The 60,948-nt window shown below is 39.0% G+C and overlaps 3 protein-coding genes across 4 annotated transcripts; 2 read left to right on the plus strand and 1 right to left on the minus strand.

Annotated features, from left to right (window-relative positions):
- The first annotated feature begins 23,520 nt into the window (after positions 1–23,520).
- LOC103695694 (sulfite oxidase-like) lies at positions 23,521–35,851 on the plus strand. The gene is made up of 12 exons (XM_008777085.6): positions 23,521–23,740; positions 26,782–26,897; positions 26,987–27,049; positions 27,145–27,181; positions 27,274–27,355; positions 30,454–30,572; positions 30,714–30,809; positions 32,990–33,100; positions 33,204–33,305; positions 33,871–33,918; positions 34,009–34,224; positions 35,503–35,851. The coding sequence occupies exons 1-12, from the start codon at positions 23,666–23,668 to the stop codon at positions 35,629–35,631; spliced, it is 1,194 nt and encodes a 397-aa protein (XP_008775307.2). The 5' UTR covers positions 23,521–23,665; the 3' UTR covers positions 35,632–35,851.
- Positions 35,852–40,910: 5,059 nt separating this feature from the next.
- Positions 40,911–43,409, minus strand: LOC120108694 (uncharacterized). 2 transcript variants are annotated; one of them, XM_089926724.1, is made up of 3 exons: positions 42,831–43,409; positions 42,671–42,746; positions 40,911–42,569 (listed from the first exon to the last, which is right to left on the minus strand). In XM_089926724.1, exon 3 carries the CDS (start codon positions 42,546–42,548, stop codon positions 41,154–41,156), a length of 1,395 nt encoding a protein of 464 aa, XP_089782850.1. In that variant the 5' UTR covers positions 42,549–42,569; positions 42,671–42,746; positions 42,831–43,409; the 3' UTR covers positions 40,911–41,153. The 2 variants fall into 2 exon arrangements, with proteins under 2 accessions (XP_089782850.1, XP_089782849.1); XM_089926723.1 differs by having other exon boundaries at positions 42,671–43,409.
- Positions 43,410–50,376: 6,967 nt separating this feature from the next.
- On the plus strand, positions 50,377–54,713 carry LOC103696790 (Exostosin family protein). The gene is made up of 4 exons (XM_008778506.5): positions 50,377–51,008; positions 53,175–53,471; positions 53,584–53,679; positions 53,992–54,713. The coding sequence occupies exons 1-4, from the start codon at positions 50,463–50,465 to the stop codon at positions 54,406–54,408; spliced, it is 1,356 nt and encodes a 451-aa protein (XP_008776728.1). The 5' UTR covers positions 50,377–50,462; the 3' UTR covers positions 54,409–54,713.
- Positions 54,714–60,948: the final 6,235 nt, after the last annotated feature.

Genomic DNA, 60,948 nt, shown 5'->3' on the forward strand with positions numbered 1-60,948 from the left:
ATTATTGATATTTATATGGTTATACATATAAAAATAATAATTTATAAGGTATGCACACAAATAGTTAATTTACGAGAGTATAGACAATTTTAAACACTTGTAAGCAAGGTTCGCCATATCGGTACCGGTAGGCATACCAGTCGCCTACCGGACCAGTATGGTTCTGGTTCGTACCAGAATCGGCTAGCTCTTTTCTGCCGGAGCTGGAGAAGAAGAAGAGAACAAAAGAGAGCGCGGAAAAGAGGGAGAGGGAAGAGACCTGCGGCCGCCATCGGAGAGCCACAGAGAGGCGGCGGAGGTCACGGGGGCGGTGGAGCCCGCAGGGGGGCAGGGGAAACCCGCGGGGGCGCGGCGGAAGCCGAGGCCGCGGCTTTTTAATTTGAGAATTTTAAATGAAGTCGGCAAATCAGGTGCCGACTTCACTTAAAAATCTCCGAATTAAAAAATTTAGAAATTTTTAAGTGAAGTCGGTAACGGATTTACCGACTTCACTTAAAAATCTCCAAATTAAAAAGCCACGACCGTGAACCCGCCCCTCCGCAGCTCTCTGATAGCGGCCACAAGTCTCCTCCCTCTCTCTCTTCCCACGCTCTCTCTTCTTCTCTTCATCTTTTTCGTCTTCGGCACAGAACCAGCCCGTACTGATTTCCATGGCTCCACCATACTGATAGTTGGCCGGACCGATCTGATACAGCCTGAACTGGTCGGTATGGGCCGGTTCGGCGAACCATGCATGCAAGGGTGTAAATGAAAAAGATTCTAATTAATAACTGAAGGAAAGTAAAAGAAATAGCTAGCTTAGGCAATTAATAAAGGTATCTTGACTACAACAAATATGGGTTTTGCCGACTGTCTTTTTCCGACTCTAGGGGAAAGCGTCGGTAAAGTTTAGCTCAGCGCCAACCTTTGTCGACGCTTTTTCCTAGCGTCGAAAAATCTCAAGAAACAACGACGCTCTGAAGCGTCGTTAAAACTTTTCGAAACAACGACGCTTATAAGCGTCGTTAGAAAACATAAACCCCCAACCACTCGCTTGGCCCCCTCTCCTCATTTGCGACGCTATAAAGCGTCGGAGAAAATCAGGAGGAAACCCATGACGAAATTGTCCGTCGGGTTATCGCCGACGCTACATAAGCGCCGGTAAAGCCTGATTTTTGCCGACGCTTTTCTCCTGCGTCGGCAAAAACTTTTGCCACTCTGGTATCTCCGACGCTTTGGCGACGCTTGGCTTTGCATCGGCGGTACTTTAGCCAACGCTTAAAAGTATCGCTAAAGGTCCAAAAAAGCACCGGGATAGTTTCTTTTTCCTGTAGTGCTCTAATGGCCATCATAATGATACCCCTCTTAACTAAAGTTGACGATAATATCAAATTAGAAGACGCGAGTGTCTAGCATAGTAAAATGCCTATACGCCCATAGATCTGACTAGAGTCCACTAGTTGGAGAAGCCATAATGCAACTTCTCTTGCATTAATTCTTTCAATATGGGATAAAAAATCTTAAAGAAAAATATACATAATTTTACTTATTTTGCAAAAATAAGTTGTGAGATTTCATCATTCCAATGATATAGAAAATTTGTGTGCAATAAAGAAATATTATTATTATAAAATTTTCATTAGTATTTCTTAGATTTTCGAAAATTTTACTGTTTATTGTTATTTATCTATTTATTTTATTATACTTACGATGTCACAGGTCAAAGAATTGACCCATGGTTGATCCATGGTTGAGCTACTAACCCATAACTCGAACACTAGGCACATAGATTCCACCTTGAGCAACTCTAGATTTGAAATATTTACCAAAATAATCTTTCAAATAATAACATTAATATTTTGAAATAACAATTTAGATGGAAACATTTTCCAAACTATCTTTCCTTGAACAGACAATGTTCTTTCTTTTTCCTAGGTAGCATCCGGTTGGGAGACTAATTAGGACAAGGTTGGAAATAAGCCTTGTACTTGCCAAATAGGCTTTCATGAATAGATGTAAGCGAGGAATACTTGTACTAGTCAAACTTGTTAATTTCTAGCATAATTATTTCAACAGAAAACCGATGATAAATTAAGAGGTCTCAAATTCCTACCCAAGTAATGGTGAATACAACTACATTCTCAGTAAGAAAAATATTCCATGAAGGCTCTTACTAGTTTTTCATACTTGGTCCTCCCCTCCAAAGAAAAAGTCTCAGATATCTTTGTACAAGATTGGGAATTGAGAATTGGATTCTAATTTTTAGATATAGCAAGGCCTTTATCAAGGAACCATGGTAATAGCATATAGGAAGAGCAAATTTAAAAAGCATAATTCGTGGCTAGTTAATGTAGTTTTTGTAATACCCATACCCTTTTAAAACCTAATACCAAACTGGTCAGGTTCATTTGACTGGCCTAGAAGCATGCTTCGGCCCAAAAGAAACAAAGGGAGCCGCACATGCATGACACATGTGACGAAGATTCCTTCTGTCTTCACCGAAGGAATCCGATGCTGATTAGAGCTCGGGAGCTCGATCTTGCTCTATTTAAATCATCGAAGACCCCTCGACCTCACAATCGAAGGTATTGGCCAAGGATTGGAGCTTGTCGGCGATTGGTTCAAGTTTTCGCCGAACGCCATTCTCCACTGTCATGGCCAAACATCATCAAAAAATTGGCAAGATGCTAAAGATCCCTTAAGAAATCCTCCTCCGCTCTTTCTTAATCTACGGTGTTTAGTTTTTGGCCAGCTATCGCTTGATCTTTGTCGAGATACAGATACTCTTTTTCTCTATTTTGATTCAATTTCTTTTTCTTTTCAATTGACTCACCGCCAGCTTCCAGCTCTCGTTGGCGCCCATTCATGGTGTCCCGACCATCAATCTTTCTGCTGGCAATCACCACCACAGCTTGGCCTCATGGTCCTCCATTAAAAGAGGAGTGGAAGGAGGAGTTTCCCCTATTTCACCAAAGAAGAGAAGAAGAAAAAAGCTGGAGAGAAAGAGAGAATTTAGATTCTCTCTCTTCTCTTCTTTTCTCTTATTTTTTTTCTCTTCCCCCACTTTCTCTCTTATTTTCTCTCTCTTATTTCTCTCTCTACTCTCTCTAGAGATGTTAGATTCAGTAAGGTACTCTTCTCAAAAAAGGGTTTGAAAAATAATTAAGAAGATTTTTTGTATTTCCTAAAATAATTAATAAATTTTCTGCATATTCTAAAATAATTAAAAATTTTCCACATGAAAGAAAATATTTCCTCAAATAATTAAGAAGCAGGTATTTTCTCTGATAAATTTTTAAATGGACCACTTCAAATAATTATTTCCTCTTAACTTTTTCAAAAATAATTAAAAAGAGTCCAGTGCCTGGTGATATTTTTTATGGCTTTCAATATATATTTTCAATCGACAATTTTAAATTATTCCTTAAAATTTTTGCATCCCTAGAATAATTTATGCATTTCTTAAATATGCATGATAAAATAAATAGGAAGAATTTCTATGTTCCTAAAATAATTAATAGATTTTACATGGAGGAAAATATTATCTAAATAATTAAGAAGCCGGCTTCCTAAAAAAAAAATCATCTAAGAAATTTCTAAATAGATGGCTTCAAAAAAAAATTCCTTTATAATTTTTTTAAATAATTAAGAAAAGTCTCATGGTAATATCTTTAATAGCTTTTGATGTGTGGACTCCAAAATGATAGCTTCAAATATTTTCTAAAATTTCTGCATCCCTCAAATAATTTATGCATATCTTAATAGTCTCGGCAAAAAAGTAAGGAGAGTTTTGCGTCTCCTAAGATAATTAATAAATTTTTACATGGAGGAAAATGTTTCCTAAAATAATTAAGAAATAGACTTTCTAAAATAATTTTTTTTAAAAAAATTTCTAAATAGATGGCTTCAAATATATTTTTTTTCTACAGTAGTTAAGAAGAGTTTAGTGTATGGCGATATTTCTAACGTCTTCAAATATGTGAGAACTCTAAATAGATGACTTCGAATCTTTTCTAAAATTCTTTTGTGCAGCCTTAAAATAATTTCTACATAGAAAACGGACGCCTTTCTATTATTATTGTTTCCTAAAATAACTTCTAACATGTTTTGACGATTTTAACATATACAAAAATGTTTGAAATAGTTAGATAATTTTAACTTGTCTAGATAACTTTTTAAGTTATTTTAGATATTTTAGATTATTTTTTTATAATTTTGAGTTTTCTTACATATTTCCATTTACTAGGTGTTGTGGTTCAAATTTGGCCCGAGGGTGACCACGTCGGTAGAGTCGAGAGAGATGCCGGTTGTTGGAAGAAGAAGACGGGAGCTACCTCCTGCGCGACGGCCGCGGACCTACATAAAGCCTCACCGGTGTTTCTGGTGAGGGCCCTCCGACGATCAAGTTAGAGTAGGGTAAATTTGGTCTAGCCAAAAGTTTCTTAGAAGTTACCTGACCGAGTTATTTATAATTCCGGTGGAGAGGCCTATGTGGCAGAGGTGCTGTCAGCCCTCATCATGAGGGGGCATGGCTTTGAGCCGAATGGCGCACCGCTTAGTCTGGTTGGTGGCTTGTAGTACTGCCCGTTTTTGAGAACGGTAGTGTGTTGACAATCACAGTAGGGTATGGCCAGAGCAGTCATGGTGTTATTCTTTGACTGTTGAAGGCCGGCTATGGAGACATGGCACGATGGTGTTGTAACGTACGGCCACGTAGATGGGTGCAGGTGCGCACATGGGTATGGTCGTTGGCGAGGCCGAGCCCGTTGAGAGATCGCATCATATATTTGACGAGGTCGGTATGACGGGTGCCGAGAGTAGCTCGGCTTTTCGGATTCCGAAGTGTGCTCGGTGGAGCACCCCGAGAACTTGGTCGGAGCGTACTATTGAAGTAGGCGCCCAGAACTTGGTCGGGGCGGGTCGGCGAATACTGGAGACACCCCGAACTTGGTCGGGAGAGCCAACGAATATCTGAAGTTGGTGGAGCTTTTGGCAGAGTTCGAAGTCGAGCGGACTCTGGGCCGAAGTGAGGATACAACCGGTTGACGTTAGTATTTATTGGGCCGAAACTGGGTGGCCTTTTAGCTATGGGCTGGACGATCCAAAGCCAACTCGAGATTAGAAATCCACCCGAGGGACAATGCCAGCTCGAGAATAATAATGAGCTTGGGAATAAGCATCTACCCGAGAATAGAAATCTACATGAGGGCCAAAGCCAACTCGAGATTAAAAATCCACCCGAGGGATAATGCCAGCTCGAAAATAATAATGAGCTCGAGGATAAGCATCTACCCGAGAATAGAAATCGACTCGAAGGCCAAAGCTAACTCGAGATTAAAAATCCACCCAAGGGACAATGCCAGCTCGGGAATAATAATGAGCTCGAGGATAAGCATCTACCCGAGAATAGAAATCCACTCGAGGGCCAAAGCCAACTCGAGATTAGAAATCCACCCGAGGGACAATGCCAGCTCGGGAATAATAATGAGCTCGAGGATAAGCATCTACCTGAGAATAGAAATTCACTCGAGAGCCAAAGCCAACTCGAGATTAAAAATCCATCCGACGGACAATGCCAGATCAGGGATAAGCATCTACCCAAGAGTAGAAATCCACCCGAGGGACAATGCCAGCTCGAGAATAATAATGAGCTCGAGGATAAGCATCTATCCGAAAATAGAAATCCACTCGAGGGCCAAAGCCAACTCGAGATTAGAAATCCACCCGAGGGACAATGCCAGCTCGGGAATAATAATGAGCTCGGGGATAAGCATCAACCTGAGAATAGAATCCACTCGAGGGCCAAAGCCAACTCGAGATTAGAAATCCACCTGAGGGACAATGCCAGCTCGGAAATAATAATGAGCTCGGGGATAAGCATCTACCCGAGAATAGACATCCATTCGAGGGCTAAAGCCAACTCGAGATTAGAAATCCACCCGAGGGACAATGCCAGCTCAGGAATAATAATGAGCTTGGGGATAAGCATCTACCCGAGAATAGAAATCCACTCGAGGGCCAAAGCCAATTCGAGATTAAAAATCCATCTGAGGGACAATGTCAGCTCGAGAAATTAATGAGCTCGGGGATAAGCATCTACCCAAGAATAGAAATCCACTCGAGGGCCAAAGCCAACTCAAGGTTAGAAATCCACCCGAGGGACAATGCCAGCTCGGGAATAATTATGAGCTCGAGGATAAGCATCTACCCGAGAATAGAAATCCACTCGAGGGCTAAAGCTAACTCGAGATTTAAAATCCACCCGAGGGACAATGTCGGCTCAAGAATAATAATGAGCTGGGGGATAAGCATTTATCCGAGAATAGAAATCCACTCAAGGGCCAAAACTAACTCAAGATTAGAAATCTACCTGAGGGACAATGCCAGCTTGGGAATAATAATGAGCTTGGGGATAAGTATCTATTCGAGAATAGAAATTCACTCGAGGGCCAAAGCCAACTCGAGATTAGAAATCTACCCGAGAGATAATGCCAGCTCGGAGATAAGCATCTACCTGAGAATAGAAATCCACTCGAGGGCCAAAGCCAACTCGAGATTAGAAATCTACCCGAGGGACAATGCCAACTCGGAAATAATATGAGCTCGGGGATAAGCATCTACCCGAGAATAGAAATCCACTCAAGGGCCAAAGCCAACTCGAGATTGGAAATCCACCCGAGAGACAATGCCAACTCGGAAATAATAATGAGCTTGGGGATAAGTATTTACCCGAGAATAAAAATCCACTCGAGGGCCAAAGCCAACTCGAAATTAAAAATCCACCCGAGGGACAATGCCAACTCGGGAATAATAATGAGCTTGGGGATAAACATCTACCCGAGAATAGAAATCCACTCGAGGGCCAAAGCCAACTTGAGGTTAGAAATCCACCCAAGAGACAATGCCAACTCGGGAATAATAATGATCTTGGGGATAAGCATCTACCCGAGAATAGAAATCTACTCGAGGGCCAAAGTCAACTCGAGATTAGAAATCTACCCGAGGGATAATGCCAGCTCGGAAATAATAATGAGCTCGGGGATAAGTATCTACCCAAGAATAGAAATCCACCCGAGAGCCAAAGCCAACTCGAGATTAGAAATCCACCCGAGGGACAATGCCAGCTCGAGAATAATAATGAGCTCGGGGATAAGCATCTATCTGAGAATAGAAATTCACTCGAGGGCCAAAGCCAACTCGAGATTAGAAATCCACCCGAGGGACAATGCCTGCTCGGAAATAATAATGAGCTCGGAGATAAGCATCTACCCGAGAATAGAAATCCACTCAATAGTAGCAAGATTCAAACAAACCTCGCAATTGCCCTCCTACTCGGATCGGAGGCGTGCTTGTGGAATCCTGCGGACGGGGGTGCTCTTCCTTGGCTCTCCGTTGATGCCGCAGGGCATCCTGAGCCGAGCTTAAGGGATGACTTTGTAGATGCCCTCCACTCGGATCAGGGGCGTACTTGTAGAATCCTGCGAACGGGGGTGTTCTTCCATGGCTCCTTGTTGACGCCGCAAGGCATCCCGAGCCGAGCTCTAGGGATGACTTTGTAGATGCCCCCCACTCAGATCTGAGGCGTATTTGTAGAATCCTGCGGATGGGGTTGCTCTTCCTTGGCTCCCCGTTGACGCCACAGGGCATCCCGAGCCGAGCTCGAGGGATGACTTTGTAAATGCCCCCCACTCAGATCAGACGCGTACTTGTACAATCCTGCGGATGGGGGTGCTCTTCCTTGGATTCCCATTGACGCCGCAGGGCATTCCGAGCCGAGCTCGAGTGATGACTTTATAAATAAAACCTGTAGTTGCGAAGCCCTCGAGCTTCCGCTAAGTCATGCAGGACACCCCAAGGCAAGCTCCAAGGTCAACTTTATAAATAGAACCTACATGATGACCCAAAGATTGATTCATAGATTGATTTTGATGATCACAAAACCTTGAAGTATAGATACTAATGTTTATGTTGCAAGGAGAAAGATATTTATTTTGCAAGGAACATAGCAAGTTGGAAGAACACAAGAAGGCCTCCAAAGCTCTCAAGTTGGAAGAAAGCTACAATTTATTGGCCCAAGTTTAAAGTTCAAAGGATTCAAATTGGAGGAGTAAAATCAAAAGAAAAATTCAAAAGAACAGTCTTCGAGTCGACTCCAGTGGAATTCGAGTCGACTCCGGAGAAGTATGAGTCGACTCCGGAGAAGTATGAGTCGACTCCTAGGAGTCACAGGCAGAAAAGTCAGAGAGCAGTTTTCGGGTCTGAGATTCGAGTCGACTCCAGTGGAACGCGAGTCGACTCCGATGGTTGGTAGGTTGACTCCAAAGAAAGCAAGAGTCGACTCTCAGCGGAACACAAAGAAAAAGTCAGAGAGCATTTTTGGGACTCTGAGATTCGAGTCGACTCCCGCATTGCACGAGTCGACTCCGAGACTCCGCGACCATCAACAGACAGAAAACCAAGTTACTGCCTCTGAGATTCGAGTCGACTCCCAGACAGCTCGAGTCGACTCCAAGGCAGCGCTACACCAAGATGGCAGAAGGCTGTGTTTCGCAAACTGAGAGCCGAGTCGACTCCAAGGAAGTTCGAGTCGACTCCAAGACTGGACGAGCCAAAAGACAGAGGATCGGGAGTTCGGGCTCTGAGATTCGAGTCGACTCCCAGGACAGTCGAGTCGACTCGAGAGGACAAAATTCAAAATTGGATCCACGGACTTCAGTGGATGAGCCGACTCCGAAATTGCCAAGTCAGCTCCAGAAGTTGGCGAGTCGACTCCAGGTTAAGACGAGTCGACTCCCAGTCGAGGCAAGCACATTAATTCAAATTTGGAACAGTGGCCGAGTCGTCTCCGGTAAAACACGAGCCGACTCCTGCAACAGGCGAGCCGACTCCTGATCGCGCGAGTCGACTCCGATCCCAACGGTAACATTGTCAGGAAATGCAGACTGTGTCCAACGGCTCTTTTTCTTGTCTCTAACGGCTATATTCTTGTTTCCACGCCATCTAAAGCTATAAAAACAAGAAGAGAGCTAGGGGAGAACTCATGGAAGTGGGAGAGATCATCTAGAAAAGAGATCTCAAAGAGATTACAAAGAAAATCTCCCATAAGCACAAAAGGGCCATCCAAAACGAAATAGAGAGAAGAAGAGCATCCAAGTGAATCCGAAAGCTTTCTCTCCATCCGTGTGCTGCCTCGGGGATCCTCTACTTCATGCCAAATCAGAGGAGGATTAAGTAAAGAAGAAGCCGAGCTCCTCCATCTTCAAAACTCGTTTGAGGGCTTCTCTTTACTCTATTTGTTTATATTTTCATATTTGCTTGTTTAAGAAGCTTTGTTTTGTTTTATACTTTGTTTTAATATCTTGTAACTTGATTCAATCAAGGGATTGAATCAAGGGGTTAAGGTTTGTTGGTGAGCCAAAGAAAAACCAACGGTGTTAGGTTTGTTGGTGAGCCAAAGGGGAAAACCAACGGTGTTAGGTTTGTTGGTGAGCCGAGGGTAAAACCAACGTGTAAGGGTTTGATTGTGATCCCGGGAAAACAATCGGGGAGGTTCTAGTCGGTGAGCCTGGAAAAACCGACCGAGTTCGTTGTGCGCTCGTAAAACAACAAGTTGGGTTGTGAGCTTGTAAAACAACTGGCTGTAATCGGTAGGATTATAGTGAAATTCCCAAGAGGTCTTGGGGAGTGGATGTAGGTGCTGGGGTGCACCGAACCACTATATGTCCTTTGTGTTTGTAATGCCTCTAGTTATTGTCTAACTAACACACTTACTTACTTAGATAAATTGCTTGCTTAATTCTTATCCGCACATCCTTTAGTTGCAAGCATATTTAATCAAGTCGAAGTCTATACATCAAACCCTTGCTAAGTTTAACTTTCACTGTGCATCTATACAACTTAGCATAGTTAATCAAAAAGTTTTAGAAGTAGCATAAAAGTTTTAAAAGACCCAATTCACCCCCCCTCTTGGGTTGTATCTACTGGGCAACAAGTGGTATTAGAGCAGGTGCTCAAATATTATTTGTAGTCTTAACCGACTAGAGCCAAAGATCATGACAACTCAAATAGATAGTTTTCTAGGAGAAGGACAATCGATTGATACACCACCACTATTTAATGGCATAAACTATACACATTGGAAAATACGCATGCGCATCTTTATTCAATCACAAAACTATTATTTATGGAAAATCATAATAAATGATCTTCACACACTCTCTCAAACTTTTAATGAAAAGGACTTAGCACAATTGAATGCTGATGCTATGAACATATTATATTGTGCTATTCAAGAAACAAAGTTTAATGAAATTTCTGCATGCTTATCTGCTAAGGAGATCTGGGATACTTTAGAAAATATTTATGATAAATCTCAGATTAGCTCTCATGTGCTTCAATTACATTCTAACAATGAGACTGCAGAAAAAGGTGTTGAATCTCCCACCTCAGTCGAGTCGACTCCAAGTATTTCAGAGTCGACCCTCAAGATAACCGAGTCGACTCCGAGGCAAATCAGTTTCCTAAAGACAAAGAAAAAGAGGAAGCAAGAAGAAAGGAAGAAAGAGATAAAAAGGAAGAAAGCCTTGACCAAGAAAGAGTCAAGCCAAAAAATAAAGGTTAGGAGCAACAATGATGATATTAGCTCCAAGAAACTACAAGAGGTAACTGACTTGTGCTTTATGGCACAAGAAGACAAGGTAAAATCTGAATCTACTCTTACCTCAAATGATTTTCAAGAAGAATTCTCTTATGATGAATTATTAAATGCTTTTCATGAGTTGTATAGTGAATGTAGAAAATTAACTGTAAAGAATAAAAATCTTAAGAAACTAAATTCTGAAAATAAAAGCTTAAGGTCATTTTCAGAAGAATTGATTCAGAAAAATCATAGCTTAATTAAAGAAAATCAAAACTTAAGTAAAGAAATTAACCAATTAAGATGTTTTATTAACAAATTCACTGTAAGTTCAGAAAGATTAAAAATGATGTTTGAAAGCCAACATGCTGTTTTTGATAAATCAAAATTTAGCTTGACTCCCTCACTTAGCCATAAATCTCTAGAGAAAAAGGTTATCAATTTACCAAGCAAACCATTAAATAAGATAACTTATTTCAAAAATGAAAAGGATGGGAATAACAACTTTACCTATCGTTCTAGTATAATTAAATCAAATGGTAAAGTTATTACTATTAAACAGATATGGGTTCCAAAAGGAACCATATGTCCTAACTCTCAAGGACTCAAGCAAGCTTGGGTACCCAAAATGAGAAAATGAGGATGTACACATAGGTGTACCAAGGTACCTATGGAACATAAAGAAACTTAAAAAGTTATTAACAAAAAAAATAATAATGAAATCAGTAATTCTTGTATCTCATCATTATTTGTGCTTTAGTATTTGATATGATTTGCTAGTAGTGATCAATTTTGTGATATAGAAAATACTTTTGGAAATATAATCAAATCTCTTCATTTTTTAGTATACTTTACTCACTATTGGATAAGTTGCTAAATGATTAATTAATTTATTAAGAATAACTCTATGAATTCTCTATATGCTTGATTAAGAATTTGTATCCATGGGATTATTGTTTATTAATCATAAATATGATAATGTGTACTTGGTATGCTTTGGAATATATGCACTATGAATACCAAGATTAAAGAAACCATCTTTGGCATATAAAATCAACTCATGCTAGTATGTACTTAATCTCAAAAGACCTTGCCATAGGCTTACTTAGATTATCTACTTAAAGGTCAAAGTTTTGCTATGCATGCTAACTAAGGAAACAAACAAAAATTATTTCTAAATCTAAAGATGTTGTTTCCATCTCCAAGTTTTTCAAAAGCTTACATTGGATTTATTCTTGAAAAATAAAACTGAAGTATTTTTCTGTATTTACTAAATCTTGTAAAAGTGGTTCAAATGATAAAGGTTTCCAAACTGTGAAGATAAAGAGTATCATGGCACAGTGTTGAAAACCAAAATCCTGATAAAGGTTATACAGAAAATAATATTAAATCCAATGATTTCAGCACCAAGGACACCATAAGCAAAATAGGATTAATAGAATTCTTGAAGAAATGAAAAAGACAATTATGTATGATAGTCATCTACTTAAATAATTTTTAAAAGACTATCATCACTGCTTGTCATACATATGATTTCTATTTTTGATGAAAATTTTGATCTTCTGAAAAATGGAAAATGAACCGTTGCATATCTTTCATATTTTTCAGTCGTACATGTTATTATGAAAATAATGCCAAATCTGATAGAGATATGTCTATCCTTGGATATCATTCATCAAGCAATGCATATAGAATATTCAATGAAAAGATTTTAGTTGCAGAAATATCAAGTCATTTTATTCTTTATGAGACTAATGATTTATTATCAAGATACTAAGATCAAATTATATATGTATATGGTTAATCTTTTACATATAACAATCTAAAAATATGTTAATAATTAGAACCAAATTGAGTTTTTCAGAAATGCACTTAATGAAGAAAAATTGATGACTACTAAAAGACTAAATCAAGAAAAGATGAAATAGATCTTGATGAAATTTTTGCATGATTAGAAGTAAAGATCACCATCATCATTTGCTTGCTTTATGAGCTTTATAGTCCATCAAATGAGTGTGTAGAATGGACTCCTATGTGCTTACTTTATTAAAGAAGATATATGTTAAATAACCACCATATTTGAAAACACTCATTACAAATATGATAAAGCAATATATGATTTGAAACAAGCATCAAAAGCATGATACATAAAAGCTTAAGTAACCTTTTTGATAGAAAGTAATAGTGATAAATCTATGCATCAAAAAGAAGAATTTGTGATATCTTATTTGCTCAAGGCATGCATTGATGACTTCATTTTTTTTGGTTCTACTAATGAAGAGTTATATGAAGATTTTACTAAGCTCATGTAAGGTGAGTTTGAAATATGTATGATGAATGAATTAACATCTTCTCTCAAACTCCAAATTAAGACAAACAAGAAAGGGGATCTTCATTGACCAAAGTTAGTCCACAAGAAAACTCTTATAGAAGATTGGCATGAAGAAGGTATGTCTATGACCCCATCTTGTAGAATTTGAAAAGGATGAGCAAAGTAGATCTGCTGTTTAAAGCTGTATTGAAGCATGATAGAATAATTATTTTATCATACAGCTAGTAGACCAGGTTGTATGCTCATTATGTGACCTTGTGCAAGACTTCAATTCAACTTTAATGAATCATATTTTATTGATAACAAATAAATCATAATCTGAATTTTGATAGAAACAAACGGTTAAGATAAATTGATTAAAACTTAGTTAACATATCTTATTGATAATTATCTTAAGCAAATATAATCTAAACTAAATTCATTTGACCTTGATAGATCTTTCTATTGCCTCACATGCTTGTCATTGAACTATCTTGGTTAATGAATCTATCCCTTTAGTTCAAATGATATGTGCTTGCTTACATTTAGGCAATCTCTTGAGTAAAGTGACTCAACATGCAATTATTATCATACCTCATATTGAGTCATCTAATTAAAAAATATATATATGTTGGATGAATGCTCTGTATCTTAAAGAAACTAATGACTCTCCTTCAAGAAAGAAAATGAGAGATTTCAGCTTGAAGGACACCTCCACATAAAATACAATAAACTCTCACATGCAAACAAGAGAAAGGACTTTCTTCAGCCAAAGGTTCATACGTAAGAAATCTAGTAGGTATTTGACTGAAGAATGGAGAATGAATTGATAATTCTAGATACTTCTTGAGCAAAGTCAATAACTTAAATCTTATTATGACATGATTAAGGTCTTTAACTATTAATTTTTGATATCATGTCTACATATATTGATTGACTTATACTTTTAGAAATTGTTTCATGGCTTGCCCAAACTATAATATATCTTTGTCTATACCATAACTATGAAATACACAAGTTTATGCTTAAAATTTTGATTTAAAATAACTTGTGAGAAATTATGAATCCTTGAGCATAATGAAAATGTTGTTTGCATGATATACATATATATGATATGTAAGATTAATTCTCTATTCTGCTCTCTCATGAAAATTACTTGAGAATAACAAAAAGAGAGAGAGAGATAAAGAAAAGAAAATGGATATTATTCAAGAGAAGTAAAATCCAAGTAGAGGCAAACACTTCAACCTTAAGGAAAAGCAAAACAAACTTAATATATTCGACACATTTGTGAGACTTGTGTGAGCATTCTTTTGGAAGGGATAAAATCCATAATTAATTACACTTAAACAGGGAGGTTTTGAAGTAAACATTTTAACCTTTCTATATTGCTCATCATAGGGATAGTGCCAATGGGGAGGCTAGTGGTAGTACCCGGCACTATTTGACCCAACTATTCGGTGTAGGGCATATTAGGGTCGGCACAAGAGGGAGGCTAGTGGTAGTACCTCGTGCCCCTTCCCAACTCCACCGGATAGGGAGCAAATAGAGTATAGAGCATAAGAAAGTTATAAATGAAAAACAAAGTAAATGAAAGTAGAATTAAGTCAAATTTTTAATCACTTGAAAACACACTTTAAGGATGAAATCATTGCAAGATTATATTTAAATAAGAGGGGTTTATTTGAAAAGAATTGATTTTGATCCTTGACATTCTTGTTCTTAGTATTTTAATGCATGACTTAACACATGGTATATTTTGCATATGGTATGATGTCTTGATTTATGGGTTCTCAATATTTTGTAATGTTTCATACTTGGACAATTTGATTGAATGTTTGAATTGCTACATAACATCTTTTGTTTAGTTTTATTGAAAAGAAATTTCAGATTTGTCATTCACAATCATTGTTAAAATCTGAAAGCTAAATAAAATTGTAGAAAGGAGAAGAGAAGAACATCTCTATTTAGGAAAAATAAATTGATTTTGTTTTATCCTTCAACTTGCCTAAATTTGGTATATAATGTTCAAATTCGTACCAAAACTCAACATTTAATACAAAGATTCTGAATATGCTCTTATATGTTGGAAATATGTATTTTCAATCGTAATCATTTAAGATGAGCTATAATGTGGAAGATACATATCTCAAAGTATGATTGAAAATTCTATGTAATTCCGAATCTGATTTTGTATAAAAGCTTAAACTAAATGTGATTTTTAAAATAAAGTCTTACTTTAAGAAAAACAGAATTAATTTTGATGCCTTTGGTGATTGCTCCGATACGCATCCGAAACATATCATTTCTTATCTTCAAAGTATACTAATATTGGTTCAAATGATGTGTCTTTCGATGATCTTGATTGCAAACAAAAATTTCTAAATATATGATTTTATTTTGATATTAAAAAGATTTATTGTGCTTCATGTATACATTGCTGAAAAACTATGATTAAGAAATTGAGTTCTATAAATATATATACCTCAATGATCATCTATATATTTTTCTCTCCTACATTATTAAAGACTTCCATCAATAGAGTGAATGATCTTAAAGCTAGAAACATTTCACCTCACTCAAATGACTCTAAAAGAAAGAAAATGTAAATGCTTTTGAAAGAAACTGAGCTTCAATTGAATCATTTTCTGATTAATACTTTTATACATTTTCTCTAAGATTAGGAGAAAGCATAACTTGTTCTTAAAGGATTAGAAAGAGTGATTACTATAAATTCTGAATAATTCTAGATCACTCTACATTCTTGATATTACAGAATTTCAGTGTTATTCACGTTTATCACTAAAATCTGAAATTCAACAATTAAAATGATTAAAGAAGAATGCATCTTTTGAGGGGGAGCTTTAGATATTCAGTATCCTATCCCAAAGACACTTTATTTATGGATACTTTGAATTTTATGGATTGATTTTGATGAACCTCCTTATATTGCAAGACATGCTTTAATTTTCTTGAGATGAGTTCTATAAAGGTTGTCTTATCTCAAACTATATTTTTGAGATTGACAATCTTATTGAACATTATCTTAGGATTCTAAACTCTTAAATGGAATGATCAATTGAGGGGGAGAAAGAAAATTTCAGAAGGAGAGGTCTTATGGAACTTAATTACATAAATCTATAGGAGAGGGAAAGAATACTAAATGAAAAGTGATCCTAATACTCTCCAATATGTATCATCTGAAATTTAAATACTTAATAGATTGGGCAAAAGGTCTTAAATGAACAAGCTTTCATACTTAGTGAAGAGAGGTTAGATTTCCACTCATATTTTTCCTTGAATATCATTTGTGGTACTTCTTGAATTAACCTAAGCAAGATTCTACCTACACTTGATTAGAAAACTATCTGTGGTATCAAATTAAAAAAAACCTCTTGAATTCACACTCGATGTGTTCTGCTCTGATCTTTGTACTTAATGTTTCACTATCTTTTTGATGTTGTCAAAAAGGGGGAGAAATATCTAAGTATATGCTATATACTCAGAATGCTTTATTACTTTGAATTAAATACAAATCAGCTTAAAATTTAAATATGTTGATTGTGTTAAGCTGATTAAATCTAAAGCATTATCATGAAGTATGTTTTTAAATATATATGTTTTCCACTTCATGCAACTTAGCTATGTATTACTTCTAGAAGTCAATATCTTTTATATTGCATATACTCCAAGTTTTGTCATCATCAAAAAGGGGGAGATTGATGACCCAAAGATTGATTCATAGATTGATTTTGATGATCACAAAACCTTGAAGTATAGATACTAATGTTTATGTTGCAAGGAGAAAGATATTTATTTTGCAAGGAACATAGCAAGTTGGAAGAACACAAGAAGGCCTCCAAAGCTCTCAAGTTGGAAGAAAGCTACAATTTACTGGCCCAAGTTTAAAGTTCAAAGGATTCAAATTGGAGGAGTAAAATCAAAAGAAAAATTCAAAAAAACAGTCTTCGAGTCGACTCCAGTGGAATTCGAGTCGACTCCGGAGAAGTATGAGTCGACTCCGGAGAAGTATGAGTCGACTCCTAGGAGTCACAGGCAGAAAAGTCAGAGAGCAGTTTTCGGGTCTGAGATTCGAGTCGACTCCAGTGGAACGCGAGTCGACTCCGATGGTTGGTAGGTCGACTCCAAAGAAAGCAAGAGTCGACTCTCAGCGGAACACAAAGAAAAAGTCAGAGAGCATTTTTGGGACTCTGAGATTCGAGTCGACTCCCGCATTGCACGAGTCGACTCCGAGACTCCGCGACCATCAACAGACAGAAAACCAAGTTACTGCCTCTGAGATTCGAGTCGACTCCCAGACAGCTCGAGTCGACTCCAAGGCAGCGCTACACCAAGATGGCAGAAGGCTGTGTTTCGCAAACTGAGAGCCGAGTTGACTCCAAGGAAGTTCGAGTCGACTCCAAGACTGGACGAGCCAAAAGACAGAGGATCGGAAGTTCGGGCTTTGAGATTCGAGTCGACTCCCAGGACAGTCGAGTTGACTCGAGAGGACAAAATTCAAAATTGGATCCACGGACTTCAGTGGATGAGCCAACTCCGAAATTGCCAAGTCAGCTCCAGAAGTTGGCGAGTCGACTCCAGGTTAAGACGAGTCGACTCCCAGTCGAGGCAAGCACATTAATTCAAATTTGGAACAGTGGCCGAGTCGTCTCCGGTAAAACACGAGTCGACTCCTGCAACAGGCGAGCCGACTCCTGATCGCGCGAGTCGACTCCGATCCCAACGGTAACATTATCAGGAAATGCAGACTGTGTCCAACGGCTCTTTTTCTTGTCTCTAACGGCTATATTCTTGTTTCCACGCCATCTAAAGCTATAAAAACAAGAAGAGAGCTAGGGGAGAACTCATGGAAGTGGGAGAGATCATCTAGGAAAGAGATCTCAAAGAGATTACAAAGGAAATCTCCCATAAGCACAAAAGGGCCATCCAAAACGAAATAGAGAGAAGAAGAGCATCCAAGTGAATCCGAAAGCTTCCTCTCCATCCGTGTGCTGCCTCGGGGATCCTCTACTTCATGCCAAATCAGAGGAGGATCAAGTAAAGAAGAAGCCGAGCTCCTCCATCTTCAAAACTCGTTTGAGGGCTTCTCTTTACTCTATTTGTTTATATTGTCATATTTGCTTGTTTAAGAAGCTTTGTTTTGTTTTATACTTTGTTTTAATATCTTGTAACTTGATTCAATCAAGGGATTGAATCAAGGGGTTAAGGTTTGTTGGTGAGCCAAAGGAAAACCAACGGTGTTAGGTTTGTTGGTGAGCCAAAGGGGAAAACCAACGGTGTTAGGTTTGTTGGTGAGCCGAGGGTAAAACCAACGTGTAAGGGTTTGATTGTGATCCCGGGAAAACAATCGGGGAGGTTCTAGTCGGTGAGCCTGGAAAAACCGACCGAGTTCGTTGTGCGCTCGTAAAACAACAAGTTGGGTTGTGAGCTTGTAAAACAACCGGCTGTAATCGGTAGGATTATAGTGAAATTCCCAAGAGGTCTTGGGGAGTGGATGTAGGTGCTGGGGTGCACCGAACCACTATATGTCCTTTGTGTTTGTAATGCCTCTAGTTATTGTCTAACTAACACACTTACTTACTTAGATAAATTGCTTGCTTAATTCTTATCCGCACATCCTTTAGTTGCAAGCATATTTAATCAAGTCGAAGTCTATACATCAAATCCTTGCTAAGTTTAACTTTCACTGTGCATCTATACAACTTAGCATAGTTAATCAAAAAGTTTTAGAAGTAGCATAAAAGTTTTAAAAGACCCAATTCACCCCCCCTCTTGGGTTGTATCTACTGGGCAACACTACAGTTGCGAGGCCCTCGGGCTCTCGCTAAGTCCTGTAGGGCACCTCGAGGCAAGCTTCTGGGGCGACTTCATAAATAGAACTTGCAGTTGCGAGGCCCTAGGGCTCTCGCTAAGTCCTGCAGGGTGCCCTGAGACAAGCACCAGGGGCGACTTTATAAATAGAACATGCATTTACGAGGCCCTCGGGCTCTCGCTAAGTCTTATAGGGCACCCTGAGGTAAGCTCCAAGGGCGACTTTATAAATAGAACTTGCAGTTGTGAGGCCCTCGGGCTTTCGCTAAGTCCTGCAGGGCACTAAGAGGCAAGCTTCAGGGGCGACTTTATAAATAGAACCTGCAGTTGCGAGGCCCTCGGGCTCTCGCTAAGTCCTGCAGGGCGCCCCGAGGCAAGCTCTAGGGGCAACTTTAAAAATTTATCGGCATATAACTCGTTCTGCCAGTGCATCCAGCATGCGCCGAGCTTCCTAGGGCACTTCAGAGATGCCTTGGGAAAATTCCGGAGGATAACTTCATTAAATTACAGTCTGGAGGAAGAAAGCCCTGATTTGAAGAGGGCTAAGGTCTTTTCTTAGGGGAGTAATTTACATCTGGGGTCACTAGCCCCGGGCTGGTGAATGTGGCCTCTTCTCGGCCCCTTGGGGCCATGGCGGCGTTAACGCATAAGACACATAGACAGGGCGTTGATAATACCCACGCCGGGGCGTCTGTCGTCGACTCCGTCAGATGGTCCCGAAGTCTGTCCATCGAGTTGCGCTCTGTCGATTGATCCACCGACAAACCGGCTCAAGAGGCCTTAGCGGACGATCACTTCGATCTTATCACGAAGCTGGTAACAATCCTCCGTGCCGTGGCTGTGATCCCTATGGAAGCGACAATATTTGCCCAAATGCTTCCGTGACTTGGATGGTCGCATCTTCGAAGGAGATTGGAGGTAGCCGCAACCCTCAATTTTCGTGAGGATCTCGGTCCGGGAGGACGTGAGAGGAGTATACTCCTCAAAATTTCAGTGGAGACATATCTTCCAGACTTCCGAGGGGACCTGCTCCTCGATTGATAGCGCTCCTCGCGGAGTTTCGCAACCAGATCCCAAAGCATCTGGATTTGTCGCCCCGCTTCCTCGACTTTCCTGTCGAGTTCAGCGATTGATGAAATTCCGGCCGGATGAAGAGTTTGAATAACCACAGCCAGAGTTTGGACTTGCTGGGCGAGCAAATAAAACTGTTCTGGCTGAATTTGAGAAGTTTGGTCTGCCGGCACATGCGGTGTAGGGGGTGGACTTTGGAGAGAGCAGTTGGGCACTGATTCCTGGCTGCTCGACGCGTTTGGGGCCCCCCTGGCTCATTATCCTTGTGGGCACAGCTCAAGCCCTTTCTCTAGCGTCAGAAATGTTGAGGTTTAAATTTGGCCCAAGGGTGACCATGCCGGTGGAGTCGAGGGAGCCGCCGATTGTTGGAAGAAGGAGATGAGAGTCACCTCCTGCGCGACGGTCGCAGACCTGCACAAAGCCTCACCAGTGTTTCCGGTAAAGGCCCTCCGACGATCAAGTTAGAGTGGGGTAAATTTGGTCCAGCCAAAAGTTCCTTAGAAGTTACCTGACCAAGTTATTTATAGTCCCGGTGGAGAGGCTGATAAGTGCTAAATAATGCGTAAATTAATCTATTTTACATAGCACTTATTATTATTTTCATACACATATTCTAAATTTGAATATGAGAAAATGTATTTTCCTTCATCATTTCATTTTAAATAAATTATTCAAGTTTGATTGATTTTTTTTTTATTGGTCGAGTCTAATGTGTGCAGGTCGAGTCGAACTAATTGTGATGATATCTGAACCCAAACCACACGCACCTCCTGCATCTAAGGATCAAGCTTCCATCCTAGCAGTCCAACGTCTATCATATATCTCTTCTCTTCCACAATTCAGCTCAATGCGAATTTCCTTCGCGTTTGTAGCGGTACCCGTGTCCACGCACTCTTCCCTCCCATGTCCAAAGAATAGAACAAACTTTTCTCATCCACGTTGGATCCCAGCCGACCACACCCATTCACATCTCAGCCATGTCCTTCCACATCATCCCTTTCCTCCCCTGTTTAAGCTTCGAAATAGAGTCAACCCCAATCTCTTTTCATCACGAATCACATCCAGCCATCGTCTGCGGATCCTCTTTCGTGATAAACCCAGATCTTCTCCCGCGACCGAGTATCCGGTGGATCAACATCCCAAGCGCATCTGTTTCTTTCTCAACTTCTCAGCCGAATTCCCATTCTCCATCATCCGCAAGATCTTCTTCTTCTTCCGTGATAAGTCCCAGTATCCCACGACTGCATTAGATCCCTCCACGTCCACGAACAGATCTCTCGACCAAGGAACAGAGCCGTTTGCCCCAGCCAGCCGCAAATCAAATTCAAAGTCTTCCTAATCCCCTGCATCCCGAATTTTCCCAGCATCTCCCGCTCCAATGAGATCACATCTGTTTCCCTTCATCCGTACATTCCAGCTCCCTTGTTTCATGTGTCTTCATCTCAGCCAAATCCCCTGCATCCCAGAACAGCCGTATCCTTCTTCCGAACCAAATCCAGAGCCCGTCTTAGCCTCCCTCCGGATCGCGTTCGTGATCTATCTTCATCCCGCATCCAACCGGATACCCAACTTCATCCTTTCCGCATTCCAAGTCCCAGATCCCATCCTCTCCGGATTCTTCTCATTTGGATGGCCTCACTCCCAGCCAGATGAGCATCCCAGCTCTCTCCGCATCCAAGCACCGTACGCGTCTTCCATCCAAAGATTTCCTCCCAGCTGCCATTCCCTCCTTTCACGGATATCTCCCAGTAAATCCCAACGTCATGTGTGCCTTCCTTTCGTTCTGGATCAACTCCATCGTTATCACGCATCCAGCATCGTCCACAGCTTCCCCTGTTTCCGGATCACTTCCTCCCAATGGTGATGACTCTTTCAGCGTTCACAGCGCGTTCCAGCCGGATGGAAGCCTCCCAGCATCAGGACCAAAGCCAGCACCTCCAACGCATCCGGAGATCAAGCCTCGTCCCACTTCGATCCGTTCTTATCTCGACGTGAAATAGGGAAGAGGAGAAAGAGATTGCGGCCTATAAAAGGCCAAGGCAGGAAAGAGAGAGGGCATTCTCTTCTCACCCATTCTTCTCACCCGAGGTTTCCATCCATCATTCTTTTATCTGGAAGAGGCTCCACCGGAAAGGGAGTTCCCGTAGATGCCTGGGAGGGAAGGAGACGTTGAAGAGATGGAGGTAGCCGTGATGGGAGTTCACTGCAGTGCTGTTGTCGTCCAAGACTCCATGGAAGGCTAAGCTCTGCACTAGGGCTGGATGCAGCCCTAACAAAGGAACAAGAGTTTTGTATATTTAATTTTATATTCTTGGAGTTGTATGAACTCAATGCTTTTAACGAATATCTTTCTTTATCTCATATTTAATTTTTGTGGTATTAAATATGATGTTCGTACAACTGTTTTTTCATGATCACTGAGTGAGTATGAAGATAATCCATGCTTAAAGAGGATGCAGTGTCCTGCCGCCTTATTTTAGGGTAGACATTTCATGCTTACTGAAGATGGGTTTTCCTAAAATTATTTCAGTGAATTTTTATTTGAATGCTTATAGGGCTTGTAACCAATTTGCATGTTAATCCAAGACGAATTAAAATATAAATAATCCTTGTTACGATGTTAGTGGTGAATTACTTGCCCTAGGCTCTCTCAACTGATATCATTTTAATTGCATTTCTTTTAAATTATTTAGTTCAATAGTCCTCACAAACTCTCTTTTTCAAATATTATTTTTAAGAAAACAATTGTACCCCAATCCCTGTGGATCGATACCCGTAATCACTATCCTACAAGATACGTGCTATTGCGTGGTCTTTAAAGTTGACTATCAGAGGCCCAGTGGTAGAGGTGCTGTCAGCCCTCATCATGAGGGGACGTGGCTCTGAGCCGAATGGCGTGCAGCTTAAGCTGGTTGGTGGCATATAGTACTGCCCATTCTTGAGAACGGTAGTGTGTTGACAATCACAACAAGGTATGGCCGAAGTAGTCATGGTGCTGTCCTTTGACTGTTGAAAGCCTGCTATGGAGACGTGGCACAGTGGTGTTGTAACGTACGGCCACGTAGATGGGCGTAAGCGCGCACATGGGTGTGGTCGTTGGCAAGGCCGAGCCCGTTGAGAGGTCGTATCATGTGTTTGACGAGGTCGGCTTGACGGGTGCCAAGAGTAGCTCGGCTTTCCGGGTTTCGAGGTGTGCTTAATGGAACGCCCCGAGCTAAGGGTCGGGGCGTACTACTGAAATAGGCGTCCCGAGCTTGGTCGGGGTGGGTCGGCGAATACTGGAGACATCCTGAACTTGGTCGGGGGAGCCGGCGAATATCTGAAGTTGATGGAGCTTTTGGCGGAGTTCGAAGTCGAGCTGACTCTAGGCCAAAGTGAGGATTCAACCGATTGACGTTGGCGTTTATTGGGCCGAAACTGGGTAGCCTTTTAGCTGTGGGCCGGACGATCCATTTTGCCCCCCATCACTAGGTATAGAGAAAAGATGTGGTACGTTATTGGTAATAATTAATTACTCATATGTATCATTTTTAAAGTATTTGAAACCGAGGGCCGGGCCGGGCCCGGGTCTAAGTATTGAGTTAAGCTTCAGGGAAATGCCGGCCGGAGCCCAGCCCGGTCTGGCCCAAGCAGGTTTCTCGCAAGGATCTCGTCATGCAAAAGTACAGTCATACCTAAGGAACAACATATGTCACGTGACTGGAGCGTGCTGCTTCCTCGGATTTAACTCTCGGAGTTTCCGATGGCCGTCGATAGTCGATATCCCTCGTCTCCCATTCCCAGATCCTCCGATCAAAAAGGGAAGCGGGATTCAAAAGAGATTTTTAGGGAGAAAAATGCCAAGCCTCAGAGGCCCTTCTGATTATTTTCAAGAGCCCCCTCGTCATCCCGCTCTCAGAATCAACTCCAAGGTTATTGATCGCTTCCCAACCTCTTGGTTCTCAAAATTTTCTTCTTCCTTTTCCCCTTTTTTTCTCTTGATTTCGGAGGCAGTTGAGTAATTTTATGAGCTAAAAATATATGCTAGATGATAAATTTGTGGGCACTTTCTTGTTGTGGAATCTAGTCACTTTTTAATGCAGTGGGAACATGATGGAAATGGATAAAGTTTAAGGAGATATATTATTGAAGCGAATCTGGATATAAAAATGGAAGAATTAAAGAAAAGTGCTACCTAGGCATTATTTTTGTTCTTGTATTTTTTTTTTTTTTGTAAGCTTTTATGAGTCCGTAGATTATCCGTCTAATTCATATCCTATTAACTACATCCTTGAAATTTTTGTTAGACTTGAATCAACTTTAATATCAAGTTTGGACTCTTTTGAAAACCTTGAAGTGGGAGTATTCGGGACACTTTGTTGATCTTTTAGCGGGGACTTTAATATTCGCTATGATATCTGTGACACGAGAAATTTTGTCTAGAAATTGTAAACTGAACTTGTGAGTTTATCTTCAATATGAAAAATTACATTTTGATTGCAAATAAATTGGAGCTTGAGCGTTCGCACCTTTTTTGAGAAGTAAGATTAAATGAAGGTTTGGAAGTTTGGAAAGTGCTCTTTGGATAGTTGTTACTATGATATAGGGCTCCTGCAGGATGTTAATACGTTGCATCCTCTTCCAATTATAGACTTCATTGCTGCCACTTTAGCTGACTTTCTGTGACCCTGTATAGGTTTCTTTTTTCCTCGTGGGCCTTTAATGTAATTTATGCTCGGTGTGATAAGTTTCTGACGATCTGCAATTCTGGTTTTGTCTCTTAACGATCAAGTCATGGGATATTTCTAAGGTGAGTGTCAATGTCCAAAGTTGATCACTTCATGGATCATCCTTACTGCCTGCTGCAAGGATCGAAATTTAACATGCTTGTTAGTAGGAAAATGAGAGGACACTGGCTGTTGCTTGCTTGAGAACATTGCACTTTTATAGGAGAAAATTTGATGTTTTTGTACCAATAGTTTTGTTACGGGATGCTACCATAAGTTAATTGTTTAACTTAGTGAGTTGACAATCTTCTATTTGGGCATCATGTAGCCAAGGTTTTCAGTTGAAACTTATTGTTGGAGTAGGATATATTGATAGATCGAAAAATATGTAAAAGGCCACTGAATGTAATTGTATAACACCGATGCATAAAATTATGTATATTTTAGCTAATGCACTGTTGAACTTAACAGTTAACTTCAGAATATCATGGAGAGATATTGAAAAATGGAAACAACATAAAATACCCAATCATTCATTTAGAAAATCTTGTTAACTCAAGAAAACACCTGATTGTTTTAATATAAAATGTTACATATATAATGCTAACTTGTAATTAAAATATTAAACATGTTAAATCTAATAAAATCTGTGACAAAGTTTAGCTAACTTTGATACTCTTATTTTTAATCTTGATGCTTCAAAAGACCAAATGTGATAAAGCTATTACATCAATAGAAAATATACAAATGAAAATTGTCATATTAGTCGATAAGAAACACAAGTTAGGCGACAAATTTATATTACTGTGGAACCAAGTAATTGTTATTGGTGAACATTAAGAAAGTCTTATAAAAATATGTCTATAACGTAATTTTAATATATAATACTAGGAACTTAATTTAAATTATATTATATTTAGAAGTAACTTTTGTGCAATTAAAACTTGTAAGTCGTAACATTAGCAAAACAATAATGCGGTCAATGTGCTATGCTAAGGTCTCCTTACCGTTTCCAATAACTTCTGCCCTAGGATTTCCTTCTTTTTTTTAGAGATGGGATGGAAGTGCCATATAGTTGCATTATTTAGCAAATGTTGCGGTTCCTGGGTTTTATGGTGATTAGTTATTGGTAGAGGCAAGCGATGGTTTGGACTTTGGAGCATGCTGCTTATTGTCACAATTATGGAATTACAAAATGTTGTACTGATGATTACCTTAAAGAATCAACAGCTTGTAATAGCACCTTCATAAGCGTTTGAGAGTGAAAATGTCTCTAAGTAGTCTACATCATGAGCTGATATGAGAGAAGCAAACTGGTGCTCTCAACAAAATTAGATGATACAATGCTACATAAGTTAATTTAAAATAACAGAAATATTTGTATTCCATTGTATTTGGTGTTTCTATTTTCAAAAGTTTACAGCAAAACAAAGAAATTCATGCATTTATATAATGTTAAAATAATAAATCCTATGATAATTGGCTATGACCTTTGTAATAAATCATAAAATATCACATACTAGGTGAAAATTTAGTTGACGGTGTGAGTTGCAGGTGCTGCTGCTGCCCTGAATAGAGCTTCTGACTCTTAAGTTTCTTTCAGGGAAACAATATTTAGATATGGAAAAATCCAATCATGACTGCGTGCCTATTAAACCCCATTTTCTGGGTCCTCTGTTTTCATTGTGAAGAATTAATTACGGTGAAAGCTGCTGCACTTGATCCTAATGAACGCATTTTAGCATGATCGACATCTTACATCATCCATCTGATGATTCATAAACTGGTTACATGGATCAGGGTTCAGGTTTGGGTCTAAGTGCTGCAAGCCTACCTGAAACAAGGTTCCGGGTGACATTTTATAAATAGGGCTTAGTAGTATGTATTGAGAGATGAAAATTATCATTTTGCCACTATTCTTCTGATGAGATTGTATCAATTTCACGATTAGTATTACTATGTATTTGGTACTGTGTCTAGCTGGTTTACTTGAAATTTTGGCTAAGCAGTAAGGTTGGTACCTACTTTTTGTGTGATATTTCTAGATACTAGACTGTAGCAGCAATATTCTACATGCCATTTACTTCAGAGGTCATTTCATTCTGTGGTCCTTTAAGTCTCTACTTCTCTTTATGTTTTCTATTCTTTGCAAACAACTGCTTTATTACAATTCTTTAGGATCTAAATTTAGAAATTGTCTCCAAAAGCTGCGTTATAAATATTTTGCATCTGCTTCTGGAGCGCAGGAGCCATTTAATGCGGAACCTCCTCGTGCAGCTCTTATTTCATCCTATGTTACTCCTGTTGATTTCTTTTATAAGAGAAATCATGGACCAATTCCAATAGTTGATGACATTGAGAGGTCAATTTCTATGCAATGCATCTTCAAGTCCAATGAAATACATTTTAAATATTTGTATATTGAATGCTTGTATTTGTTTGGCATAGCAGATACCGTGTTTCCATAGATGGTTTGGTCAAGAAGCCTATACATCTATCCATGTCCGATATTAGGTAAATTAATGCATGATGATTATGCTATAGTATGATAGCCGATAAGATGCTTCATCTTTTCAAACAAGGAACTGAAATTATTACTTGATTCACAGGAAACTGCCCAAATACAATGTTACTGCCACTTTACAGGTAAAATGTGATATGGTGCCTAGTAGGTTCTTACTGTTTGGTCGAAAAACATGAGAATGAAAACTTGGTCTAATTAATCATAAGCTATGCAGTGTGCAGGTAATAGAAGGACAGCAATGAGCAAAACACGCACAGTGAAAGGTGTTGGTTGGGATGTTGCTGCTCTAGGAAATGGTAATGTATATTTTCATGCATTTAAGTGTAATGTGTGTCATTATTTGGAAACTTTACGTTATTCCTATTCAAGACCTTTATTGTGAATAAATGCTTCTCCTTTGAAAAAAATGCTTCTTAAAATTCTGTCCACCAGCTTGATGATGATGAACATTTGTTATCTCAGTTACTTGTAGCTGATACTGTGGATACTATCTTGGTGGTCTATTTCCTATATCCAGGATTGCTTCACAAATACAAAGAGAAAATGAATTTGGCAAAATTTTGGGATGGAGTAGAATAGGAAATTGGAAAATTGTAGGGAAAGGTACTGAAAGGATATGAGCATCATGAATATTAAAAGGAAGGTTGAGAGAAATAGAAGGAAAAGTTTATATTAAGATCTGCCGAACCGGGCCGAACCGCCTGGTTTAGGCAGTACTGAGCCGATCCAGTGCGAAACGGGGTTGGTTTGTCATTTCAATTCGGTTCTGGTCCCTGCGAGCCAGCACCACAAAGGGACTGGCCGGAACCGGTCCTTGTTAGACTAAAACTAGCCAGAACCCACCGGAATTGTCGGTTCGCACCGAGTCAATCTGGTTTCGAACCGGTTGACTATGGGCACTGTGGCAATAATGCCACAGTGCCGCATTGTTCCGATTCGATACCGAACCGTACCGACCGCCGACCGGTACAGGTCCCGGTTATTGCCACAGTGCCGCACTGTTCCGGTTCAGTACCGAACCGTACCGACCGCTGACCGGTACAGGTTCCAGTACCGGTTCGGCAGTCCTTGGTTTATACGTTTGCAGATACTTTCAAGGTAAGATTTAATTGGCTGAGCTCAAATAGTTGTGGTCATGGGAGTGCATTTGGGGCCGAGAGCATGGAAGTTATGTTGATGAAAAATGAAGATGCAGGATACACTCAGGAAGCCTCTCTTATTTTCACATAACAATGAACTATTGGATGCAAATTGAATAGGACTGTTTTGATAAATAAATAGTAGCAAGGAATAAGGAGTAATGGATCAAGAGGGATCAAGATTCTGAAGTGAGCACCATGCCCTTAGTAGAATTATATCCTTTCAATTTAGTAAGGAATGATTGGGGAAGTAGATATAAAACAACAAATTTTAACCTAATTTAGAGTCTCATTTGTGCTGAGTAATGTGGGATGTACATTTAATAAAGTTTGGAAAATCAAATGGTTGGAGATGCATTTGTGATAATTCTATGATGTTAATCTATTAAGATTATATGTTGTGGTATGAAATGTCTGAAATATTGTTGCTGACAATGCTACACAATAAGTGTTAATCTAGAGGCATTTTTGCAAACTTCCAATTTAGTATTATCTGGCACAGATGTAATATCCAGTGCAAGTGAAGATGCACAAATTAAATAATTTTTCTCATGGTTAAGTGGAATTTGAATCCAGAAACTTAATGTTGCAAAATTCATTGACCAACTCTGATAATGCACTTTAACTTAAATCAGGGAACTTATTTTTTATAATAAGCTAATAAAATATCATGTTTAAAATTGCCTAAAATTTTAAATGATCTTGAAATGATAGATTAAATTTTGTTAAAAGTATAACGATCAATTCTGAATTTAGTATGAAATGAAATTATAAATAATCAGATTTAAAAAAAGTTAGAAAAGTTCAAAGTTTTTAAAAATCAAAAAGAAGAATCCAGCAAGAATCGAAAAGGAATGTGAAAGTATGGTGGTTGGTGTGTAAAAGTCAAAAAGGTGGCAAAACAATGATTATAAGAACTATTTTCAAGCTTAGTTTCGTGAAAAAGTTCTTAGTTTACTCTGCCATGTGTCAAAAAACTTTATATAAATATATCTAAATAGAAAAGGTTGAAGTTTTAAAAAATCAGGAGAATAGAAAAAGGAATGTCAAATTTTGCTGGTTGGTGCGTAATGAGAATAAGAACTACTTTCAAGTTTAGTTTAGGTGAAAAGTTCTGAGTTTACTCTACCATGAGTATAAAACATTATGTAAAATATAGGGAAAATTATGGAAACACACCCTCTACTTTGATTGATTTTCACTCACACCCCCTCAGCTTTAAAAGTTTTAATTAGGCCCTTTTAGTTACTTGATCTTGTTGTTCATCTTCGTTAGTAGAGTTGCCTCACGCGCCCATGACATGATGACTTAAATTGCTTTTTGGACTAAAATACCCATGACATCAGTTGTTTGGGGTGGATGACTAGCGCCCTTCAAGCTCTTAAAATCATAGGCATCATCTTCTCCTTGTTTCCTTTTTCCATTTTTACTTTTTTTTTAATTTCTCTTTTGATTGTTTTCCTAATTTCTCTCATCGTGGCAAGAAAAGTGGGCAGGAGCTCAAGGCAAGGCTGGTTCCATGTTTTGAGGAGACATCCGAAGTGGGGATGAGGGGTCCTTATCGACGGATCTCTTGAAGTCGCTGGCTTCATTTTTGGCAACAAGCTTCAGGAATCTAGAGGCAGAGATGAGAGAAATTTAGAGATCTCTCCCTCTTGATCCAAAATGTTAGGCTGTTTGTAGTGCCCTTCCCATCTCGCAGATAAGGAAGCTCGTCCTTGGCTTTAACATTCCTGAGAACACCTTCTTCACTGTCTCCTCATGAGGCATGTCCTTCACATCTCCTCCTGAGGTAGGTGGGGCTTCGCCTAGGTCCTGAACTAGAGCATCGTGAAGAAAACATAGGTCAAGGATAATTTTGTCATTTTAGACGGTGTCTTGATAGCATTTTACACAAGAGGGGTGGTAAGTAAAAATCTGTCAAACGTGAGGGGTCTTTTTGCAAGTTTCCCTAAAGTATGTCTAACATTAAGTTTTTTCTTCAATTATTTGGATATATGTGATTGTGTGATATTAGTTCGATGAATAGTGTCTAGAATGTTTTAAACAGCAAAAACTCTTTCTCTTATTAAGAGTTGATCTTTCCTTTTTTATCCCAGAAAAAGCCATTTCACTAAAAGACTTTGTAATTCAGATTGTTTTACAGGCATAGGCATCTTGATCTTGGGTACCTTTGAAAACTACATTCTTATGTATTTTTCTATCTTTCTTGGTAGTATTTTAAATTGTAATTTCATTATTGGCCTTTATTCCAGCAATTTGGGGAGGAGCTAAATTATCAGATGTTCTTGAACTTGTTGGAATATCCCAACTCACTACAGTCACGCCATTAGGAGGGAAGCATGTTGAATTTATTAGTGTCGACAAGTGTAAAGTAAGTATTGTATCTTTAGTTCTGCAACCATCTATGATATATTAACCTAAGAAATTAGGTAGTGATATTTAGTCTCTTAGCTCTTCTGTCTGCTAATGATTAGCAATTATGACTCAATTTTCTTAATTTCCAACTTTGTAGGAAGAAAATGGTGGTCCCTACAAGGCATCAATTCCCCTGGGGCAGGCCACAAATCCTGAGGCCGATGTCTTACTTGCATATGAAATGAATGGAGAGGTAACAAGTATTGAATTCATATGAATGTTGAGCATGTTGCCAGATACTTGATGAAAGTTTTGGGCTTTTCACATGATTATCATGTAAATTGCCATTTTTATAAGTTTTTTCCTTCATATTAAATTCATGATAATTCTTTTTCTTTTTCACTTTGATGTTTATTCGGTCTTTTTTTCGAACCCAATTCCTTGGATGTGCTGACATTGGCTATGATCTCTTTCCTTTATGCTAATGGATAATTTGCTTATGTGTTGTTTATAGAAATTTCATCCATATTTGTTTGCAAAGTGTCTCATTTTTCTTTTTATATTTTTCTATGTTTCTTGTATTGCAGTGCTTAGAAAGTAAAGTAGATACAGAAAGATCATTGTGGTTTGCCAATGAATCAGGAAATTTCTATGTTGGTCAGTTGGAATTACAAAATCGCATTGGTAGAGCTCCTCCGTTTCCAATCTAATGTGTCGAAAATCATTGCACTTTTTATTGAAAGCATAGAATCTCCTTGGGGACCGCATTAAAATTGCCATTCTCAAGGAAATTGGAATTAGGTCCTTGAAACCATGGTACGCCGTACCAAACCAAACTGGGCAGTACGGAGTGTACGATACCATACTGCTTCGGTACTGGTACACGGTATGAGGGGCGCATCGACACTCGATACACCAAACCGGCCCTATACCTTACCAACAGTGATAGCGTGGAATCGTTACGGGGCCCGGTACCGAGACGGTATACCTTGCTTGAAACCATATTTGGCATGGAATCATTTTGCAAACATTGAACAACGTATCATAGATGAGGGAGATTGATACTTAGGGAACATAAAGTAGTAGTGGATCAATACTGAGTCCTTGGAGACTGTTTTGGTGTTTCCAATCTGTGACGCCTAGGTCAAAATGGAGCAACCTTACTGTTGCACCAAAGCCCACCTTATTCCTTGGAGACAATGATCTTTTATCAAAAACATGGTACTCGTGCATACATGTTGTGGCCTATGTAATGTTGTGCAAGGGAGGGACATTATCAATTTCTTTAAGAAGGTATTTGAGAAGAAATAAAAAACGAAATGATAGGAATCGACATGTGAGAATTGGAAAGGCAGCCATACAATTGGAATAACATCAGAGGGGGTCCTCTTAATAGGAATACTTGGCGAACAAAGCTGATACCAAATATTTGGAAAAAGGCTAGATAGTTGTGGTTATGGACAATTAGAAAGGCATTTTTATTTTTGCCTTGTTTTACATTCTAAGGATATTGCTCGCTGATGATGAATGGCAATGGAGGTTGACTTTCAACATATAAATTGTCACTCATATAAAGCATGTCTTCCTTAACAACTTGGTGGGATTCTCTTTGAAGGATTAGTGCGTAATTGGAAAAGCCATGCTAATGATATGCAAACTTTTAAGATTATACACGATGCTAACTCTACTTAATGGATCTTATGGATTTCAAAATAAAGCAAGGAAAGAAGGATTATCAGAACTCAACTCTTGGCATCCAAATTTTCTTTTAGTTTTAGCATTTGAGGTCTGTTTTCTCTCAATGTTTTTGTGTTAACATATGTATGTATGAACAGTTGTGCTAATATCCTTCTAGTAGGTCTCAAGTTTCAACTGTAACAATGTAAAACTAGTGATGGATGTTTTAAGTTAAAGGTTCTATACCATTGATTATGATCTACAATATCTTAGTCTGGAATTTTGAACCAGAATAACTAAAATTCAGCTGATTAGGATGCTTATCAGCCATTAACGAAAACACAATTATGTAAACTTGTCCATTTTGGAACTACTTGAGCATAAGAAACCTGAAGACATTTGACTAGTGCTTTGCAGGCATCCTATATTTATAACTCATGCTTGATAGTCAAGTTTTCAATTTAAATCTTCCTTTCTTGATGTTGCACTGATAGGATTGAAACCCCAATCCTACTGTAAGGAGACTAACCTCTCTCTCTCTCTCTCTCTCTCTCTCTCTCACATATCATGTGCATGATGGGGCTATATCTGCCTGCTGCTCCAGCATACACCCCACAATAGTAATACATAGTAGTTCGCTTGTAAATTAAAATTCTACTTCTGGCATCAATAAATCTCACTATCCTTGATACTGTGTCATTATTGACCACAGTATGCTATGACAACTTTTCTGATGAAGTTTATTATTATGTCAAGGTCCTCAATCGTGATCATGGATATCCATTGCGTGTGGTTGTTCCTGGTGTTATTGGCGCACGTTCAGTTAAATGGTTAGATAGAATCAACATCATTCAAGAAGAATGCCAGGTTACTGAAATATTGAACATTTTCTTTTAATTTTATTTGCTACAGCAGTTTTTGATTTTATCTACCATGAAAGTTTCTTGTTAATCATATCTCCTTGAATCAGGGTTTTTTTATGCAAAAGGATTACAAAATGTTTCCACCATCAGTTAATTGGGACAATATCAATTGGTCTACCAGAAGGCCTCAAATGGATTTTCCAGTTCAGGTATATTTGCATTTTTCTTCACTGTTGCTCAACCTCTTCAATTCTATGCCATGTGTATGGAGTTCATTTTGAATAAAGAAAGTATAACTTCAGACCTAAATCATTTGAAACTATTCATAATATAAAGTTAGATGATATTAAAATAAGTAGAACAAACAACATAGGCTTATGTTCTTTGGTTTTGAATACATTTAGGGGTGGTGGTGAGAAATCCTTCTGTGGATGACAAAACTTTTGGTGGGTTCACCGTTTGACTCTTCGCATTGAGCCGACCAAGTAGTTGATTCACAGTCTGATGTGTAATTGTTGAGTCTCATTTAGATCATGATGAACTAAGGACCCCAACTGTTGATGGGCACAATCCAGTCCAATGTCAAAAACTACATGGGGCATAAATGGTAAATGATAAATTTGAATCTTACCTAACATGTATGTGTTCTATATATGTGTTCTGCATTAACTGAATAGCAGTGCAACTTTGCATATTTTCTCTTTATCACTTGCTTTTCTCACAGTTTTTGAGAAAATTGATCCCCCAATTTTTCTAAATTTTGTGTACTGGCAGTGTGCCATTTGTTCCCTAGATGATGTGGATTATGTCAAGCAAGGAAAGGTTAGTTAGATCTCCAGCATACTCAAATTTCTTTTGATTTTGTGGTGATGTATGGTCAATAACCTTTTTCAATTGATTGTTGGAGTGCAGATTACTGTTGCTGGATATGCTGTGTCTGGTGGTGGGCGTGGAATTGAAAGAGTGGACATATCTGTTGATGGCGGAAAGACATGGGTGGAAGCACAGAGGCATCAGAAGGGCAGCGATCCATATGTATCTGATGATATGAACAGTGATAAGTGGGCTTGGGTTCTATTTAAGGCCGTGGTTGAGATACCAGGAAATGCTGAAGTGATTGCTAAAGCGGTAGGAATTTGCTGCTATCATGTGGATAATCATCTATGATTATTATTATGATCATGATCATGATCATGATCATCATCATCATCATTATGATTATGATCATCATTATTATTATCACCATTATTGCTATTATTATTACTATTACTATTGTTAATATTATTATTACTGTTGCTATTACTACTATTATTACTAAGTATTATTGCTATTATTAATAATATTGTTTCTACTGCTGCTGCTGCTATTCTTATTATTATTAATTCAAGAGAAAAAGAATTCCCTTTTGACTGAAATAATGCAGATATTTGTTAGTGTGATATACTTACATTCCAAGCTAAGGTATCTATGGCGCTAACTACTGCTGTAACATGGATAATGCCACAATGATTGATGCAGCATCTCTTGAAATAACTGTAGTGGAAAAAACATTTGGATTTGGATGCTTCTTGCTGCTGATGTGAGCGAGGGATGTATGTGGATTGCTATATTATCTTTGTTGCTTAGTAAAGCCAAAATATGATTGTTTGGTCAAGTCTTTTCAGTTTTGCAATGTAAGCAAGGGATTAGTGGAGTACTGCATTAGTACACGTGCGGATCTGAATCCATTTTACTGTGTTATAACACATTAATTTGCTCCATATGGGCCAAGCCTTTGAAGTACTCGAAGGATCATTAGACATGTTAGTTCAACGCAGCAGTGGTTCTGTTTTTTGATGCTTTCTATCCTTTCAAAATTCTTCCACAATTCTCTCTCGAAAAGAATTGATTATAATTTTTCTCAACTTCTGATGCATTTCTGATGACCTGCAGTTGCTAGTAAATTACATATGGTCTTCTTTATTGTCTGATATATGTTGGTGGCAGTTATAAATTACGTAATTTGAGGCTAATTCTTACTGACTAGAATTTTATTTCAAATAAGAAGATTATTTACTACTGTATATTGTCCGTTTATAAAATTTAACAAGGCCTTTGCAATAGTACTAGTCTATCACATTTTTCTTGAAGATGATTTAAATGTTAGAACATGAGTTTTTATCGTGCTACAATCTTTCCAGATGTCTTCAAGCTATGGATGTATCGTTGTAAATTTACTGAAGGACATGCTTGAGTGTTCTCTGATATTCAAAATTGGTTCTAATCTGGTTCGATAAGCTACTGCTTTATATCAGATTTTTACCTTTTGACATATTGCAGTTGCTGTTAAGCCTGTAAATTCATTTATTTTCTTTCGTTTTCATGCTTTTAGACTGACATTTTTGTGTTATTCCTCTTTTTGGGCAGGTTGATTCAGCAGCAAATGTCCAACCTGAAAATGTAGTGGACATATGGAACCTGAGAGGAATACTGAACACTTCATGGCATCGGGTCCGAGTAAGAAATGCCTTGCAAATAGCCAATTCCAATCTGTGATTGGAGATATCTAAAATAGCCCCAGTAACAAATGATTACCCATCCACAAGGAGACTTATCTAATCCTGTCAAGTTTGTGTTTGAGTAAGACTAAATGTTTTAGGTTTTATGCTAGCAGTGCTCCTTGGAGTTTCATGCATGCAATGCAATGAAATAACCATGCACAGATGAAGATGGGACCTTTTATGGACATATATCATGATAATTTTTCCTTGTGTTATTTGCATCTCTTTTCAGCAAGTGAGGTTGGCTTTCATGGTTACTGCACAAATAGACCCTTGATAGTTATGTTGCACCAATACAATTATCCTCCCTGTCAATTTAGTGTTCAGTGATATGGGTTTTAGGGTCCGGAAATGTTTATTGTGGAAATACTCTTTATACTCCTTTAGGATTAGTGCATAATTGAACCAGGCATCATTGTGAACCACTTCGCCATTGAAGAGTGGAACTGCAATACAGCTGAAAGGCCTTAGTCCATGATCCTCCTAATCTTCATTGAGATTTTAGGGTCTTTCGGCTCGCAAAACAAGGACCTCATAATACTTCTCATGGAACATGCTATTGATAAGACCAATTGCACAAGTAATTTCACTCCATTCAAAAGACGTTTCCGACAGGGACAGCAAATAAGTTCTTTCCCGTGGGGATAATCTAATTGAACATCTATAGCAGTATTCACAAGTCGTTGCAGAGTAACTGTCATAATTATTCTTTGGTGAAATATGTTATTGGTTCTCAGAAAGATTGCAGAAAAATCCACTTCATTTCATTTCTGAAAAAAAAATCAGTCATTATTTTCTGTTTTAGAAATATGTTACGGGTTACTCATTGATCATGTGGTTATTCATGAAAAAGTCCAGGGCTACATTGATGGCGTTAAATATTTTTTCAGCAGTATGTAGCTATGTAGCTCATCTTTCAACCCCTGTGGTTGCTTGGGCATGTACATATACATAGACAGACAGTACAAGGCACAGGCTAACTGTAAAATCGGTGACACCTAAGCATCCAGGTAATAAAAACCCTCTCCTCTCAGGTAATAAAAGTGGTGGCACCCCACTTTTATATCCCCTTATTCCCTAAGATAGCCGATGGTGCCGTTGAGAGCTAGTAGCCCTAACTCTTTTCTCGATGCCCTCATCAGTGATTCTTTCCTGGCTGGAAAACCTCCACCACTGCACTTGCCATCGCCACCTCTCGCCCTCCCCCTTAATGTTGCACCATAAGAGCTCCCCACTCTTGGCGGCAGTGCTTGGCTATGGTTTCATTTGGTTAAGAGAGGGGGACGGGGTGCTCGACTAGGGTTTCATTCATTTAGGAGAGGAGACGAAAGATGCGACTGAATTTGTTTCCTTTTCTTTATGCTGAGGTGGCCAAAATGTGAACAGACTTTAGTCCCACATTGGAAGAGTAGTGGAAAGGGTTGTACCTTATAAGGAGAGATAGCATCCCTTTCCTTCGAGGACGCCCACATCATATGGGACAAACCCGTGAGGATGGCAAAGGGGACGCAGTACCTAGACACGCTCTAACCCGATGTGCCCTCTGTCCCTCCTTATAAGGCACAGTTCTTTTCACTACTCTTCCGATGTGGGATTAAAGTTTGTCACTCCTCAACCCTCCCAACATACCTCCCCCCCCCCCCCCAGTGGGAAGGGCTGTGCCAAAGTTTGGGGGGCGACCTGCATGGGCCACTAGTACATCGGATTAGAGCGTGTCCAGGTACTGCGTCCCCTCGAGAGTATTGTGCGCTCTGGGTTCGGGTTCGGACCTCTTCATGGGCGCCTTTGCCATCCTCACAGGTTTGTCCCACATGACGTGGGCGCCCTCGAAGAAAAAGGGTGCTACCCCTCCTTATAAGGCACAGTCCTTTCCACTACTCTTCCAATGTGGGCCTAAAATCTGTCGTCCCTCAACCCCCCCAACATACCCCCCCAGTGGGAAGGGTTGTGCCGAGGTTCGGGGTGCGACCTGCATAGGCCACCAGCACATCGGGTTAGAGCGTGTCCAGGTACTGCGCCCCCTCGAGAGTATTGTCCGCTCTGGGTTCGGGTTCGGGCCTTTTTATGGGCGCCTTTGCCATCCTCACAGGTTTGTCCCACATGACATGGGCGCCCTCGAAGGAAAGAGGTGCTATCCCTCCTTATAAGGCACAGTCTCTTCCATTACTCTTCCGATGTGGGACTAAAGTCCGTTGCCCCTCAACCCCCCCCAACATACCCCCAAATGGGAAGGATTGTGCCGAGGTTTGGGGGGCGACCTGCATGGGCCACCAGCACATTGGGTTAGAGCGTGTTCAGGAACTGCGTCCCCTCGAGAGTATTGTTCGCTCTGGGTTCGGGTTCGGGCTTCTTCATGGGCGCCTTCGCCATCCATCCTCACGGGTTTGTCCCACATGCCGTGGGCGCCCTCGAAGGAAAGGGGTGCTGCCCCTCCTTATAAGGCACAGTCCTTTTCACTACTCTTTTGATGTGGGACTAAAGTCCGTCGCCCCTCAACCCTCCCAACAGAGGTAATTTTGACTTTTTACAATAGATCAATTGTTTCACTAACATTGTCAATTTAAATGAGTGTAAGTGTAGATTTTTACAAAATTGAGTGTAAGTGTAGTAAACATAAACCTCAAGAAGATTTTTATAAGATTATTTGTCATTTTTAAAAAAAATTCTGATGTGGCATATGGGTCTCATTAAAAGTTAATGATTTGACTAACATTCTGTTAAGTTATGCATTGAAGTATTGGATAAAAAAAACCTCATCAGGTGGTATGTGTAGATTTTTCATACTATTGGGTGCGAGTGTAATTTATCCCTAATCTCATGATGGTTTTTGTAATTTACTCTAAATAAATATAAAAAATATAACTTTTTACATGGACAACAGTAACTAAAATAATAGATTATATACAAACATTCCATCATAAAAAAATGGATCATATACAAACTATGTTATACATTCATTTTTTGAGCTCAATCAAGCCAAATTCAAGCAAACTAAGCTTGGCTCTAGTTTGGCTTGTTTGCTTAATGAGCGAGCTGAACTAATGCAAAATTTTGAGCCAAAAATGAGCTGACTCAAGAATAGCTTGCTCATTTGACAGGGCTACCTAAACCTCATCCATCAATAGACAAGAATCTAACGGGCGTTTGATGCAGGTCGGATCCATTTTCGGCTGCATCCTAGTTTTGTTTAGGTTAACCTAACCCACTTGCAGCTGACCTGCTTGTGGCCTTCAGCTACGCAAGACGGCTGACGGCTGTTCTAACTCGGTCATGCTTTCAGTTAAAGGGCACAAGCAAGGTTCACTACAAAATAAAAGATATCTGCCGGCGCTTTTTGTGGTCTCTACCGACGCTTTTAAGCGTCGGCGAATTCCCAGCCCACGCACCGCAAAGCGTGGGTCAGACGTCGGGCAGGTGGGCGTGGGTCGGGTTTAACCCGACGCGTCAAAAAAGCATCGTTGGTCTATGCCGACGCTTTTAAGCGTCGTTCCGTTTATCATACTCCGACGCTTATAAGCGTCGGCGAGAAGGGTTGGTTACTATGGTTATAGCCCGACGCTTAAAAGCGTCGTTAGAGGCGTGCCAGTTTACGATCCTGTTGCTTTTCCCGACGCTATTAAGCGTCGTTTATTCTAACGGACTCCGACGCTTATAAGCGTCGGCATGAACGGTTGGTTACTACGGGTTTATGCCGACGCTTAAAAGCGTCGGCAAAGGAACGTCCGTGTGGCCTTTCCCGACGCTTATAAGCGTCGCATTAAATTTTTTTTAAAAAAAAAATTTTGAAAAATTAATTTTTAAATACTCTGTGTACATTAAATTCTTACAAAACAATAGAAACAAATACACTGAATCACATATATAACAAAATATGAGTCACAAACAAGAACTTTGATTGCATTCATATTATCATATTTGATTACATTGTACTTCAAAAACATTCTAAAAACATACAAGTCAAATTCCTAAGTACACAATCTACAATATGTATCAAGGGTCGGCATCATCATCTCTACAATATTGTCATTAAGCTTGGGGCGAGCCCAGTCAACCAAGCTCTGCTGCTTGCTCGGGCGAGTCTTGTCCACAGACCGGCGTCCTATTAAGAGCTCAAGAAGGACAACCCCGAAGCTGTAGACATCACTCCTAGCTGTCAAGTGACCGGCTTCACATTCAACAACAGGATTTGCCTGAGAAAGGGGCCTTGCTGTTGTCAATACTCCAGTAGATGTTGGAATTGGTGAGTAGGTCGGTTCCTGGATAGCATAGAAAAGTTCAAGAAAAAGGCATCTGACAAATGTGATAATATACTGCAAAGAATCCTCGTATTTCATTGAAATAGCATAGAAAGTATCCATGTAAAAACCAATCATCCATTTTAAGCACGAAACATGATTCATGCATTTATTGCCAGGCAATCATCCATTTTAATACCTCAACGCCTATTTATCCAAACCCAATCTTTTCCATAAATAGATTCCATCACAAGCTATCTTTACAACGAAAACATTAATAGGAATACCTTATTGACTAATCTGTCTAAAAGCTCACTTTCATTATCTGAAGCAGATTGATTTTTTTCAATATATAGCAAAGTATTCTATTTACTAAATACTATTTTCAAAAATTCGACATCTCAATAGCAGACCCCATACTAATGTCACAACAGAAAATCTCATGGAGAAAACTCAAAACCCTAGTGTTTCTCCTCAACCTGGCAGCTAACAGTGAGAAAGAAGCACAGTGACCCATGCTATAAGAGCTTTTTCTGATAAATTTCTTTAAGCACAGTGAACCGGTCCACCAAGTTTAGCTTCCGCCGCTAGGTGAATGAGTAGATGAACCATAATAGTAAAAAATCCAGGAGGAAAGATCTTTTCCATATGGCATAGTGTAAGTGCAACATTAGACTCCAATTGATCAAGCTCCTTAGGATCAAGAACTTTGGAACATAATGCCTTAAAGAATGATGACAATTGAGAAACAATTGCAAAAACTTGTTTCGGTGTTGACGATCTTAAAGCCAATGGAAAGATATCTTGCATCAAAATGTGACAATCGTGACTTTTAAGATTTGAAAGTTTTCGCTCTTTGAGATTTACGCATCGTGAAATATTCGATGAGTACCCATCAGGAACCTTCAAATTTTTCAGAACTGTTAGAAAAAGATCTTTCTCTTGAGTAGACATTATATAACATGCAGGAGGTATATAAAATTTATCATTGGCAAGCTCTGTCGGATGAAGCTCTTGTCGTATGCCCATATCTTTCAAATCAAGACGCGCTTTCAAGTTGTCTTTAGTCTTTCCATCAAGATTTAACAATGTTCCAATCAAGTTATCACAAACATTCTTTTCTATGTGCATGACATCAAGATTATGTCGAAGAAGATTATACTCCCAATAAGGTAAATCAAAAAAAATACTCCTTTTTTTCCATAACTGTTTATGTGTAGAAGCAACCAATGTGTCATCATCATTTTCCTGTCCATATGCATTGTCATCATTCTCAAAAAAGTTAGCATCCTCTAAAATCTCTGATACGCCCCTTAGTGCTCCAACCGGATAAATTAGCATATGCAGGAAAATCATTAATAGTCCATATAAGAGCTGCACGCAATTTGAATGTTTGACCAGTAAAAGCATCAAATGCATCAATACCCTCCCATAACTGTTTCAATTCCTCTATTAAAGGCTGCAAAAAAACATCAATATCATTACCTGGGCCCTTATCACCTGGAATAACCATTGACAAAATGAGTGAAGACTGTTTCATACACATCCATGGAGGTAAATTATATGGAACCAAAACAACCGGCCAAGTGCTGTATGTCGAACTCATAGTTCGAAAGGGATTAAACCCATCAGTAGCCAAACCCAGTCTGACACTGCGAGCATCAGAAGCAAATTCGGGATGCCTATCATCAACTGCTTTCCATACGGAACTATCCGCTGGGTGTCGTAACATTCCATCCTTTGTACGGCCTTCGTCATGCCATCTCATCGAGGAAGCCGTCTTCGGTGATGCAAACATCCTTTTCAATCTTGGTATAAGAGGAAAATACCTCAAAATTTTAGCCGGTTTTTTCTTAGTCGGTGCAGCATCCACTTCAGTCAACGAATCATTCTCGTCATCTTTATGTTTTCCCCATCGTGGGGTTCCACATATTCGGCACGACTCTTGGTTCCTATTTTCACCACGATATAAAATGCAGTCATTCGGACAACTGTGTATCTTCTCATATCCAAGGTCCAACTCTTTTATCAGTTTTTTGGCTTCGTATGAAGATGATGGCAGAGTAACACCTTCCGGAAATGCATCCTTTAATAATTGAAGAAGCATGGTAAAAGACTTGCTGGACCACCCATTCAAATATTTCAAATGTAATAAATGCAGAAGAAAAGAAATCTTCGTAAAATTCTTACAACCCGGATACAGTTCTTGATCACAATCTTTCACCAAGTTATCATAATGAGCTGTGTCATCAGCATGTATAGATTCCTCAACATGCATGGACTGATCAATAACTGCACGCTCATCTTCTCCTACAGTTCTGATATTATGTCCAAGAGCATCTCTAAGTAGGCCCCTTATATCATCTTCTTCTACAGAATTTTGTTCCGTGTCACTACATCCAAAATTGAAGGTGTCTTCTAGATCGGAGGGTTGGTTACATGAAGGTATGAACTCTCCATGGAGTACCCATTCAGTATAACCCTTTAGAAAACCATTCCATACCAAATGTTCTTCAACAATTTTTGGATCAAGAGCAGAACCGTTTACACATTTTTGACATGGACATAAAATCTTCCCGTTCATATTAGATTTCTCAAAAGCAAACTTAATGAAATTCTGAACTCCATCCAAATATTCAGTACTAGATCTTAACTTATTTATCCAACTTTTGTCCATTCTATTAGAATACCGATTGAACTGCAGTTTTTAAAAAAAAGATAAACAAAATTAAGTAAAATGCAACAGAAGAAGTATATTATGCAGCTGAATGGAATGAGAATGAGAAAGAGAAAGGTTACCACTCAGCAAGCTTAAAGTTTGCAGATAACAGTGTCGGTGAAAGGGGTGAAAGAGAGGGCTCTTCACCTACAATCCCTGTGGATGTACCAACACAAGCATGAACACATGAAATTTATTTAAGAATGTCAACAACAACCAGTTCGAGAAACATCAACTCACCTACTGTTTGATTTCTTATCCTTGCAAGTTGTTGATATGTTTAAATGTCCGAATATGTTGTCTGGAATGAAGATAATGCTTCTCAGAAGAGCATGTATTTTCGTATTTCATGATGCTCTATTTGAGATGCTAATGTCGTAGCTCTTAAAAAAAACTCATAGCTGGTATCCTAAACTACTGGGATACCAGCTATGATAGTTAAAGCAGAGATAGTAGCTAGACAGGCAGGAAAAGTTTTGCCAGAATATTTAATTCAAAATCATGTTCTCAAGAAGAAAGCTACATTAAATATAATATAAAGTATATTCGATGATATTGATACAACAAGAATGTCTCCCTGCATCTACTGAACAACTAGAATATAAGATTCCTTTTTTGGTCTAAACTTTGCACTTATCCTACTCTAATTAAATAAAGAAACTATCTATTATATTTCTTCACAAGAAAAATAGAATTGGTGAGAACTAACCATAAATAGTAGCAAAAACAAGACCACCAGTAACAACATATAGCATCATTAATTTGTAAGGCATCAAAGTTTTTGAATCAGTCATGGGCAATTCATGAGTAAATCATAAAATCTATAATAATGGCAAATAATTAAATATTCTTGTTACTTTATTACCAAGGATAATCTGGAGGATCAAATTCCACCATTGCAGTTCATGAGTAAATTAAATATTCTTGTTACTTGTGTAAAAGCATCTTACACAAGTGATTAACCAATCGAATCTTCTCCACTTTAATCTGCCATGAATAAATGTGCTCCTGCAATCTGAAATGTATTATATATAGATGACGTGTGATAAGAATCTAATGAAGATTAATGGTGGCTGGTTATAATCTGGGGAACTCACATACAGCACATATAGATATTCTATAGTTTGCTTGGATGTGTTGATCATTAAGAAAGAAAGGATAAATCCATGGACATCTTGCTAATATGTATATGTTTGGTACATATGTACAACACATTGCTATACTTTCTCTAACATATTTCATTAAATTTTGAGAAACAGTAAAAAGCACGGACATGAAAATGCAAACCAACTACAAGCTCGCATAAGTTTCCAACATAATTCTCTAATCTTTACTCATGAAGCTACATATGAGAAAAACCTATTGCAGAGAGATCACAAAAATAACAGTCCATTACTGGAAGCCATTTTGAGCAAAGGTATCCACAAAGTAATAAACCTCAGGATGAACATCAATGTCTCTTTTTTCCACAAGATACAAAATAGACTTAAATGATATCTTCACATTAATGCAAGTCATAACAAGGGACAAAAGCTCATGCTGAAATTGCCAATTAATAAGCTAGCAATCATTTTTGTCCTACATAGTTCGCTCTTGACCAAAACAATACATAAATGCAAACATTCATACCTAAAATAGTCTGTGCAAATAATATGAACACTTAAATAAGTCCATGTATACATGTACATGCGCACATATGTTACAAATATTATACATCTCACTGAACATATGCATGAATCTATGCATGTGCATATGCATTTACATAAACTATTAATACATGCATATCAATGAATATACATCATATGCATGAATATATACACACATATAAGTATCTATGTATGAACAATGTAAGTATGTATATATATTTATATGTATACACTGTATCATATACACATTTTTTTTTAAGAAATTTGAATTAATGGAGGCTCTAAATTTCTGAAAGTGCATTTTAATAACATATTTTAAGTCAGGCATAATTCCACAAGATTAACTAAATATGAGAATTACTTCTTCAAAATGCATCAAATGAATTGCTTTTTAAAATTCTGTCGAGCATGAACCAAGTCACCATGAAGTAAACCATTCAGGGAAAAAAAGCACAACTTGCAATCCTACAATAAATATAATTTCACTATTCAGTAAAAAAAGTTATTCAGTCTCGAAGTAATAATAAATGCAGTCATGGTACCAACTAGTACGATCACAGTATAGAACAAAATAGCTGCGACAAACTTAATGTTTCTGCAACACTGGATGTTTCAAATTGTTTATCTCCAATCATCAGCTCATGTTAACAACATAAAGTTCTGTAATAATACATGGCCCAAAAAAAAAAGATATAGTAGGAAATATGAATAATAATTACTAACTACTGAATTTAAAAAGCATTAATTTTCCTAACTTTTTCCCAGATAAAAACCTTATGTGGAAACAACAAGTGCAACATATAAGCATATCTAGCTATTAGTATGTCATGACACTTGATTAAACTAGTTATTAAACATAAAAGGGCTCCTCAAGAAGTCAAAAATTATCTCATGTCATAAAACAATAAACTTCGAATGCAAATAAGCCACCGAAGAAAAAAAATTATGAGTTCACCTCAGAATACATAAAAATATGTTCTGAAAATTATTGCAGTAAACTTCTTCTTTATGGTGTTGTAATCATCCTTCTCACTACCTCCAATCGAGTCAATTCCTCCTCATAGATAAAATAATTGTGAAAGTCATGTAAATATAGGGTATTTCATATATTTATTGTTTTTCATTGTTTCAAACCAAGACATCAGAAAGTAAACAATTAAAAGTACATAAAAGTATATAACATCAAAATTTACCATTTTCTGCTATTTTAAAAAACAAACATAATATAACACTTCCTAACATTACGGACTTCAAACCGAATTCTCCACAGTAGGATAAAGGACTCTACAGTCTCCACCACTGGACAGGCATGGATATCTTCACTCAAATAAGTACCTTCTGAAAGGTCAATCAGAACATCATAATAAAAAAAAAATCATAATAGGTCCATCATCTCATTTTTACCAGTATGATAGTAACAAAATGAATAATATTATAATATTCTAATCTCAAAAGGGCTAAAGCTTCATAAAAATTGGTCAGGTATTTTTTTCTGAGAAAAAAAAAACACTCCTGGTTCCCCGATCAAGCATCATACCTTTAGCTTTTCCCAAAATTCTACCTCTTCTAGTGAGGTAAGATCTTTGCCGTCTTGTTTGGCCCTTAATAAATTACCAGCACAGACGTCTACACAATGACTCCTTAAAGGCTGCATGCTCAGAATTAGAAAGAGCCTGCACAATTACTCTTTAAAGGTTGCATGCTTAGAACAAGAAAGAATTACTAAAGAATACATTCTCGTTTAACCTTCTTTCCTACCGCCAACCTCTCATGGCCTAAACAAGAGAGACTTCACCACAAGTAATGCTCAACTAAGAAAATTATGGTGGTAGAAATTATAATTCCAAGCTTAGATTAAAACAACCATATAGCATACAGACACTAAACAAGCAAATAATGGCATCTCAGTATTCTCAAAAGGAAAGAAAATGGCAAGTTAGGTAACAGCAGACACAGTAAACAGTAAATGCCCAGAGAGAAAATGAGAAATCTACCAACATATGAAGTAGGAACAGAAGATCACTCCAACAAGTTTCTTTTGTTTTTCTACTCATTTATGCCCATTGCAATCAGAAAATTTAAGAAAATACATAAGGATGAGGAGTCTCTCGAAATCAAACAAATCATAAATAGGAAAGTCCTTGGTGTTGGAATAGAATATCAAGACAACCGATCGAATCATAAATAGGAAAGTCCTTGATGTTGGAATAGAATATCAAGATAACCATTTTTTCCAACACACATTGATCCCTAATGCAGACAGAAAAGTAAAGGAACAGAGTAAGGGCAATAGACTAAAAGAAAAATGATCTAATCATGAAAAGGGAGGTCTATTCCTTGCTGTGACCAGCTATCTCCGCAGAGAAAAAATTTAGTAGGTGGCTTATCGTTTACAACACATATTGATGTCTCTAATATCAAATGTTGCTCATCTCCATTACAAAGGAGGCACTAACCTAGTTTGAGCTGCTCCGATCCCCTTAAAACATATTTTTGCCATAGTTGGTGTGATTCTCGAGGACGAAGCTCGATCAAGGCTTATACAAAAGAAGAGGAGAAGGAGCGTGTTGAGGAAGGAGGAGAAGGAGGAGAACAAGCGAGACGGAGGGAGAGAATGGAGTAGGAGAAACTACCTCGGGCGGAGCGCGCGTTGGAGTCGGTCGGTCGACGCCGTAGAGGAGGTAGGCCTTCTGGAACGTGGCCGTTGGCGTCAAGAAAGTCCGATTCGTGGCTTTCAGCCGCCGGAGAGGAGGGAGATGGGGGCAGCGCCGGAGACGAAGGCAAGGGCAGCGCCGGAGACGAAGGCAAGGGCAGCGCCGGAGACGAAGGCAAGGGGTATCGGGAGTAGCTAGGGCAAGAATGCGGGCTTGGGGTCGGGCGCTGCGTTTTAAGGGGGCCTTGGCGACGCTTATAAGCGTCGTTTTAGCCTCAAGTCTACGACGACGCGTTTAAGCGTCGTCCAATGCTTCAAATTTCCCACACTCACCAACAGCGTCGGGAAAGGTTGGCGCGGGAGCAGGAAATGCCGACGCTTTCCCTTAGCGTCGGCATTTAAGCGTCGGCTTTTCACACTTTTACTGTAGTGGTTGCATCCTCCACAAGTTCAACATGCGCTTGGGCAGCCTTATTTGTTGCAAAGGAAAAAGATTCATAAATAAGAATGTAGGAACCAATACTTAGTCTCCAAAAGCTTCAAACATAGAACATCATCAATGCTAAATTAACAGGTGAGACAATGAACAACCATAGAATTAAACATGCAAACCGCGGAAGAATGAGTTTGCCATGGTTTTCTATATTTTTGAAGAACCTGAAATCTGATGTCTTTGTGTGCATTTCAACCAAGTATTTTTTTCGGTGTTTCCAAGTTGAATCCATTTCGCAGAAGTTCTAACATAGAGGGCTCATTTGGTTCGCGGGAAGCATTTTTCTTCCTAAGAATATGATTCCTGGGAAACAAATTCTTAGGAAGAGGGTGCCTAGGAAAATACTTTTGGCATGTTTGGTTGACCATGGAAAAGTGACAAATTTCCAAAGTGTTTATGTTTGGTTGGCCATCCACTTTTCTAGAAAAGTTATGTATAATTTCTATTATGCCCTTAATAAAAATTAGGTTTTTAATGCCTCTTTAATGCTTCTTTAATGCTGAAGGGACTTTTTGGAAAAAAGTAAAAATGGAGTGATTCCTGCCTCATGGAAAAGTAACTTTTCCATGAGAAACTTTCCCATGAAATGTGGGAATCATATTCCCATGGGAATATAACTTTTCCTTCTCTCTCCTTTAAAAATTCCAACCAAACAAAACGCATCTCATTACTTTTCCGTTGACCACACTTTTTTCCTTCTTTTCCCGCGAACCAAACGAGCCCGAAAAGTTTAGGTTGAGTGAGAAATGTGTATACCAGTCGGCAATGCAATCAGCTACACCTTAAAGGTCAAACCTGATAGCAGGCCCACCCTGCTGTTTCAGACTCATTAACCTTAGAGCTCGGTTGACCCCATAGCTCTATAGATTGATGCCTGGTTATTTTAGATAAATTTGCCTTTTCTTTTCGGATTACTATTTATTTATTCACTTCTCCAGTTAGATATCTTTTTTAATACTTTTGTCTTTTGGGGTTTTCAGGTCATATGTGAAAGCTCAATTTGCTAACTTGTACCCAGAGCACTTAGAAGTTGATTGATTGATTTCTTGATCCATATCTTGGATAATTTAATGTTGATCAATAAAACTCATCCAATCAATCTCTATTGTGAACACTATGAACGGAATATTTCATGTTCTTGCTGCCTTATTTCAATTGCTTTTGGAGGGAAAAAAAGAAAACGAAAAGCTTGCTAATTTGCTTTCATCCTTGGTTGAGATGTGGAATAAATCAAGGTTGCACACGAAGTCAAGCAGTAATCCTGCAATCATGTCTCCTCGTTGCATTGAGTAAAGAAGAAAAATCCGCTGCATGAAGCGATTACTGAAAGAAATGCAGAGGTATAATTTATAATTATGAAAACAAAAACTCACGTATATGGATTTTTCATTATAACCAACAGATAAGGATTTACCATACTAGAAATTTTGTACAAAATGGTATTCCGCACCCATGTCATGCACCTTTTCCGGCCTAGTATCTCGATGTCCATGCTTAAGAGTTTCCTCTGCTTGTCCACGTCCATTAAAGGCATCATCAGCCTGGATTCTTGTTAGCTATCTGAGGAGACTATCAATGGAGATAGATGCATCAATTTCATAACACCAATTATGATTTACTCCTGACACTTACCACATTAGACAACTGGTCTCTTGTGAAGTCCATAGATTTCGGCATTGATTGGAGAGTATCCTTTGCTAACTGGAGTTTAATCTCTGTTTCTCCTGACAAAGATTGAGCATTGCCTTGAAGCTGCACAAGAGCCCACTCTCAGCAGGTCAGCACAAGCCAGCCTTCTTTTACTTCCAACATTGAAATTTCTAGGTTTTTTCCCCTTTTTTTTCCCTTTTTTCCTTTTTTCCTTAACATCATTGTGGTTCATAGAACAAGCCTCAGCTAATGATAAATGATGCTGTCTTCTTTAAGCATTCATAGATAACAGAGTTAAGCATATAATAGAAGCACACTATAACATGCTTTTCTATACATGTAAGTTATTTTTCCGTGCATACTATTTGTCCATAAAATGAAGGAAATGTTTGACCTACTTAGGAGATGAGCCAGTCATTTTCCCATCGACCGGTAAAATAATTTCTTTATTTTATTCCTAAAATATCCCTAACTCTATAATAATACAATAATATAATATAATATAATATAATAATATCAATATAATATAATATAGTTATTACATATAATAATGTTATATAATAAAGGGTATAATGAAAATATAAAAAAGATCTTAGCAACTTATGTAGAAAAATAATAATGTAAAAAAAAACATGGATAACAGATTTTAGAGCTACTTTCCAATGATAAGAGCACTTGCAATAGGTTTGAGTCTAAATTAACAACAGCAAGCCCTTATGAAAACCCACTATAAGAGAATATATCAAATAGCATGCAGCTGTCTTAAAGTACTTTTAGGGATGCAACTTGCATTAACTATCACGAGTAAGAAAAGTGGAAACAAATCTAATCCAACCAAGCAAACTCTAAAAATAGTCCTGCCAAAGAAATAGACCAATCAAGACTAGCTCAACTTGGATCATTTCATTGGGTTTAAGTTAGCTAGGTCAGACCAAACTGATCCAAGTTGTGTTTTAGTGCTCCACATAACGGATGCACGCTAAAATGAAGTTTGGATTAAGCCAACTGGATTATTGACTAGCTTCTAAATTGGGCTTGTCTAGAAGCCTCATTCTATAAATTCAATCTGAATTTTGAACTGGCTTCATCAAAGATCTAGTGGTTTTTTACCAAAAAAATATGGTCGTTACATATCTAAGAAGCCAACGAGCGAGTGCATAGAAATTTCTATGCAAAGCCCGGATCTGCCGTCCACTTTTCATCTTAAAAAGCATGTAATCCATCAACTAACCTCATATGAAGGCATCAATTTATCCAATTGTAACGCAATCGAGATCCCTACCCGCATACGATCTTCTATACGCGCGCGTCCGTAATTTAGGTTCGCCGTATCGCGGGATCCCCACGAAAGCTGAAGCTCGTTCTCAGCTCTTCCCCTTCTTATCGCGCAGAGGAGAGGGGGGAGAGAGAAAGCGCGAGCGAGCTCAGCAATGGCGGCGAAATCTATCATCTCCGTCGCCGTTTGCTTCCTCCTACTGATCTCATTCTCTCTCTTCATCTCCACGGATGATCTCACCTCCCGTCGCTTCTCCTTCTCCCTCCCCCTCCCCTCCTCCTCCAACTCCTCCCTCCGCTGCGCTCCCGCTACCTCCGCCGCCGCCTCCAGGCCGCCGCCCCTCAAGGTATTCATGTACGACCTCCCCCTCCGCTTCAACTTTGGCATGTTCGGCCACCGCCGGGATTCCGATCCCGATCGCGGTCTCAGCCCTGATCGGGCATCCCCGGCGGCGGAGGGGGGAGGTCGCGAGCTGCCTCCGTGGCCGCACGATTCCGGAGTCGGGAAGCAGCACAGCGTGGAATACTGGATGATGGCGTCGCTGATGAGTGGAGGAAATTCGGAGGAAGCGGGGGCGGTTAGGACTTTTGATGCGGAGGAGGCGGAGGCCTTCTTCGTGCCCTTCTTCTCGTCCCTTAGTTTTAATACCCACGGGCACAATATGACTGATCCGGATACCGAGATCGATCGGCAACTGCAGGTAATGCTATTGGGTTGCCTTCTTTGTTCTTCCCATTATTAAAAATCCTCCTTTTACTTAGTTTGGCTGTTTGTTCAGTAATATGAGGAATATACGTCGACTTTGTCACCGGGAATCAACACAATTGATGTACAAAAACTAATGCTATCTTAAGTTAGTTCAGTCTCGATTAAAATTTCAGTTGACTAAATTATAAAACTTATAGGGTGCTTTTGCTCTTAATTTTGGAAAGTTTCCATGCAAGATTCTTATTGTTATTAAGAACATCTAGCAGATAGAGCTCCTAGATACATTCCGCTAAAGATGGACAGTGCAGCATGGATTTTCTCCTCGCTTTCTTTAAAAAGAAATGCATATGTTCTGCGATGCAAGGAGATCTCCTATTGCCTTGTCTTGGGTAATGCATGCACATTAGTTTGAGAATGAGTTTAATGGGGAAAGTGTAGAACTTCAGCAAAGATTAATAAGGTTTGGGAAATAGCTAGGTATATGTTGTGAATAATGGACAAAACTCGATGGGTTCTTTTTGGCACAGCAAATCTTGGTAAAGTTGTGATGTCCATTACCCATCTCCTTTATAGGCACCCTCTGCTGTACTGGATTAATTTGCTAGTGAATTCTTGTGGAGTGATTTAAAGATATACATTTTTTTCTTTTTATAGAAGGTATACATTTGTTGGATGAGTTTATCCTAAGAAGTAAGATTTGAGGGTTAAGATGAACTTCAATTGAGCTCTTTTGGGCAAGTAGGCATGGACATAGTGTAGAAGGCAGATTGCGGAAGATGGTTACTAGAAAGAAGTGTCATAAAGGGAAAGATGAACATGACCAGGTAATCATCATTTTTGACGGTAATCGTCATTTTTGAGCTGCATTCTTTGGATTTTTTTTTAAGACACCTTACCATGAGTTACTAGCCTAAGAGTGTGAACCGTGTGGTGGTGGAGTTGGAGTTCTATTTTAGCATGATTTTTTTTCCAAATGTTGGACTACTTTGGGACATTACACCTCTTTCATTTGTCAAGATTTGTCTGAGAAATGATTCTATAATTTAGATCCCTTCTTAGATTAGGTGATGTACTTATCTCCTGTATGTGCGCATGCATGCTTATGTTAGTTGAGAAGTCAGGTTTAATGGCTGCGATCTAGAACACTAGGTTTCCAATTTTTTTCCATTTTAATTTGCTGGAATTAGGCATGTGCTATGCATGCTTGTGAGGAAAGAAAAGAGGATTGTGCTCTACCACTATGATAGGAAAGAGGAGTTCGAGGGACACTTCGGAAAGGATGAAAAAATCCAAATTCTAGGGATTCTATTTTCTCCAGCTCGAGCTTCAGGTTCAAGAAAACCTCCATGGAATGAAGAACAGAAAATAGATTTTTACCCTATTCTCCTTTCACCATGGAACTTTGAAAAGAAAAAAAGGAAGAAAATGTGAGGCTTTAGGCTTGGAGGCTGGGGCATGAGGCTGGCATCATGCCTTTCCTATTATATATAAGTTTAGAAGATCCTTACAGTGGACCTTTCTAGATTATGAAGACATAATATGTAATGTTCCATGTGTCTTTTTAAAGATGACACAGTCAATCACCATTTGTTGTTTTTTGTTGCTGGTAGGCCCATGTAGAAGCATTTTAAGGTTTGCTTGTTTGTCTTGTACTTTGGGTGAGAAATGCTTCATTTTGGATGTTTTAACATTAGCCTTGCCATAGTCAATCCTAAAGATCATAGAGTCTGGAAGATCTTGATACAGGTACAAAGATGGGAAAGTGGAAAAAGAATGTGATATAAGAATCCTTTCAAATGGTTTTATTGCCTTGTTAAATGTGAGGTTGTCAGTGGTGCTCCCTTGGGTGGTTTGTTCATGTTCTTATCTTTTGATGTTCCTTTTTCTCCTTCCAGATGTCATAATCTTCTCTCTTTTTTTTTTTTTTTTTTTTGATTTTTATGTCGTGGATTCATTTTCTACTTCTTGAAAGATTTTCTTTTGCTGCATCCAAACTATGTTTCCTTTCGTTAGTATTGGTGATAGAATTGTAAAAAGGAAATCACCTGCATCCAAAATATCTTTCATATTTTAGATAGTCTCTATCTGATTATAAATATTCTCAGTAATTATTTTAAAAAATCTTCTTCTCCTTTTCTTTATGAATTTCTTGTGGCAGATTGATCTCCTGGACTTTCTGAAGAAATCCAAATATTGGCGACAATCTGCAGGCCGTGACCATGTAATTCCAATGCACCATCCAAATGCTTTCAGATTTCTCAGGGATCAGGTGAATGCCTCGATTCTTGTCGTTGCAGATTTTGGGCGATATCCCAGATATTTGTCTTCCCTGAGCAAAGATATTGTAGCTCCCTATGTGCATGTTGTGGATTCCTTTCTGAATGATGATCCTTCTGACCCATTTGAATCCCGCCCTACACTTCTCTTCTTTCGAGGACGAACAGTCAGGAAAGATGTATGTAAGTTGCGTCTTGTATAATCAGACTGCATTCATTTGAGCTATTGTTTTCTTGCCTCCTCAAGGTGGATATCTGGCAAGTGATTTTGTGGCCTGGCTATTGATGCAGGAAGGAAAGGTCCGTCTGAAACTGGCGAAGATTTTAAAAGACTATGATGATGTGCGTTTTGAGAATAGCTTTGCCACTGGAGAAGGCATAAAAGCAGTAAGTTGCGGATTGCACTTCTATGCTGCTATTACAATTAGTATAATGGCAACTTGCAGCAGTTGTTATGCTATCAATCTTTTTTATTTGTGCAACTCTGTTATAAAATGCATATACTTGAATTGTCATAGTTGAACTCAAGTAGGAATATTGAGATATAGTTTTCTGATTATTATAATTTCTGCTTATTCTAACTGTAGCAATTTTCTTAAGTAGTCTAACCAGAGTATTATAATTACTTTCTATCTTTACATAACTGCATGTCACTTTTATTTGTATCCATATGTGACTTACAGTTTCCTTTTTCCCCAGTCCTCGGAAGGCATGCGGTCATCCAAGTTCTGTTTGCACCCTGCTGGGGATACTCCCTCGTCATGTCGTCTCTTTGATGCAATTGTCAGCCACTGTGTCCCTGTAATTGTGAGTGACAAAATTGAACTCCCCTTTGAGGACGAGATCGATTATAGTGAATTCTCGCTATTCTTCTCTGTTAAAGAAGCTGTTCGACCTGATTACATGGTCAATCAACTCAGACAGTTCCCAAAAGAAAGATGGACTCAGATGTGGAGAAGACTGAAGAGCATTGCTCACCACTATGAGTTCCAACATCCTGCCAAAAGGGATGATGCTGTGAACATGATATGGCGGCAGGTGCGGCATAAGCTTCCCGCAGCCAATCTTGCAGTACACCGGAGCAGAAGGCTCAAGATCCCAGATTGGTGGAGTTGAAGGTGATGACTGTATGTATATTAGGTTACATACATGTCATCTTTTAGTGGACTAAAGTTTATACGTGACATTGTTCGTTGGTCATTCATGCAAGTGGGTCCTTGTGGATGGGAATCTATTCTGATCAAATGCACCATGAGCTGCAGTGTGACCATCGAGCAGGTTGTTGGTTACCGGCAGGTGACCTTGATTGTTAGTTGTATACTCATGTTTCCTCCATCGATGTAACTTTTATACTGATTCTTTTCCCATGTATCAAGAATCTGAGACTACTTAATAAAAGTGAAGGACATTTTGACTGTTTATCTATGTATCTAATACATCTGATGGAGTACGGGCACTTTGAGGAGAGGGGAAATCTACTGCAAGACTGGGGAACATAAATATAGACTGCCCAAGTCTCTCTATTTTCTGAAGCAGCTAGAAAAATCATACCTTGTGAGTGTTGGTTTAGCCCTATTTTTTGTGGATTTAATTAAGTTTGGTCTTGTGTTGTAGGATTCACCTTGTTGGAGAAGCTGAAGGCCAGATGCGAGTGTCTTTGAACCCACCAGGCTGGAAGATCTTGCAAGTATAACAGCAGGCTCTAGGATATCACTAGGACTGGTTTGTCATGGTAAAGTAATAAAATATTCATCAAACTCTGCCTGATAGAATCCGAACGCTAATAGCTCTATAACATTTTTTTGAGGATAACGCTTTGTTTCTTTACTCGAGGCACCAAACTTTGGGTAATTTTAATAACATTTTGGATATATAAACTTGATTGTTACTTGGTTAGCGGCGGCCTAGCTGCGGCGGCGACAGCCCCCTCGGGAGCCGAGGCTGGGTCGCCGCTAACCAAAGGCCATAGATCGGCCCTTGGTCGTCCTCCCCGGGTCCCGACTCTGGCCCCGCTTGAGAAACCTCTAAATCCACCCCTCTCTCCTCCGTCTGCTCCGGCACTAGCTGGCGGCACGCCACCGCCAAGTGGCCTATCCTGCCGCATCTGATGCAGTAATCGGCGATATTCTCAAAGACGAAGGGCTGCCACCGCATCCTTATCTTCTCCCGAATCAGAAATCCCGAGAGAAGGGGCTCGGTGGCATCGATCGCTACATTCACCCGCGCGAAACCCATGGCTCACTGCTGCTTGGTCACCCTGTCAACGGTGAGCGGCCGTCCCACTTGGATTGCTATCTCTAGTATAGTCACAGTCGACCAGTACTCCGACGGAAGTTGGGGTAGCTGGAGCCATACCATGACCGTTTTCACGGAAACCTCCTCCGGCGCAAACTCCGGCACCAACGGCTCCATGGCGAGGAGTTGCCCCGCCACCACCCATGGGCCTCCATTGAGTGCCCGGTTGCAGCCGCCATCGACCCAAATCTCAGAGCTAGGTGGTCGTCGGCGAGCGGCACCACCTCCACCTTCCCTGCTAGTTTCCCACAGGTGGCCACATCCTTGGCCACCCACTCGGCCGGCACCCAGCGGCTGAGGCTATGGGCCACCACCGAGAGGCCTTCCCACTCTCGGCGAGCAGCCTCAATGGGCACCTGCGACAGCTCCAAGACCGTCGGAAAGCGGCGGCTCAACCGAGCCACATCCACGTCCGAGGGCCAGTCACCGAAGGCCCTAGCCTCGCCGGAGCCCTGGACGTCTCCCCCCCGTTCCACGGGAAACTTACTTTTGCCTTTGCCCGCTGCCGCCACCGTCGATCGCCTCACCAGCTTCGTCCCCGATGGACCCGCCTGCCGATCCGTCAGCCTGTCAGCACCGTACAACCAGAAGGGTTAGAAAACAAACTAGTAGATTGCGTATCTGTTGGAGACTGAGGATGCTCCCAAGTATCCGTCACAACCGCCGGCAGGCCAGCCTCTCGACTCTTTCCCGCTCCCCAGAGGTTCGCGTGACCGACGACTAGAAGCCGGATCCGAACGTTCCCTCCTCGGGTCGCAGTAGAGCTCCTTTGCCCCCACATTGCCCTATGCCGTGACCGGAGACGAATCCCACCGGTTATGATATAATTGAAAGATACCAACATGGTTCTTACCTCACATATGCATATAAAATCTTTCAATATTGAATCTTTTTCAAAATTTACTGGTCTATGGCATCCATAAGAAAATCACAGAGTGCATTGTTGGAATCATGCGGAATTGCATTGAGAGCTTGGTAAATTAGCAGCACATTGTAGGTTGTAGAGAATAGTTTGACTTTTCTCTCTTTAAGATATACTTTCTTTTGTCATCAGCATGGTTGATTCCTGAAGTAGCATCCAATATTGTTTTAAACTTTCAACAAGCCTCTTCTCTGCAAACCCAACCCCCCCACCTCCCTTTTCTGTATCCTGTTATTCTTTTATTACAATTCTTATTTTGTTCAATTGTCTATGCTTGTGAAAATTCAACAACTTTTGTTTGCAGACTCATGTATAAGCATAGGAAATATATTCCAACTTTTTCTTTTTTTTGATGACATTTATGATAATATCTGAACTTATCACTAGCTTTTACTAAATAAACTAGGTTAATTCCTTCAACTTTGGTTGCACTCTTGGCTACATAATTTGCATTCATATTAGATGTATATGAACCCTTTCTCATCCATGTTATCCAGATCCAGTTCTAATGATCATAAAGAGTTATAACCTATCAGTCGATGCATTATGCATGCAAAAATTTCTATGCATGGTTTACCTTCTCGATCTCCCTCTCCTTTGCTTAGTTGGTTTTATCATTAGCACCATGTTAACAAACATTAACATTGCTATGACTCCAGTGTCCCTTAGCAATGGATCACAAAGTTGTAGAACCTTATGATTACACTTGAGAAGCATCGTATATTTTCCGCAGCATTCCAGCTTGGCAACCAGGTAACTGTACCTTGTTTCAGCACCTTGTGCTGCTGCTTGACATTTCAAAATCATTAAGGTCTCGTCACTAGTGCATGACCCAAAAGGTAAGAAGTCATTGCCTGTCTTCCATTATCAAGAGCACAAGGGAACTTTATTGTGATGCACCAATTAGTTTGATATCATGACTTGAGTAATCCTTATCATGTGAGTCCAATGTTATAATCTCCTGCTGATGCTGCTGATAAGAGTTCATGTACCTCGTCCATACTTAAGATCAGCTTAAAATCTGGATGATTATTTATTTTGCTGACTATAATCAGGTATACCTCCTCCAATTTGTTTCTTTCCTCATAAAAATGTTAGAATAATTTCAAAATATGGGCCTACACTGATTGCGTATTTTTGTTTTATAAAACGGGTTAGACGTATGGTTCAGAATGGTACTATGGTTAAGCCCAATATGATGTGTGATCATTTTGTTTATGGGCTTTGTGCACCTTGGATGTATAGGATTGAGTCCTATTTATTGTGGTAATTTTGGTATGTAGGCCAGGAAACCCAATTAGGGTTTTAGAGCTTTTAATGGGAAGGCTCCCTTATATTTCCTATATAAAGGCTAGGTCCCCCTCTCCTCTCCATATGGTTGATAGCTTGCCCCATTGACGACTATCTTTTGTGAGGAGCAAGGAAGGGAAGATCTAGTCGCTATTATTCCAGATGATTGAAGAATATATTCAATATGTCTTCCGCAGGTATATCTCTCAAACTTGAATACGGTGTTATTGTGATTCTAAATCTTAGCATGTTAATATTATTTATGACTAACAATTGGTATCAGAGTCTCCATGCTAGGATTAGAATCCTTCATACACAATTATGATTTCATCTGGACTTACGGATTAATTTTATGCATTGATGAATGGATCTTCTGCATAAATCTGCATACACAGATTTTTCATTGATAATCAAATATCTGATTTGATTTTAATTTAAATTTGCCAGAACATGATTGCATATTGTTTTCGGATCAAAAAAAAAAGATAGGGAAAAAAATTGTTTAGGTTTCTTTAGATTGGGCTTGGGTTTTGTGAAGCCCAATCCAAATAGGTCCATGGTTGCAGGTTGGGCTCTTTTATATAGCCAGCCAAATTTTATTTAATGGACCATAATGGGTTTTGGGCCTGGGGCTAAGAGTAAGCAACCCATTTAATTGTTATTTAAATATTGAATAATCTGAATCAAGGCCCTCATGCATATTAATTATTGAGGTGTTAAATTAATAAATTGTTAAATTTTGGACATTTGTTGCTGCCATATATGCCTTTTGTAATTAACATCTTTGTTTAATCAATCACATATATTTTTGATTATGTTTGAAGCATATTTGATGATTATGTTTTTGTCACATAAACCATTATTTTTGTGATTGAAAATTGTTGGGCATAAAGACTATCCTTATTTTCCCATTAAGAGAATATTTTGAAATTGAAGTGGGTGGTAGTCACCAAAGTGGCACACTCACTGATATTTATCTGATTTTTTCAACAAAAAAAAGGGTAGCATTGCATTTTGCCAAATCATTGAATGCAATATCTTACTCAAAAGTGTTATTGTGTATGATGATTTGGAAAAATGACATGAAGTGATTAATGGAATTGCATTAGCCTAGAATCATTCTTCTGCCCAAAGGTGATGGTGTTTCGAAAGCTGATGTGATTTTGTTAATTAGCTTCATGATATGTCTTAAGAGTACCTTATAGCATGTTATGTTGTTAGCCCAAATGCGACCTACAATGATGCACCGAGGCTCTTACCGTAATTAAACTTATATGTTTTTCAAGTTGATTACGGACTATCTAATTAATAGCCCAAGTTGATTATATAGATATGTTATCATCCATTGATTGCATGCATCACTTTTGGATGATATTAAATAAAATATGTTGTTTCCGCAGTTTTGAATGCCTCTTCCCTATCAAGCCAATTGTCTGCCGTTGAAACCTTGACTGGAAATAATTATGTGAGATGGAAACGAGACATAGAAATAGCACTGGGTCTCTTGGGTTTAGATTTTGCTTTGGAGGAACAGCCTTCAAAACCAACAGATAAGAGCACTATCGAATACAAGGCTGAGTATGTCAAATGGGAAAGAGCTAACAGGCTATGTTTGAAGATTATCAAGCGTTCCATATCTGATTCCATTATGGGTGCTATATCGGACCATGACAATGCTAAGAATTTTTTGGATGCTATAGGACAGCGATTTGTTGAGTCCGATAAAGCTGAGACTGGGGACCTAATGGATAAATTTATGAATATAAAATATGATGGTGTTTGTGGAATTAGGGAGTATATCATGAAAATGCTGCACATAAGTTCTAAATTGGAAGCCCTCAAAGTTCTCATTGCAGAGCCTTTTCTTGCCTATCATATTCTTAATAGCCTACCTAGCCAGTTTAATCAGCTTAAGGTTGCTTATAATGCCCAGCGAGACAAATGGGATTTGAATGATTTGATTGCTGTGTGTGCCCAAGAGGGGTATAAAATACATCGTGAGACTGTTGAAACTGTGCAACTGACCCATCAGCCTTCTCAGAACAAGAGGTCTTCTTATAATCGTAAGGGTAAGTTCCATAAGGGCAACAAACCTCACTACAATCAGCAGAACAAAGAGTCTGATGGGCAGACTTCTGGTAGTCCTAAAGGAATTATGAAGAAGAATGACAAATGTAAATTCTGCAAAAAGAATGGTCATTGGCAGAAGGATTGCTTTAAGTTTAAGGCTTGGTTGGAGAAGAAAAAGACTTCATCAGGTATCTCCTTGGCTTTGGTTTGTTTTGAGTCTTATTTGATAGATGTACCTTTAAATTCTTGGTGGATAGACTCTGGTGCAAGTATTCATATCACTAATTCCTTACAGGGATTAATAAGAAGACGGAGGCCAAGTGAGAATGAAGTGAACCTATGCGTTGGAAATAGAGTTCAAGTTAAAGTTGAGTTTATAGGAGCGGTGAAGTTATCCTTGGAGTCTAGTTTTTTTCTGGTTTTGGAAAATATATTTCTTGTACCGACGATGAGACGGAATTTAATTTTTATGTCAAAGCTTGATCAGTCTGAATTTTCTTTTAAATTTAGTAATGAAATGATTGAACTATTTTTTGACTTCGTATGATTGGACATGGAATTTTGTGTGATAGTTTGTACAAATTAAATTTGGCTCCAGTTGATGAAGTCTCTTGTGTTACTAAAATTGGAAAGAAAAGGGCTTTAATTCGTGAATCATCCTCTATATTATGATATAAGCATTTAGGGCACATTTCAAAAAAGCGAATGGAGAGATTGATGAAAGTTGAGATTCTACCTTCTTTGAATTTTTCGGACTTTGACACTTGCATAGATTGCATAAGGAAAAAGCTGACTAAAACTACAAGAAAGGAATCCACTAGAAGCGATAGTCTTTTGGATCTAATTCACACCGATATTAGTGGACCGTTATCTTCTACTATATGTGGGAACAAATATTTCATAACTTTTATTGATGATATCTTGCGTTATGGTTATGTTTACTTAATTAATGATAAATCCCTCGCTCTTGAAAAATTCAAGATATTTAAAATGGAAGTTGAAAAACAATATGGGAAAAGTATTAAAGTTGTGAGATCTGACCGTGGTGGTGAATACTATGGTAAGTATGACGAGTCTGG

This window comes from Phoenix dactylifera, chromosome 12 (assembly GCF_051530095.1).
Source record: "Phoenix dactylifera cultivar Ajwa chromosome 12, Ajwa_hap1_PhDact_Kaust_v1.1, whole genome shotgun sequence".
Taxonomy (NCBI): Eukaryota; Viridiplantae; Streptophyta; class Magnoliopsida; order Arecales; family Arecaceae; genus Phoenix; species Phoenix dactylifera.

Coding starts and splice junctions, on each gene's coding strand:
- LOC120108694 (XM_089926724.1), bottom strand. CDS start 42,548: ATGGACAAAAGTTGGATAAATAAGTTAAGATCTAGTACTGAATATTTG.
- LOC103696790 (XM_008778506.5), top strand. CDS start 50,463: ATGGCGGCGAAATCTATCATCTCCGTCGCCGTTTGCTTCCTCCTACTG. Junction 53,472..53,583: donor GACGAACAGTCAGGAAAGAT/GTATGTAAGTTG, acceptor CTATTGATGCAG/GAAGGAAAGGTCCGTCTGAA. Junction 53,680..53,991: donor CTGGAGAAGGCATAAAAGCA/GTAAGTTGCGGA, acceptor CTTTTTCCCCAG/TCCTCGGAAGGCATGCGGTC.
- LOC103695694 (XM_008777085.6), top strand. CDS start 23,666: ATGCCAAGCCTCAGAGGCCCTTCTGATTATTTTCAAGAGCCCCCTCGT. Junction 33,919..34,008: donor ATTATGTCAAGCAAGGAAAG/GTTAGTTAGATC, acceptor GTTGGAGTGCAG/ATTACTGTTGCTGGATATGC. Junction 34,225..35,502: donor CTGAAGTGATTGCTAAAGCG/GTAGGAATTTGC, acceptor CTTTTTGGGCAG/GTTGATTCAGCAGCAAATGT.